Source organism: Pistacia vera, unplaced genomic scaffold, assembly GCF_008641045.1.
Source record: "Pistacia vera cultivar Batoury unplaced genomic scaffold, PisVer_v2 Contig933, whole genome shotgun sequence".
Classification (NCBI taxonomy): Eukaryota; Viridiplantae; Streptophyta; class Magnoliopsida; order Sapindales; family Anacardiaceae; genus Pistacia; species Pistacia vera.
Window position 1 is genome coordinate 22,286 of NW_022196816.1, and position 72,089 is coordinate 94,374.

Here is a 72,089-nt window from a genome sequence, read left to right on the forward strand (position 1 = left end):
AAAGTAATCCATAAATTTTGATGCATATATAACAGCATTTGTTTTAAAATCCGACTCGTTCAGTGACCCGGTAAGGCTATCAAGTCTCGAGTTGACGAGTCCGATTGTATTGACATCAGTAAAACAATAAAAACCCTAAACATATAAAAAGTCATCCAAAAAACTCAATAACAAACCCAAAATCATGCTATCTTCAATTGATTACAAATCCAACAACAAAATTCCTTTTTCATTTATTGCAACTATCAGCATTGTTTTAAACCCAGACCAGAGGGCAATTCGTTATGCTCCCCGGGTCACGAGTCAACAGGTCCAATTGTTGGATCGATGATGTCATCACACTAGCATGATGATGTCAGCACATAAAAAACCTTTTTTTTTTTTTAAGATTTCCATTTTTTTAATAACATAATAACAACTTAATTACTGCCCAACATGATTCAAAGTTCAAATTCAATAATAATCCCAACATAATTTAAGTATTTAACAACAATCCAAAGTCCAAATCCAAATTCCAAACATGATGTTGTGTTCATCACTTCATCCATTACATATTAAATTACAAAATACATAATAATTAATAACAAAACATTTGGTGTAAGTATTTTTTCTTTTATCTGTCTCCATGCTGATTGAGCTTCACACACTAGCATCAAAATTCATCATCATCATCATCATCATCATCATCACCATCACCATTACCATCATCATCATCATCATCATCATCATCATAACCGTCACCATCATGAAATCAAACCATTGGATTAAAAACTCTTTAATCCAAAAACAATCATTTTTCTCTCCTTTCTCTCTTTCTGCCTCTTTTTCTTTTAACTCTCAAAGAAAGTGACAAGCAAAAATGCCACAAAACATCAGTAAGGTGAATCAATACTTATAGCCTCCAGAATAAATCCAATTAATAACCACTATGATGACGGAGGGAGGAACCATGAAACCAAGATGGTACATGACAGTGACAATACTAAACAACAGAAGTTATCAATTTACAATAACTGCCAATAGTCATAGATGATAGGTAGCTTATAGTTTTTTAGATACAATTTTCTTATCAAAAGTAGATACTATTTCAAATCTCCTTGAAAAAACAAATAGCACACATTGGCAATAACTAGTATGACTACCATAATAAATATAATCAACAACTTTGAAGAGTTCAATCAAGTAAATTAGCCAAACAAAAATCAAACAAAGCCATCTAACCTGCTGACGAGCTGCGGCAAGTTTCAAAAGCTCATCTGCCTCGGAGAAATTCAAGTACAACTAGCTAAGAGGATGATTCTTGGTTTCACCTTTCCCCTACTCATTCATAATATAAAGTGGTGCTCCAGAAATTTAAATACCAAAGATAACCTCATAGATATCATAATGGGCAAAAATCTGAGGGGAAAAAAAAAGGTAAGGAACTTTATGATAGTAGGCATGCGAAAACCAGCTAGCAGTTGAGACACGATTACAGCAGGATGATCAAACACACGAGCAAAGAAACCCTCAGAAGGTTCAGGGAAAACAATCTCATTATAAGTTTCCACAATAACAGGTTTTTTGGTTGTCTAGGGACCAGATTCAAATTCAGGATACAACTTCAGATGGTGAAACCTGTGAAAATTGAACCCACCAGTGATTAGGCTATCTTGTCGAGTAAACCAAGCAATAACAAACAAACAACTACTCACAGATCTAGCTGCTTATCACAAACATCACTATGGAAGAAAAAGGTGATGCCAATTTCAAATTCACCCTAACTGCATTCTATTAATTCAAATGGAGGTGATTCAACCACTCTTTTAGGGTTATTGAAACTTGGATGCAACTGGAAAACTACTCGATTAATCACAACTCCAGGAATGGAGTTGTCATCATCGTCGTCGATTTCCAGCAAGGAATAGAGCTGTCATCATCGATTTCCAGCAAGGGAGGAAGGCATTGTTGCGATTTCAGAGAGTTGAGTTGCGATCAATTTCATTGAGATTGAGTTTTGATTTGTGTGGGATTTCAGATTTTCATGATTTCATTAAATTTTTTTCTAAACATTTTGCACGTTGAGAAAGGAGAAACCGAGAAATTGCGAAATGAGAGAAAGTGAGAAATGAGGGATTTTTGCCCTTTTTCAGCGTTGGACCAGTTTTTCTAGTGGCCCGGTTACACCGGCGGTTTACACTGTTCACGCGATCCATTGATGGGTTAAAGGGAGTTATTGCGCAATACTGGGTTTAGGGTTGACTCGAACCAGACACGTGACCGGGTTCCAGTCCAACCGATTGGACTAGCCAGTCTGGTCTGGTTTTTAAAACAATGCTTTAGACAAGCCGAGTCGAGCCAGCTCGCGAGCTACTCGACTCATCTGATAGCCCTAATATTGGGTTTATAAGATAGCATTATATACAAGTTTACCACTTATAAACATGTGAAATTACATTGTTTCCAATTATACTACGTCACTTGTTTTTGGAAAACAGTTTACTAAATAAAGCATAAAAATAATATGATACACCAATTTTACTCAAACTACTTACTAGCAAAATACTTTTGGCTTGATAATAGTTAAACCGATTTCTAAATTGTAGCATAAGAATTGTCTTTCTTCTAAATTTCATCAATTTAAAGCTCTTTTCTCCCATGATCAAAGGGTTGCAGAACTTGTAGTTACAATACAGCTATGTGAAAGTGTATATTATAAATTTTACATTCTCAATTTACAAGTTTCATGTCATAAATTTACAAGTTTCACATTAATGTATTGTTAGAGTGGTGTACTGAAGCAAAACCCAAAATCAGAGTGACAAGTTTTCTGACTTCATGATCAGTAGAGAGTAGAGTTTAGAGCTGACTTGATGAGGGATTTGATCAAAGTGGCAGGCCACTTGAAAGCTATCAAACTATGCAAGATTGTAAGCTTCAAATACAAACTGGACTAGCTACTTGCAGTTTGATAACTTCTAAGCTATTGAGCTGATATATTGAAGATATGACAATTTTGTTAGAGTAGGTGCCGTAGAGCCAATCAATTATTGTAGAATTGACTCTTTGTAATAATGTTCATTGATCAATAAAAGGTATTTTATTCTATATCATGTAAATCATCATTGTATGTATTGATATATGTCTTTAGAATGGTAGAACCGTGAGGGTATCAAGTGTTTCAAATCTTGATAGTGAGAACCTTATGAGCACATATGGTGGTCATTCTAGAAATGTCTGTAGCCCAAGTAGTATTATGAAGTAAGGGTACAGATAATACAGTGAGGCTATCATAGTGTTGAACGACCCTATCGAAAGACAGTGACTGATCTCACTTGTTAAGGTTGTTTGGTGACAACCTGGTGCTACACATGGGTGCTTGCTGTAGGCAAGTTCATTAGACTGACCCACCAGAGGATTTCATATGGATGGTAACCCTAGTGTCTATGGAACAAATCCTCTAACGAATGGTGGTGCATGTGATCTTTAGACTTGAGATCACCAGAGCACCTTGTGCACTGATTGGCACAGTTTGCCACTAGCCCAATGCAGTTCTATTCAGAGCTGTCAATACAGTAGTGATTGGCTGTGTCAAAGAGTGTATCAAGACTATGGTAGATTGACAGAGGATTCATCACTTCCAGGTATGGGGGGTGTTATCTCACGGCGCAATTCAGTAAATGGCAATGACTCTAAAACTGTGGTCACAGTGGAATTGAGTTGTTGCTCTATCCAGTTTATAATTCTGGTCTTGGACCAGTAATTGAATACATACATATTGAGAGTAACTGAGGTTGACACTATTTCTATGCCTTGGTCTCGTTGAGATAACAGATGATGAAATGATTAGATTGTACGGTAACCATATCGTTGATGTTAGTAAACGGTCCCGTATACGCAGCGGAAACATTTTGGAGTGTTTGTTGGTTGTTTGCAAATTTTTTCGACCACTTTCCCTACCGACGGCCACCAAATTCCTTGCCCTCAAATCGCGCCCACCAATTGTCCCAACTAGTAACCAACCAACCCAACACCAACACCTTGCTTTACACCCACCTCCGTCGCACTTCCTTGGTCCTTAGTCAACCCATGATATGTGCGTTCCCGCCTCATCGACAAACTGCCACCCCTCATCGACAACACTAGGTTTGCTTAACCTAGTGTTGTGTTTCGTTTGCCAGTGGTGTTGTTTGGAGTTGGAGGCAAGCGGAAGGGCTAGGTTGTGAAAAGATTTAAGATGTGGACAAAATTTTGAAATTTTACTTTTTTGGAGGAGTGAAAGCAAATAGGGTTTACTATTTTTTTGGACAAAAAGACATAAATACTCTTTGACCGTTACATTAACTGATTTTCTGTTAATTTAGGGGTGAAAATCTAGAATTTATGAAACCAAGAGTGGGAACTTGTAGTTTCGCAAAACCTTGGTGGGAACATGTCATTTACTCTATTATTAATTACATAAAAAAATAAATAAATAAAAAAGCGTTTAGTAGAAATATGCTCTATGAAAATCTAGAGCTTGCCTTTGCTTCTGGAGGGAGAAGACGTTTGAGTTACAATGTTTTCTATGCCATCCAAGTGAAATCTAGGCCAATAGTTTTTTTTTTTTTTTCTTTGGCTCAATGCTAAAAAGATTCAGTTCATATATCAGTCGTCTAAAAACAAAACAAATTTCCGAAGAGCAGAAAATTGTTAGACGCATTTCATCACTAAGTCACTAACACAATAGATCACTCATCATAATCAATACTAGCATGAACATATGCTGCAACAAGGATAGACATATCAGTGGAGTTGAAAAATGAATCACTAAATTTGTCGTACATAGAAAAGCCCTCAGATCTCATAGCTTAGAACAGATCATATATGGTTTAATGCTAATGGCATTCATCAACTCCCTTACATACCACCCGATAAGCAGAAACTTGGAAAGCTGAAAGAGCGGCTCAGATTAAAGAAAGAATGAAAGAAAGCTGATAAGTGAGTGAGTGAGAGAGAGAGAGAGAGAGAGGTGTCATGTAGTGAACTGATGAAACCATGCAACCAACTCAATACAATTCAGTTGTCCATCATTGGGCAGTAATAAAATCCATCATTCATGCAGATGAACCATAATCCAGTAATCAAATATTGGAACAGGGGATAAAGATCACATTGAATTTTCATGCTCAAACTCATAGGTTTGTACAAATAGTAATGACAATAAAGATTCGCATGAGCATAGGCCTCAGATCTCATAACTCAAAACCATACAATTCATGGTGAAGGTAAAGATTTTCAATGAAAGCCATCCCACATCTTAAATGATGATCAAAAGAACACCACTGCCACCATCGCCACAACAACCATCAACAATGATAACAACAGCAATAATAATAACATTAATCCCGAGAAGAAGAAGGTGATGATAGTGATGGTGATGAAGAAGAGGAGGAGGAGGAGGAGGAGGAAGAAGAAGAGAAAAAGGAGTAGTTAACACTGATGAATGGTGGTACAGACCAGTAGCAAATGTGGGGGCTAACTATGAAAACTAAAACAAACACTCATGCAATGAGTTTCCATCATTGACCAATGCATACAGTTATACTGCTAAAACTTTTTCAGTATACAAGAATAGGAAAATCTCAGTTTTTACCAACATTAAGTAAAACATCCAAAAGAAATAAAATTAATGCAAAATTTTTAAAACTCCAGCACACCTTGTAATGATAGGAGAAGTTAACAACTGATGATGGAGGCCATAACTAAAATCAAAGCATCCATCTTAATTCATGAGTTCCCATCATTGGGCATATGTAGAAGATTTTAAAGAACTTCACCATGTAAAAGCAAGAACAATCCCCGAAATGCAGGCTCTACAGTCAAAACTCACACAATCCCTAAGTAAACCATTACTACTCGAAAAATATAAGTAGGGAAAAACAGACGCGTGAAGTAAAAAACACTGGAACACAAATAAGAAAAGCAAACATAGTTAACACTAAAAAGAATTTCAAGTTAAACAAAAGAGAATTGATTCAATGGCATCTAAAAATGACATAAAACTTCTAAATACTAATAGCCCTCAGATCTCATAGCTATCATTCGGTCATTGATGGTACAGCAAAATGGATTTCATTAAGAGCCCTTACACGTCATTATCCATTGCAACAGAAGATAGATAGACGGATACAGAGATGAAATACACGAGAAGAGAGACGAGAGAGAGAGAGAGAGAGAGAGAGAGAGAGAGAGAGAGAAGAGAACCAGAAATAATAAATGGATGGTGATGCTGATGGTGATGATGAAGAAGACAGTGATGATGAAGAAGAAGAGTTCAAAGAGATGATAAAGAAGGCTCAAAACCATATCCATGCTCCCACTCCACATTATTGAGTTTTCCATCATGGGCAAGAGTACATACCAACAAATTGTAAAATTCAACAGTTTCAGCTATTTTAACAAAATGGCTTGTAAAGTGTAAACTAGAACATATTAAAAATTCACAACAGAGAAACAATAATGGGGAAAATAAAAAGGACAATTTCCTCAAAGAAAGTGACAGCCTTTCATATACCCACAAGACCCTTGACCTTTCTAATTCCCACACGTTAAAACTGAAAACAATACAACGATTCAGCACAAAATACGATTTTTTCAAAGTAAACAACACCCATTTAAAAAAAAAAAAAAAAAAAAAATTATCAGAAATAATGCAAAATTTTGTAAAAGAAACTACCTGAAGCAGGTCCAATCATACTGAGACTGAGAATCCCATCAATAAAAAGAAGTTAGAAAGTACTCAGAAGCCAGTACATGTATCATCAACCTTCACTTAAAAAGTAAAAATGAATGAATCTATAGTTGGGCTCGTTTGCTCGTCTGCTGTTTAGAAATGGTTTTGACAAAGTGTTTTTAAGTCTGGTATGTTTAAGAGCTTTTGCAGAAATTGTTTTTTTTTTTTTAATAAAAAAAATGATACATTTTCGAGAAAACACTTTCTTAGTTAACAATAATTTTAAAAAAAAATTATTTAAGATAGTTGTTAATTAATTATTTGATTAAGTCAGACAAAATTAAGTCCGTTAGATTACCTAAATAATTAAATCAATAGATATAATTTGTGAATATCCTGCATAATTTTTTTAGTTAATTAAAACGTTGCATTTTCACATTTAATACATGACTAAAGCATATATATATACACAAAAATTCTCTAATAACAACTTAAATGTTTTTTGCATTTGTATTAATTAATTATATATGCAAAAATGTTTAGTTGTCATAATAAAATTTTACTACTATATAAATACTAATATAAAATGAAAACAATAGTTACCATAATGAGAAATTGTTTGGTTAAAACTTAAAATCACAATAGAGGAATTGTTGGTCAATGAAATGATAAATTAAAACCATACACCAGCAAATATGTGGTTAGGGTTGTAAATGAGTCGAGCCGAGTCAAGTTTTCGACTTATCGAACTCGACATGTTTGCTCCAGGATCGAGCTCGAGCCTGTCAAGTCAAAAAAAAGGCACTCGAGCTCGATCGAGTTCAAGTCGAGTTCGACTCGACTCGACTTCATCATCTACGTCTTTATCTCCATCATCTTCATCATCCACATCTTTATCTCTATCATCTTCATCCTTTTCTTTGTCTTACTCCATCATCTTCATCTTCTTCTTAGGCTTCATCTCATCTTGCAAAGCATCACTAGTTATCCATCATCTACATCTTTGTCTTTGTCTTCATCTCATTTCATCTTGCCACTAGTCTTCATCTCATCTTCATTTATCTTGCAGAGCATCACTAGTTATACAGCTTCCATTCATCTTCATCTTCTTCTTCAACACAATCATTATGTTGATTTGATTTTGATTATGAATATTTGCAAGAACAAATTTCGGAGCTAAGGTTTGTCAATTTGAGAAATCTGATTTGGGGGTTTAATTTTGTGTTTTAGAACTAATACATCGAGGGATTAACTGTCGTTTTTACAAATTTTTAAAACTAAAGAATAAAGATAACAATTCGATCCCCACAGTTTAACAAAAGAACCCTGCCTAGCCGCGCACATCAGGCTCGCGAGCATACGAGCCGAGCCTCTCCATGTTCGCACTCGACTCGTTTATATAGCAAGCTCAAGCCGAGTTGACTCGGCTAACCATGAGCCAAGTCATAAAGAGCTTTAGAAAAGCCAAACCGAGCCGACTCATGGCCGCTCGGCTCGTCTGCAACCTATCTGTGGCCATACCACACCCATCTCCATTACATAAATCAAAATATTTAAAGATATATATTTAATGCAAAAACAATATTACAATGTTACACAAACTTAGTCCCCACTATTAAGATACTATCAATTACAGAAAAAAAATCCTCTGATGAAAATCTAGAGCTCCCCTTTTGTGGAAAGACATTTAAGCTACAATCTTTCTAGCAAATGCCATTCAAGTGAAATAATGTAAAATCCTGAGGCCAATAGCTTTTTGTTTTGGCTCAATGCTAAAGATTCAGATCATAATCAGTAATCTAAGACAATAACAGCAGAAAACTATTAAGACGCATTTCATCACTAACACAACAGATCACTCATTAATTCAATATCAGCATGATATGTTTTGCAACAAGGATAGACATATCAGTGGAGTCGAAAAATGATCGCCTAATTTTGTCACAAATAGAAAAGCCCTCAGATCTCATAGCTTTGAACAGATCATGTATGGTATAATGCTAATGGCGTTCATCAACTCCTTACATACCACCCAATAAACAGAAACATGGAAAAGCTGAAAAAGAGACTCAAAGAAAAGAAAGAATGAAAGAAAAATGATGAGAGAGAGAGAGAGAGAGAGGGAGAGGGGTGGCATGTAGTGACTAGTGATGAAACCATGCACACACTCAATAAATTCGATTGTCCATCATGGGCATTCATAAAATCCCTTATTATGCAGATAAACCATAATCAATATTGCAACAAGGGCTTCCATGTTCAACTTCATACAGTTTGTACAAATAGTAATAGCAATAAAATTCACATGAGCATGGCCTCAGATCTCATAACTCAAAACATACAATCATGGTGAAGATAAAGTTTCAATGAAAGCCATCCCACATCTTCAATGGTGATCAAAAGAACACCACTGCCACCACGCCACAGCCACCATCAACAGTGATAACAACAATAATAATAATAACAATAATAATCCTAAGAAGAAGATGAAGATCATGATGGTATGGTGATAACAATGATAAGGAAGAAGAAGAAGAAGAAGAAGAGAAAGAAAGAGAGAACAAGGTGGTTACACCTTATAAATGGTGGTATAGAGAAGTAGCAAAAGTTGGGCTAACAATGAAAACTAAACAAGCACTCATGAATGAGTTTCATCATTGACCAATGCAAACGATTATACTGTCAACATTTTTTCAGCATATAAGAGAGAAATCTCAATTTTTAAAATAGCAAGCAAACATACAAAATAAAAGTAATGTAAATTATTAAAACTCCACCAGACCTTGCAATAGTTTATTAACCAGCGATGGAAAGTATTGTCAAACTATATGAGAAAGTACTATATCAATTCAATGTCATCCAATCCAATCTAGCACACATGAGACTGAAAGCAACATTAATGCAAAACTCATAAGCATAACAATTTATATACTTTCACCACTATAATGAGCCCAAAACTCGTGAACGTAAACATGACTATTATTATAAAATTACAAACAAAGATCAAAATGACCCCAATAAAATAGAGAAATATAAAGAATTAAAAAAGAAAAATGACAGACAATGACGCCCTCAGATCTTACAAATCATAATTTACAGATGTGAGTTTTAAGATTTAGTTAAAAGCCATCCACATCACCAATTACAGAGAGAAATGGAAAGAATAACAACAACAACAACAGTAACAGAATAAGATGCAACAGCACATGTGCAGCCACTTGTAATGCTGGGAGAGTTAACAAGTGATGATGAGGCCTCAATTAAAATCAAAGCATCCATCCTAATCAATAAGCTCCCCATCATTGGGCAGATGTAAAAGAATTTAAAGAATTTCCACCATGTAAAAGCAAGAAAAATCCCCCAATATGCAGGCTTTACAGTGAAAACTCCACACATTCCAAGGAACCATTAATCCTCAAAAATATAAGTAAGAAAACAGACACGCATGAAGTAAAATAGCTAGAACTCAAATAAGAAAGCAAACATAGCTATGTCTAGGAAGAGTTTCATGTTAAACAAAGAGAATTTCGAATTTAGCATTTGAAACATACCACCAAACATGAGATAGCATGACCCACAATGACATTGAGACAGGGGAAATCATATGAAGACAGCAGGCATCCTTTAACACTTCAATTTTGTCCTTTAGTCCTTAAAATATAAAAAGTAGATTAACAGTTACAGAGTAAAACATCTAGATTCAGTGCATACAAAAATGACATAAAACTTCTAAATACTAATAGCCCTCAGATCTCATAGCTATATTCGGTCATTCATGGTATAGCAAATGGTTTTTCATAAGAGCCCTTACATATCATTATCCATTGTAACAAAAGATAGATAGACAGATAGAGAGATAGAAATATAAGAGAAGAGAGAGAGATTGAGATAGATAATTAGAGATTATAGATTGATGGTGAGGTGATGGTGAGGCTGAGGATGATGATGACAGTTACAAAGAAGATGATAAAAGTAAAGGCTCAAAACGATCCACCATGCTACCAGTCCACATAGAGTTTTCCATCATTGGCAAGAGTATATACAAACAAATTGTTGAAATGCATACAAAGTTTCAACAACAAAACAGCAAAATGGCTTGTAAACATAGAACCTATTACAATTCACAACAGAGAAACAATAATGGGAAATAAAAAGGCTAATTTCAATAAAGAAAGTTACAGCTTTTCATATACCCACAAGCCCCCTGACATTTCTTATTCCCACAAGTTCTAAACTAAAAATAATACGACCATTCGAATTTTTCAACTGTAAAATGTAGAATCTAACTTGTTAATTAAACAAAATACCATTAAGCAAAAAATAAAAAAAAGAAAAAAACATAAGCAAAATGCATTCTGATGAAGAAAACTACCTCAAACAGGTCCAAAACATACTCCAAAAGCCCTCAAATACAACTGTCTAAGGCACCAGAATCCATCAATAAAAGAAGTTAAAAAATGCCCAGAACCCAGTACATGCATTATCAACATTCACTGAAAAAATAAAAAAAATAATGTATTTCATAAAACACATGATTGTTTTTTAAAATTAATGTGAAGTGAAAGCCCTCAGATCTCATAGCTTAGAAGCAATCATCAGAGTTTAGAACTAAAGGCACGTTCTTCAAAAGCCTTTAAACCACCACACAAAACAAAATGTGTGTATATGCGTATGTAGTCATGAATGCATAAGAGGAGAGGAGGTGGTGTGGAGATGGTGGAAGAGGAGGTGGTGGTGGTGGTGAGTAAAGGTATGATTGACAAAAATCCTCCAGCAAACGCAATAGATTTCATGTTGTCCATCATTGGGCTAATAAAAATCGAAAAATTATCAGACAGAAATTCAAAACCTAGAACCAAATCACAAAACAAACCTAAAAATAAAATAAAAAAATTGTCTCCGAGATGAGAGTGAACTGTGCAGTTTTTTTTAGAAGATATAATGCGAGAAAAACTGGGTTAAAGAGTAGTGGGGTTAGTATTGGGTGAGCTTCTGCGTTGACAGGCCAATGTTTGCAATTTTTTTAGCCCACAAAAGAAATTAAAGGAGAGAATTTTTTCGAATTTTTAATGAGTTTCAGGGAGGTTATTGACAAAGATCCTTTATAGTTGTTTGTTATATCAGATTTATAGATTGAAAAAAAGAGAATGAAAACAAGGAACTTACGGAAAAACTTTTTCAGGCACTTGTTTTCTCATAACCAATTGCATAACATTGTGGGCAAGATTTTCAACTTGTGATTTAAATTTAAAAAAAAAACAAAATTTAGGCAAAGAAGTTGACACATGAAGTTGTTGGAGAATTTATAAAATATTAAAGGGAAAACGACATATTCCTACCCGAGGTTAGTGAAATCTTTAGTGTTTACTCATGGTTGCATTTATTCCAGATTCCCTTAAGAATGTCGTTTCTTTTATTTTAACAAAATTATCAAATTTTCACTGTAGTGCAGTGCACGTTAAGAGTCGGACGCTTTCTTTGCAGAAGAGAGGCTCGTGTTAGCAAATAGCTCACGTTATAGCATCCAAGCCAACTGTTTTTTTTGCTTTTTCCCAGCCGATTCAAAGTGCCAAAATCATTACCGAGACCCCGTTAGACTTCCCACAACCTCCTCTACAAAACTTATACCTTAACTTGCCGACCTCACTCACCATTTTCAACCACCTCCAACCAGGGACGTAGTCAAGATTCTGAGTCAATGGGTTAAAAACATCAAAATTTATAAATTTATAATAAAATACATACTAAAGTAATAAACATAAAAAATGTATTTTTAAAAGTTATAAATACCAAATTATCAATTTTACAATCGTTCTCGACGATTTTTCATATTCTGAAAATGTTGCATAATTGTTTCATTAACAATTCCATCAAATATCTCTCTCTCAGTATATGTAATAAGACAATCATTTAACAATTGATCTCCTATTCGATTATGTAGTCGATTTTCTATTATCTTCATCGCAAAAAATGCTCTTTCAATACTTGTAGTTGCAACAGGTAATATCAATGCTAATTTCACAAGTATATAAATCAAGTGATATACCACATTCTTATTTGTTTGAACCAACTTTTCAGTAAGAGCACAAATTCCATCTAATGTCAAAAAATCATTATTATAGTGCATATCAAGAATATAACTATCCAACCATTACAACAAAATTGTTCTATGGTAACATGCAAAAAGTGCTATCATAAATAAATAGTAGCATTTTTAAGCATGTTGTTACAGCTCGTGTTACTAAAAAAATGAGGTTTTGGTAACATTTTTGTATATTATTAATAATTATTTAAACTTTATTATCGAGTATATTATAACATTTATTTGTAGTTACAGATGATTTTAGCTAACACTTCATAAATGTTATAAATTAGTTTTTTTTGTAAAGTTTTAAAAGTTGAGTCAAGTTAAATAAGGTTAAAATTATAAAATTCATAAAATATTAATACTTTTCTAAAATTTTTAAAAAATTGAGTAGATTCAATTGAACCCACGACTCATTATACGGCTACATGCTTGCCTTCAGCTGTTACTGACCGTGTTAGATTATGCGTAAGAATGTAGAATAAATAAGGTCAAACTTATCAAATTGAGATTTCACGTGGGAATATGGGAGTGTTTGTCTGAGGTTATGAAAATTAGCTTATAAGCAACAACATTTGAAATTTTAAGCAATTACGTGTTTGGTTAAAGTACTTATAAGTGACTGATAAGTAATTGACGTGTTTGATAAAATGTGACTTATAAGTATATTTTATTATAAAATGACTAAAAAAAGTACTACATTAAATAAGGGTATACTATGAAATTTTAAAATTAAACAAGGATAATGTGGTAATATACTTGGTCAAACTAGCTTATAAGCAGAGTGCTTATAAGCAAAAAAGAAAAAGTTTTTTTTGCTTATAAGCTTAACTTATAAGTTTAAAAAAGTTATAAATAAACAAATCAACTTAATTTTAGAGCTTATAAATTAGTTTGACCAACTTATAAGCTTAGACAAACACCGTCGTTTTCTCTCATCATTATAACAATTCTTACTGACCCCATTGAACTTCAATAAGAAGGCTTAAATATCCTCATTTAATTTGATGTGGGCGTGGCTTTATCAGAACTGACAAATTTAAATAGGGGGTTGGCTTCTGCACAAGTAGAAGATAACGTTGCATTGAATTTGGATATTGGAAACAGAGCCTTGTGGTGTGGTGAATAAGGCCAAAACAATATCTTATTGAGCAAGCAAGCAACCAACTATAATCCTCGACAACATTGGGTATTCAAGTACAAGACTTATGATGTCACGATATAATTACCTGTGACTTAATATGTAGGATATAATACGTAAAATCTGCAAGTAACGTTTAGCACAGATCATGTATGGTAAATGCTAATGGCGTTCATCAATCCCTTACATACCACCCAATAAACAGAAACTGGAAAGCTGAAAGAGACTCAAAGAAAAGAAAGAATGAAAGAAAAATGATGAGAGAGAGAGAGAGAGAGAGGGAGAGGGGTGGCATGTAGTGACTAGTGATGAAACCATGCAACCACTCAATAAATTCGATTGTCCATCATTGGGCATTCATAAATCCATTATTCATGCAGAAAACCATAATCAAATATTGCAACAAGGGCTTCCATGTTCAACTTCATACAGTTTGTACAAATAGTAAATGCAATAAAATTCACATGAGCATAGGCCTCAGATCTCATAACTCAAAACCATACAATTCATGGTGAAGATAAAGTTTCAATGAAAGCCATCCCACATCTTCAATGGTGATCAAAAGAACACCACTGCCACCACCACCGCACAAGCCACCATCAACAGTGATAACAACAATATAATAATAACAATAATAATCCTAGAAGAGATGAGATCATGGTTATGTGATATGATAAGAAGAAGAAGAAGAAGAAGAAGAGAAAGAAGAGAACAAGGTGTTAACACTATAAATGGTGGTATAGATTAGCAAAAGTTGGGCTAACAATGAAAACTAAACAAGCACTCATGAAATGAGTTTTCATCATTGACCAATGCAAACGATTATACTGTCAACGTTTTTTTCAGCATATAAGAGAGAAATCTCAATTTTTAAATAGCAAGCAAACATACAAAATAAAAGTAATGTAAATTTTAAAACTCCACAGACCTTGCAATAGTTTTTAACCAGCGATGGAAAGTATTGTCAAACATATATGAGAGTACTATATCAATTCAATGTCATCCAATCCAATCTAGCACACATAGACTGAAAGCAACATTAATGCAAAACTCATAAGCTAAACAATTTATATACTTTCACCACTAATGGAGCCCAAAACTCGTGAACAAAACATGACATTATTTATAAATTACAAACAAAGATCAAAATACCCAATAAAATAGAGAAATATAGAAATTAAAAAGAAAATGACAGACAATGACGCCCTCAGATCTTACAAATCATAATTTACAGATAGTGAAGTTTAAGATTTTAGTTAAAAGCCAATCCACATCACCTTACGAGAGAAATGGAAAGAATAAACAACAACAAGTAACAGAATAAGATGCAACGCAACATGTGCAGCCACTTGTAATGCTGGAGAAGTTAACAAGTGATGATGGAGGCCTCAATTAAAATCAAAGCATCCATCCTAATCAATAAGCTCCCATCATTGGGCAGATGTAAAAGAATTTAAAGAATTTCACCATGTAAAAGCAAAGAACAATCCCCCAATATGCAGGCTTTACAGTGAAAACTCACACAATTCCCAAGGACCATTAATCCTCAAAAAATATAATAAGGAAAACAGACACGCATGAAGTAAATAGCTAGAACTCAAATAAGAAAAGCAAACATAGCTAATGCTAGGAAGAGTTTCATGTTAAACAAAGAGAATTCGAATTTAGCATTTGAAACATACCACCAAACATGGAGATAAGCATGACCACAATGACATTGAGACAGGGGAAATCTATGAAGACAGCAGGCCACCTTTAACACTTCAATTTTGTCCTTTAGTCCTTAAAATATAAAAAGTAGATTAACAGTTACAGAGTAAAACATCTAAGATTCAGTGCATACAAAAATGACATAAAACTTCTAAATACTAATAGCCCTCAGATCTCATAGCTATATTCGGTCATTCATGGTATGCAAATGGTTTTCATTAAGAGCCCTTACATATCATTATCCATTGTAACGAAGATAGATAGACAGATAGAGAGATAGAAATATAAGAAAGAGAGAGAGATTGAGATAGATTAATTAGAGATTATAGATTGATGGTATGGTGATGGTGAGGCTGAGGATGTGATGACAGTTACAAAGAAGATGATAAAAGTAAAGGCTCAAACGATCCACCATGCTACCATTCCACATATGAGTTTTCCATCATTGGGCAGAGTATATACAACAAATTGTTAATGCATACAAAGTTTCAACAACAAACGCAAAATGGCTTGTAACATAGAACCTTTACAAATTCACAACGAGAAACAATATGGGGAAAAATAAAGGCTAATTTCAATAAAGAAAGTTACAGCTTTTCATATACCCACAAGCCCCCTGACATTTCTTATTCCCACAAGTTTCTAACTAAAATAAACGACCATTCGAATTTTCAACTGTAAAAGGTATGAATCTAACTTGTTAATTAAACAAAAATACCATTAAGCAAAAAATAAAATAAAATAGAAAAACATAAGCAAATGCAATTCTGATGAAGAAACTACCTCAAACAGTCCAACCATACTCCAAAGCCATCAAATACAACTGTCTAAGCAACAGATATCCATCAATAAAGAAGTTAAAAAATGCCCAGAACCCATTACATGCATTATCAACATTCACTGAAAAAATAAAAATAAAATAATGTATTTCATAAAACACATTATTGTTTTTTAAAATTAATGTGAAGTGAAAGCCTCAATCTCATAGCTTAGAAGCATCATCAGGAGTTTAGAACTAAAGGCACGTTCTTCAAAAGCCTTTACACACCACCACACAAAACAAAATGTGTGTATATGCGTATGTATGTATGAATGCATAAAGAGGAGGAGGAGGTGGTGGGAGATGGTGGAAGAGGAGGTGTGGTGTGGTGAGTAAAGGCTAATGATTGAACAAATCCTCCAGCAAACCCGTCAATAGATTTCATTGTTGTCCATCATTGGGCTAATAAAAATCGAAAAATTATCAGACAGAAATTCAAAACCTAGAACCAAATCACAAAACAAACCTAAAAATAAAATAAAAAAATTGTCTCCGTAGGAGATGTGTGCAGTTTTTTTAAGAAGATATAATGTCGAGAAAACTGGGTTAAAGAGTAGTGGGGTTAGTATTGGGTTGAGCTCTTGCTTTTGAAGGCCCAGTTGGAATTTATTTTGAGCCACAAAAAGAAATTAAAGGAGAGAAATTTTATTTCGAATTTTTATGAGAGTTCAGGGAGGTTATTGACAAAGATCCTTTATAGTTGTTTGTTAATATCAGATTTATATGATTGAAAAAAAGAATGAAAACAAGTAACTTACGGAAAACTTTTTCAGGCATCTTGTTTTCTCATAACTAATTGCTAACATTGTGCAAATTTTCACTTGTGATTTAAATTTTAAAATAAAAAAACAAAATTTAGGCAAGAAGTTGACACATGAATTTGTTGATGATTTATTAAAATATTAAAGGAAAACGACATATTCCTACCCGAGGTTTATGAATCTTTAGTTGATACTCATGGTTGCATTATTCCGATTCTCACCTTAAAGTAATGTCGTTTCTTTTATTTTAACAAATTATCAAATTTTCACTGTAGTGCAGTGCACGTTAAAACGCTAAGTCGACGCTTTCTTTGCAGAAAGAGGCTCGTGTTAGCAAATAGCTCACGGTTAGTAGCATCCAGAGCCAACGGTTTTTTGCTTTTTTCCACTCGCACCGATTTCAAAGTCCAAAAATCATTACCGAGACCCCGTTAGACTTCCCACAACCTCCTCTACAAAACTTATACCTTAACTTGACTTGCCGACCTCACTCACTCCTTTTCATCCAAACCAGAAATAATAAATGGATGGTGATGCTGATGGTGATGATGAAGAAGACAGTGATGATGAAGAAGACAGTTACAAAGAGATGATAAAGAAGGCTCAAAACCATCATCCATGCTCCCACTCCACATTATTGAGTTTTCCATCATTGGGCAAGAGTACATACCAACAAATTGTTAAAATTCATACAAAGTTTCAGCTACTTTTAACAAAATGGCTTGTAAAGTGTAAACATAGAACATATTACAAATTCACAACAGAGAAACAATAATGGGGAAAATAAAAAGGACAATTTCCTCAAAGAAAGTGACAGCCTTTCATATACCCACAAGACCCTTGACCTTTCTAATTCCCACAAGTTATAAACTGAAAACAATACAACGATTCAGCACAAAATACCGATTTTTTCAAAGTAAACACACACCATTTAAAATTAAAAAAAAAAAAAAAATTATCAGAATCATAATGCAAATTTTGTAAAAGAAACTACCTGAAGCAGGTCCAAATCATACTGAGACTGCAGAATCCCATCAATAAAAGAAGTTAGAAAGTACTCAGAAGCCAGTACATGTATCATCAACATTCACTTAAAAAGTAAAAATGAATGAATCTATAGTTGGGCTCTGTTTGCCTCGTTGTCTGTTTAGAAATGGTTTTGAACAATGTGTTTTTAAGTCTGTATGTTTAGAAGAGCTTTTGCAGAAATTGTTTTTTTTTTTTTTAATAAAAAAAATGATACATTTTCGAGAAAACACTTTCTTAGTTAACAATAATTTTAAAAAAAAATTATTTAAGATAGTTGTTAATATAATTATTTGAATTAAGTCAGACAAAATTAAGTCCGTTAGATTACCTTAAATAATTAAATCAATAGACATAAATTTGTGAATATCCTGCATAAATTTTTTAGTTAATTAAAACGTTGTCATTTTCACATTTAATACATGACTAAAGCATATATATATACACAAAAATTCTCTAATAACAACTTTAACTGTTTTTTGCATTTGTTAATTAATTAATTATTATATGCAAAAATGTTTTAGTTGTCATAATAAAATTTTACTACTATGTAATATACTATACTTACCATAATATACTTACCATAATGAGGAATTGTTTGGTTAAAACTTAAAATCACAATAGAGGAATTGTTGGTCAATGAAATGATAAATTAAAACCATACACCAGCAAATATGTGGTTAGGGTTGTAAATGAGTCGAGCCGAGTCAAGTTTTCGACTTATCGAACTCGACATGTTTGCTCCAGGATCGAGCTCGAGCCTGTCAAGTCAAAAAAAAGGCACTCGAGCTCGATCGAGTTCAAGTCGAGTTCGACTCGACTCGACTTCATCATCTACGTCTTTATCTCCATCATCTTCATCATCCACATCTTTATCTCTATCATCTTCATCCTTTTCTTTGTCTTTATCTCCATCATCTTCATCTTCTTCTTAGTCTTCATCTCATCTTGCAAAGCATCACTAGTTATCCATCATCTACATCTTTGTCTTTGTCTTCATCTCATCTTCATCTTGCCACTAGTCTTCATCTCATCTTCATCTTCATCTTGCAGAGCATCACTAGTTATGCAGCTTCCATCTTCATCTTCATCTTCTTCTTCAACACAATCATTATGTTGATTTTGATTTTGATTATGAATATTTGCAAGAACAAATTTCGGAGCTAAGGTTTGTCAATTTGAGAAATCTGATTTGGGGGTTTAATTTTGTGTTTTAGAACTAATTACATCGAGGGATTAACTGTCGTTTTTACAAATTTTTAAAACTAAAGAATAAAGATAACACTTCGATCCCCACAGTTTATAACAAATGGAACCCTGCTTAGCCGAGCCACATCAGGCTCGCGAGCATACGAGCCGAGCCTCTCCATGTTCGCACTCGACTCGTTTTATATAGCAAGCTCAAGCCGAGTTGACTCGGCTAACCATGAGCCAAGTCATAAACGAGCTTTAGACAAGCCAAACCGAGCCGACTCATGAGCCGCTCGGCTCGTCTGACAACCCTATCTGTGGCCATACCACACCCATCTCCATTACATAAATCAAAATATTTAAAGATATATATTTAATGCAAAACACAATATTACAATGTTACACAAACTTAGTCCCACATATATAAGATACTATCAATTACAGAAAAAAATATCCTCTGATGAAAATCTAGAGCTCCCCTTTTGTGGAAAGACATTTAAGCTACAATCTTTTCTAGCAAATGCCATTCAAGTGAAATAATGTAAAATCCTGAGGCCAATAGCTTTTTGTTTTGGCTCAATGCTAACAAGATTCAGATCATAATCAGTAATCTAAGAACAATAACAGCAGAAAACTATTAAGACGCATTTCATCACTAACACAACAGATCACTCATTATAATCAATATCAGCATGAATATGTTTTGCAACAAGGATAGACATATCAGTGGAGTCGAAAAATGAATCGCCTAATTTTGTCACAAATAGAAAAGCCCTCAGATCTCATAGCTTAGAACAGATCATGTATGGTATAATGCTAATGGCGTTCATCAACTCCCTTACATACCACCCAATAAACAGAAACATGGAAAAGCTGAAAAAGAGACTCAAAGAAAAGAAAGAATGAAAGAAAAATGATGAGAGAGAGAGAGAGAGAGAGGGAGAGGGGTGGCATGTAGTGACTAGTGATGAAACCATGCAACCACTCAATAAAATTCGATTGTCCATCATTGGGCATTCATAAAATCCATTATTCATGCAGATAAACCATAATCAAATATTGCAACAAGGGCTTCCATGTTCAACTTCATACAGTTTGTACAAATAGTAATAGCAATAAAATTCACATGAGCATAGGCCTCAGATCTCATAACTCAAAACCATACAATTCATGGTGAAGATAAAGTTTCAATGAAAGCCATCCCACATCTTCAATGGTGATCAAAAGAACACCACTGCCACCACCGCCACAACCACCATCAACAGTGATAACAACAATAATAATAATAACAATAATAATCCTAAGAAGAAGATGAAGATCATGATGGTTATGGTGATAACTGATAAGGAAGAAGAAGAAGAAGAAGAAGAGAAAGAAGAGAAAAAGTTGTTAACACTTATAAATGGTGGTATAGAGAAGTAGCAAAAGTGAGGGCTAACAATGAAAACTAAACAAGCACTCATGAAATGAGTTTTCATCATTGACCAATGCAAACGATTATACTGTCAACAGTTTTTTTCAGCATATAAGAGAGAAATCTCAATTTTAAAAAATAGCAAGCAAAACATACAAAATAAAAGTAATGTAAAATTATTAAAACTCCACCAGACCTTGCAATAGTTTATTAACCAGCGATGGAAAGTAATGTAAAACATATATGAGAAAGTACTATATCAAATTCAATGTCATCCAATCCAATCTAGCACACATGAAACTGAAAGCAACATTAATGCAAAACTCATAAGCATAAACAATTTATATACTTTCACCACTAATGGAGCCCAAAACTCGTGAACATAAACATGACTATTATTTATAAAATTACAAACAAAGATCAAAATGACCCCAAATAAAATAGAGAAATAAAAAGAAATTAAAAAGGAAAAATGACAGACAATGATGCCCTCGGATCTTACAAATCATAATTTACAGATAGTGAAGTTTAAGATTTTAGTTAAAAGCCAATCCACATCACCAATTACAGAGAGAAATGGAAAGAATAACAACAACAACAACAGTAACAGAATAAGATGCAACAGCAACATGTGCAGCCACTTGTAATGCTGGGAGAAGTTAACAAATGATGATGGAGGCCACAATTAAAATCAAAGCATCCATCCTAATCAATAAGCTCCCATCATTGGGCAGATGTAAAAGAATTTAAAGAATTTCCACCATGTAAAAGCAAAGAACAATCCCCCAATATGCAGGCTTTACAGTCAAAACTCACACAATTCCCAAGGAACCATTAATCCTCAAAAAATATAAGTAAGGAAAAACAGACACGCATGAAGTAAAATAGCTAGAACTCAAATAAGAAAAGCAAACATAGCTAATGCTAGGAAGAGTTTCATGTTAAACAAAAGAGAATTTGGAAATTTAGCATTTGAAACATACCACCAAACATGGAGATAAGCATGACCACAAATGACATTGAGACAGGGGAAATCATATGAAGACAGCAGGCCATCCTTTAACACTTCAATTTTGTCCTTTAGTCCTTAAAAATATAAAAAGTAGATTAACAGTTACAGAGTAAAACATCTAAGATTCAGTGCATACAAAAATGACATAAAACTTCTAAATACTAATAGCCCTCAGATCTCATAGCTATATTCGGTCATTCATGGTATAGCAAAATGGTTTTCATTAAGAGCCCTTACATATCATTATCTATNCCCTTTTTTATTTCCGTCATCGGACTAACGGCGTACTTTCACGTCGCAATCGCATACCACCTGTAGCCATGGCATGAACTTGATGGTAATTTATAACAAGTCCATAAGGTTTCATTGTTTATTATCCGTTTGATAACATTGAAAACTGTAATTGTAATTTTAAAACCTATAAAATTCAAATATTTCAATGTCATATAATAAAAGAAAAGTTCTATTTTTCAACATTATACTTCTTACTGATGCTCAAGAAATTCTTGATCTAAATGTGTTTTATAGTGATTTTTAGTTATAGTTCAATGTTCGGTAAGTATTAAAATATTTATTTCCTATTAAAGTGAGAGTGATATTACTCTTGCAAAACTGAACAATTTCTTATTTCAAATAACATGACAACTTGATTTGATATATTAGCGACTAGAAAAAGCTAGATTTGTGGTTGAAAATTGAAACTAAAATATTCTTATAACTATTATTTAGGTATGTGTATCCATCACAATTTAGGGATATTATCAACCCAATTCAATAAATTAGTAATCTACTAAAATTTTCTAGTATCAAATTTTCTACGCAATAAAATTTCTTACCGTATTTTAATATCAACAAATGTATCTTCTCTAAAACTAGCAGACTATTGTATTTAGTTTTTTAACCTTACAAATGGGGTGTAAACCTATTTTTATTAATGAGTAAACAACTTTATCCCACCCAAGGTTTACCTTAATGACACTTTCCCACCCAAAAGTTTCAAAATACCATTTTTCTACCCAAAGTTTATATTCTATTAATACCCAAAATGCACTTCATTTTCTCAGTCGGCGTTCGACAAGTTACCAAGAGTCAGGGTAAGAGGGGTTTTGTAAAGTGGAGACCGATGGATCGAATGGTGGTGATCAATTGAATATTTGCCACTAAAAATCAATAAGAAAGAAAACCCTAGCTTTTATAGTGGTCGGCAATGGGTAAGAAATCATATGTCGGAGTGAGATGAGTTTTGTAGAGAGGAGAACGGAGGTTCAAATGATAGTGACAGAGAGAATTTTCACCATTGAAATCGGCTTTGGGTAATAATGAAATATTAATTTTGGGTGATAAAATGGTATTTTGAAACTTTTTAGGTGGGGAAGTGTCATTAAGGCAAACCTTGGGTGGGAAAAGTTGTTTACTCTTTTTTTAATCTATAGACTATAGGGGATGTAAGTGTATTTAACACCCTCTGTTTAATTGTGAAGTTCGAAGGTGCATGAAGGGCCGTGAAGCATTCATCATTCATATGAGCAAAATAATGATATGGGGCACGCCGTCATCATGGAGCTTAGTGGAGCATAAATTACAATTTTGCCATGATAGAATTACCAATCTATCCAAGTATTCATTTTATTTTTAATTTTGATTGCATCATACATTACATATATTTTTTTAATTAAAAATTGTGTCACATATCTGCCCCCTCTCATTTATTTTTTCTTAACGATGATAAAGTCTATGAACAAATTTGAACAATTAAAACTAATAAAATGATATCGAATTATATAAATATACATTAAACAAAAGTAGAGTTTTAGGGAACACGATTTTGGATATGTTATAATAATTATTTAAACTTTATTATCGAGTATATTATAACATTTATTTGTAGTACAGATGATTTTAGCTAACACTTCTAAATGTTATAAATTAGTTTTTTTTGTAAAGTTTTAAAAGTTGAGTTCAAGTAAATAAGGTTAAAATATAAATTCATAAATATTAATACTTTTCTAAAATTTTTAAAAAATTGATGTAGATTCAATGAACCCACGACTCATTATACGGCTACATGCTTGCCTTCAGCTGTTACTGACCGTGTAGATTATCGTAAGAATGTAGAATAAAATAAGGTCAAACTTATCAAATGAGATTTCACGTGGGAATATGGGAGTGTTTGTCTGAGGTTATGAAAATAGTTGATAAGCAACAACATTTGAAATTTTAGCAATACGGTGTGTGGTTAAAGACTTATAAGTGACTGATAAGTATGAGGGTTGATAAAATGTGACTTATAAGTATATATTATTAAAAGACTAAAAAAAGTACTCATTAATAAGGGTATACTATGAAATTTTAAAATTAAACAAGGAAATGTGTAATGTGTATATACTTGGTCAAACTAGCTATCAGCAGGTGCTTATAAGCAAAAAAGAAAAAGTTTTTTTGCTTATAAGCTTAACTTATAAGTTTAAAAAAGTTATAAAAACAAATCAACTTAATTTAGAGCTTATAAATTAGTTTGACCAACTATAAGCTTAGACAAACACCGTCGTTTTCTCTCACATTATAACATTTACTGACCCCATTGAACTTCAATAAGAAGGCTCATTATTTGATGTGGGCGTGGCTTTATCAACTGACAAATTTAATAGGGGGTTGGCTTCTGCACAAGTAGAAGATAAACGTTGCATGAATTTGTATTGGAAACAGAGCCTTGTGGTGTGTGGAATAAGGCCAAAAACAATATCTTATTGAGCAAGAAGCAACCAACTATAATCCTCGACAAATTGGGATTCAAGTACAAGACTTATGATGTCAACGATATAATACTGTGACTTAATATGTAGGATATAATACGTAAATCTGCAAGTAAGTTTGGAAACAAAACAGACAGTTTAATAAGGAACCTAAATGATTTATGGAGCAAAACCCATAAACAATTGAATTGAATTTTAATAACACCGAAAGAAAGAAGAAAAAGGATAAATCCTTTGTTGATCATGCGTGTGCTACAAGCTGTTCGACAGTTTACACAAATGAAGTTAGCACAGTGCGCAATAAAACAAGCCAGGCGACACGACAAGGCAAAATTATATAATTTTGTGGTAACAAGTTGATCAAATGGAATCCACAGTGGAATTGTATATATATATATATATATATATATTTCTAAAAAAGTTGAATTAGTGACCACTATGTGAGTCACAATTCGTCTACAACTCAATTTAAATTGTTATAATCAAATCATTTCTGCAGATTTGGTGTGCTTTGAGATTTAGTGTTCCCACCAAAAAAATATCCCAAATCCTCACTATAACTCTGAGAAATACTTCTATCTATTCTGCTAATATAAGTACAACGAACCAATGAGAAATTAATTCTCACTCACTGTGATATGCAATGTGATTTTTTTTTTTTTTATTCAACCAAACAGTAAGAGATGTGTCACCCTGTGTTGACTAACATATTCATTGATGATTGTATGTATAAAAAACTCTTCTTTTAAAATCTACAAAAAATAAACATGGCATCAAAGAATAAATGCATCATAAAAAAATAATTCTTCTATTTGGAAAATACCAAATCTGACTTAAAATAATGTAAAAGTAATTGAAAATATAACCGAATAGAAACAAAAAAGTCTTTAGGAAAGTGACAACATCATTTGGAGTGTTTAGTAAAGTTTAAAAACTTTCCGAGAACTTTACTCTTTCTTCCAAATACTATAGGCGAGGAACATTTTTTTTTTTTTTATTTTTAATACAATGTTTTTTTTTTTTTATCACTGTTGTGGTCGGAGTGGTACCACTATCTCAATCAATTTCTTAAGTTTTTGAAACTGTAAACTGAGTAAGAGTCTTAATGACAACCTTATTAATGTTAGAAAACTCAAATCAAGAGTTAAAGATCTTTTTTTTTTTTTGGCTTTTATTATTAAAACCGGTGACGCATAATAAAATACAATGTTTAAGAACATGAATAATCACCAAGCATTCTTCAACCCAAGATCAATGAACCAATCTTTTCCAATATTTAGTAACACTTTGAGAAGGAAAATCTCAATTATGCAACAATAGAGAAAAGTTTTTGCAATAATTAAAAAATATTACAATCAAATATTCTAATAACTAGAGAGAGAAAAAGAAAAAATGGTGGCTCTTTGAACACTATAAACTAGTATAAAGGATACTAATGAGAAATAACATCTGCGGCCAAATATTCTGAAAAAGACCATCCTAGAAATGAAGCCAAAAAATAATCCACAAAAGTCAAAATAAACTCTAGTCAGATATAAATAATTTGCAACTACCGTGGATCTTCTGCAATACAAACTTCTCACATCAGAATGATTCCATCAAAAACTTTTCTTACTGTCTTGTAATTTTGTATCAATTCTACATTAACAACACGATAGTAATGAAAAGAATTTCAGTATTTTCTCATGGTAACCCTATGCTATTTTAAAATATCAATTCCTACGTATCAGGTACTTATCTCCAATGTTAAACTGTACTCCAGTAATAATTATTATCCTTTATCACCAAAAACATCATTACATTACATGTTATTCTTATATAAAGGTTGGCAAGCGAGGGACCGGTAGCGCTGGTGTTCTTGTGTTGTCAGTATTGTTCCTTTTTCAGGGAAAACAGACAGAGAAAGAGAGAGGTATCTCATCTCGAATATCCATTCTAGCTCTCACTTTTGATGCGTTTACTTTTCCAGGGCCGTTCTAATTTCCCTGGAAAGGGTTGGAGATTGTAAATGCCTCTGGAAAATTAGCTAGCTCCTGAAGTGCTGTAGCCTACGCCCTCAGGAATTCAGTGGGATTTTGGCAAGTGCTCACTTCTAGGGACTGTCAAGACTGTGATTAACTGTATATAATATTTCATCATCTGGTTTCGGTAGGGGCTCCAGTGTTGAGTTCGGGCTGTTGAAGTTAGTGCGGAGAAATCTGAATTGAAAAAAAAAAAAAAAGTTTGAATCTGGGTGTTTTAAGCGGCTGGCTTACAGCTGCAGGCTCAAACTCAAATCTGGTAAGTGTAGAATTCAATTACAAAGCTTGAAATTCTCGGCTTCTGGTTCCATCTTTGAATATAAAATTGTGTGACAAGTGGATGATGATGAATGCAAAAATTCAGAAGCTCCTCCTTGCAGAAAATCCGCTTCTTGTTTGATCAAAAGTAGAAGATATGAGTATATTAAAATTAAAAAAAGCTGAAAGATTAAATATTTTGATAATGCCAGAGATAATTCTGTGACTTTTACAAGACACACCTAACTCATTCATGTTTATTTAATGGTTCACTTTGGGTTCGGGGCCGTTTTTAGTCTATTGCAAACTCTGCCACTTGTCACCATAGCCATGAGCATTTGGAAACAGGCCTCTTATCTTTTCAGAAAAACTCAGAGTGAAGATAGTGAACATACTTTATCCGAAACGGAAGTTACAATTTATTGAAAATTAATGATTCTGTTTTTCTGTGATTGTTTTGGACTTTTAGTGCATCTGACTTGAGCTGGGCACTCCATCAGTTGCACCAAAATGACAAGCGTCTTTTTAACACCGTATTTATCAGGGACTTTTTTTGTTTTTAACGGACGTGTCCAACAATTCAACCAATTTCAGGGATACGTTTAAATACTCTATAAATCAAAAGATGGAGAAATTATATGTAATAAATGATTTCAAAGTTTAAACCTAAAACGAGCAAACCTCTTGAATGTATGTACAAAGCCACCCCTCGGAGTTTAGTTATCACAAACTATTGTTTCACTAAAATTAACCAAATTGATTATAATTTTTAGGGATTCAGCCTTAACCTTGTTCTTTCTTTTAAAGGTATTGAAATAGGAAACCAAACCCCTTGATTTATCTCACTGATGTTTGAATTTAAAGCAAGATTTTGTAATTAATCCATTGACTAAAGAGCAGAAAATGATCATTGCATGCCACAGCTGTACCAGATACCACAACTTCATAGCAACAATGCTCAGGTTGTCACTAAAGATAGAACAGTGGCAGATACCCCACCAAACTCTATAAGACTAAAGATAAAATAAATAATCTGTTTCAGGGTGTTAATTACCTTAATAACACGCAACAGTTGGAATTACAATTTGGCAAGCAGAAATGGCCCTTAAGAATAGTTTTAGTGGTAAGAATTATTTGGCGCAATTGACCTTTATTTGATACCAACATAACAACTATATCTTCTGTTGCGAATGAAAAAGATATCAAGGATTGTCATACGTAGAGATAGGATACGAGCCTTGTCACAAATAAGGAACTCTTTATACAATGAAGGGAAAACAAAGAGCTCTCTGAGTCTGACGAGTTGACAGAAAACTGCCGAAGAGAAAGCTTGAGAGGCTGAGATTTTGTGACACTTACTACTTGGCACTTTTACATCCATCTCTGTCAAAGTTTTCTCCTTGAAATTCGTGGGGCAAAAGTTATACCACTCTGAATAATTTGCCTTAGCAGCCCAGTGAAAAGGGCGATTAGATGTAATATTTACCAGAGAAAACTTGCATAACATAGACAAACAGAATGTTTAGTACAGTAAATATTGCACTAGCAATACAAGCTTATCGGTGGCTGCCAAAGGGATTTGATTCCGCAAAAGAATACACAAGAAAAGATTGAAATGGGGGTACATAGAGTATCAGACAAAGAACACAAGTGGGAATATTGTGGGTTGCTAGGCAGGCCAAGCTGGACCAGGTTGAACACAAAACATAAGCTAAATTCCAGAGGGCAACCACCTCGGAGATAAAGATAGACTTTTGAAGATTTTGTTTGCTAATGTCGGGGTGCATTATTTGCCAAAGTCGCTATCCAATGATCAAACACAGACAATTTAAGGTAAATGATTGGAGTCTTAAGGCGCAAACTAGCAGCCGTAGACTGAATGAAGTTTACAATGTTCTTTCCAGCTCATATCAAAGGAGTGAGTTTAGAGAACAGAAAACATTTGATAATGAAACATCCAGAGCATCATAGAAAATGGATTTAAAGGGGAGAAAAGAAAAGAAAAAAATTCTGTCAAATGAGCACAGATGTCCTCGTACTTTGCTAGTGTCAACTATTGTTGTACACTGCATAAAACAAACACATTCTATAGATTCTAAGAGAGAAACAAGGCCAACGAAAATTTTCTACTTCTTACCATAGTCTCTAATTTCTTTATGTAACATGCCAATTTGGTCGAAACTGCTCAAGCAGATTGCGAAAGCCTGAAATGCAGATAAAGGACCGGTAGTCCATTGTGAACATATCCTTGCCACCTTACCAAATTGCAGAATGATCTTGTCGTATCTGACTGGGGTGGCTGTGATGGTGTCGGTGCACCAGCAGCAGGCGCGTGGCAGCCATCAATTGAAATTCTTGACAGAAGCACAGTCACTTTCCTCGAAAGTTGAGGCACCAACATGGACTGCTCGTGCCATCTTGGAGCCTTGTTCGAAAGAACTAAAGGTCGCTCCTTTCCCTCCTCGTCTCATCACGAATGCAACAATGTCAGAAAATCGGGAGCTACTAAACTCCAGTTGAACTATCTATTGATTTTGCGAGTTCCGGAAGGAATCTTCAAGGATGGGATTAAGCTCTGCCTGGCCTGGGACACACTACCCACGGCTCAAGGGTGATGCTGGATTGAGTGCATGGTGCAGTGCATCCTCCGAGGGCCCTGGTTCCTAAACGTTCGCTCATATTGGACCTAGCAGATGTGTAGCTACCAGTGGGAACCTTTGGGTGAAACCTTTTTGAGATCGAACCTGCGGCTTCTGCCAGGTGGAGAAGCTGGGCTTGTTGTAAGGAGGTGTGTGTCATAAATGATGAATTTTGTGCCAAGAAAATTTGACCTGAAGCAAAGAAACACATGCATATATGTTGACGTACAGTTGTATAAAGTTCTGTAAATCCAACAATCAATACTTGCACCCCATAATAAACGTGATTAATATATCAAGTTGAATTCTCCATTCGCAGAATTTATCATATGCTTTTAAAGTCGCCATAAACATATTCAAGACACATAAGCTTCCTTTTTGGTCAGATTTATGAAGAATTTTACTACATTTTGATTTTCCAGAGTCTACCATACAGTTTAGGATAGATTGTTAACCGAAAGATAAAGCTAAATCATGTAAAATAGCCATAGCATACCTCAATTTTCCAATGTAAGTAACTGCTTGATCTTGATATATTATCGGCATCCATGGAGATTACATACTCTGTGCAAGTGGTTCTCCGAGTCCGTTTTGCAGAAAGAAGAAACTTTGCCATTTTCAACAAGCAAAGCTGCAAAAACACACGATTGAATTAGAGTGCTTCGAATAACAGTGAACCAAATAAGAAAAAGCACATTTATGCAAAACACAATACATAGGGAGAACTAAACAGCATAAACCATGTTAGTCACTAGATATCGCACGAGTAGATAAGTTATCTGTCTCGTATAAACCTAACTGAATTTAAGAGTTGATTAAAATGAGAAAAATAAGTGCCAATGGTACCATTGTAGTTGCATGAAACAGTAGCGAGAGACGATATTTTTTGGACTAAGATTGCTTGGCACGGAGCAGTTCTAGAAGTATAAGCAGAGCATCTCAAAATTAACTCAAACCCATACACAGCTATGTAGTTGGAATCACTTAACCTTGGAATGGGTGAAAGCCAAAGAGACGGTCAACAAATAATAAGGCTATTTGATTCCACAAGTATCAGATAATAGATTTCTAAAAGATCCCAAACAAGCACCGACAACTGTTTCCTATGACATTACATTTAAATTTCCGCTTGTTTTCAAAATGAAGTCTTCACTAACCAGACAAATTTATTCAAGCTAGAGAAGTTTCTAAAACATAATATAGGCTCGGAACAATTTCTGGAAGCTGACTTCAGAAGAGAGAGCCCATTTGCGCATGTCAACACAGCAACACTCAAAATTGGAAAATGCTTCACCGGTTCATATTAGTATCTTTATATATAGTAACAAATACGTAACTATGAACAGTTATAAACAGTGGTACAGCTTGTGGCTTTGTCCTAGTATACCACAAAGCAAATCCTAGTGTTGGTAAATCTAAGGGATACATTGTAAGTTAATACAGAATTGGAGAATGGCATAAAAAGAATTAAGCCATACTGTTAGATTATAAAACCTTGCAAGTGAACAACAACATATTAGCAAAAAAACAAATTTGACAGAGTAAGAGTTAAGAATCCATTAGTTTTTTGTTCAGAAAATAATCTCTACCACTAATAAATAGAAACCACTTTTCAACTAGAATATTTTTGTCCATTTATTCACTAAATGCTAAAATGACATTTGAAAGAAACGTAAGAAATTAAGATAGGTCATATAGGTACATTTAAAGGCCAATGGTAGTCAAATTCATCGTACCATAGCCACCTATATTCTATCCCCCCACACACTCTACAACCTCTTTTATCCATCTTCACTTTTCCTCTCTCTTTTTTATTACGTAGTCTTTTTTTTTTGGCACCAGTGCCTCTTTCCTGGGCAAGTGTTGAACATGGCACTAAGGCAAAGCCAGATTTACCTCAATTGATATCACCAGCACATAACAGGAGGTCATATTAAAACAAAATTTTTGGGGCAAACAAATATAGAATAGAAACTTACCAGGGCTAAGGCAAAGGAAAAGATGGTAAGTCAAATTAGATTTATCCTCCTAATGAAGCACTGAATAGCCCCATCCCTGGGCCCTGGCTGTAATGAGAACAAATCAAAAACCTGGTCAGTCCCACGTCCGTCTCAGTGAAAACATCTCATTAATGAGAAATAAATACGTATGCATCAAAATGTTTATACTAAGACTGACAATTAACAGATACAGAAGCAAAGAAACGCATATAAAAAGGTTATTAGTTTTCCCTATAAACCTAATATTGTAAGCACAGCTGAACTCATAAGTCTCACAGCCTTCAGGGAAAACCGGAAAGGTAATCTTCCACAATTCAGGGCTCTGACAATTTCTTTGCACCATTTCCCTCCATGACCACACAGGCAGCACATGCAAAACATGTTTGCGAGCAGGCCACGTACTCTCACTTGCCTCCAATATCTTGATACATACGCAAAAGCTCAGGTGGGAGGCCTGCCCAACGGTGTTTTTGGATGATATGGGCTGGTCATGCAACTCGTGCACTGAGCCATGTGATTTTCCCCTGTGAGATGGCCGGGCAGCCTCACTCAAAACTTCGCTGATAAACTCCCCAAACCCATATCTACATCGCGGACTATACTCCGAAAGACATTTACTCCAGTACACTTATATCACCAATGGCTTAATATCAAGTTTCAAATGATTGCATGAAGTTATTACATGAAGTTATATACAAATTCAATAACTGTAACGCTCTCGTATAAGTTTAAACTGCAAATTAGAAAAATAATAATAAAATAATTGATTTCATATTCAAGATTAAAATGCTTAATAACCAAGATAAATAGAAAGATGACAGACGTACAAGAAAAGAACAAAGCAGAAAAAGAAGATTCCAGAAAGAAAAGCTTCAAAGGGACCAAAAGCACTAAATAGCATCTTTATGAGAAACATCTTTTTGGGGGGTTGTAAACCTGATACTCAAAACGCAAAACACCATTTATTCCAACCTAAATTTCTAATTCTTCCTAGCTTAATCAAAAGAAGAATATTAAATGAAAAAGAAGCAGACATGATTATAAAAAAAATAAAAAAAAAAAAAAAAAAAAGGAACTACCAATTCTTTCCCATAACAAAAACAGTCTTGAACTCTAACAAGTGTAAAATGGAAGCAGGAAAATTAACAAAACAAGCAAGTAGAAATAAAATATTCCTTTCTTTTTCACACGGTCTTAATTTATGTCTTTGCCTTGAAAGTTAACCTTGATATTCGTGCCTTTTAGGTACCAAGAAAATTAAAACATCAAAACTTAAGGCTAAAAATTTGGCGTAAAAAATAAATAAATTAAAAAAACCTTCAAATCAACAAGCAATGCAGTTAGATATTAGAACCAACTCTTCATCAGTAACCAAACACCGATCAAAGATCCATTGTTCACTTTCACTCACAAAAAGACAAAGCTTCACATTTATTCTGCAGAAACCAAAAAACTAACACCGAAAAAAAAGAATCAATAGGCAGAACTATCCACGGGATCTTCACAAAATTTACATCATAAATGACCTTTTAAAAAAATAATTTTTTTTTAAAAAACAATCAAACATAGCAAGCAGAAAGTACGTTTTGAAACTCCAGTTCAAGAATTGAGACACAACCAAGGGAAAAGAAGACCTAAAAAACACCCCTCACGAGCAACCAAAAAGCACACCCATTTCCAAAATTTTCACCGAGAAACACAATCAGAAAACAAAACCCAAGAAAAATAAAAAAAAAATTAAAAAGAGAACAGATCTAAAAGAACAGAACATAACAAAGATCACAGTGAAACTCACCAACACTTGATCTTCGAATTGTCATGTTATCGTCTGTGTCATGCATCTTCACTTTTCACCAACCACCAACACAGTTTCTAACTTTCGCTCTCTCTCAGGACCATAAATTCCATTAGTTAGGTTCTGTTTTGTTAGTTTGGTCCTGTGGTGAAAGGAAGCTCCGGACCTAAAACTTTTATCAATCCACCTATGGAATGCCACCTAAAGAAAAAAGTACTTATACCAATGCATTCGGACACATATATTATTATTACATTAACAGATTTAAACAAAAATACAAATAATGCTGTATTTTTATTTTTTTAATGGGACTTTGGAAAATACTATTGTACCCTTACGTGGACTTCCCAGCAAAATGGCTTGTAAACATAGAACCTATTACAAATTCACAACAGAGAAACAATAATGGGGAAAATAAAAAGGCTAATTTCAATAAAGAAAGTTACAGCTTTTCATATACCCACAAGCCCCCTGACATTTCTTATTCCCACAAGTTCTAAACTAAAAATAATACGACCATTCGAATTTTTCAACTGTAAAATGTATGAATCTAACTTGTTAATTAAACAAAATACCATTAAGCAAAAAATAAAATAAAATAGAAAAACATAAGCAAAATGCAATTCTGATGAAGAAACTACCTCAAACAGGTCCAAAACATACTCCAAAAGCCATCAAATACAACTGTCTAAGGCAACAGATATCCATCAATAAAAGAAGTTAAAAAATGCCCAGAACCCAGTACATGCATTATCAACATTCACTGAAAAAATAAAAATAAAAATAATGTATTTCATAAAACACATGTATTGTTTTTTAAAATTAATGTGAAAGTGAAAGCCCTCAGATCTCATAGCTTAGAAGCAATCATCAGGAGTTTAGAACTAAAGGCACGTTCTTCAAAAGCCTTTACACACCACCACACAAAACAAAATGTGTGTATATGCGTATGTATGTATGAATGCATAAAGAGGAGGAGGAGGTGGTGGTGGAGATGGTGGAAGAGGAGGTGGTGGTGGTGGTGAGTAAAGGCTAATGATTGAACAAAATCCTCCAGCAAACCCGTCAATACATTTCATTGTTGTCCATCATTGGGCTAATAAAAATCGAAAAATTATCAGACAGAAATTCAAAACCCTAGAACCAAATCACAAAACAAAACCTAAAAATAAAATAAAAATTAATTGTCTCCGAGCTGAGAGTGAACTGTTCAGTTTTTTTAAGCAGATGTAAATGCGAGAAAAAGTTGGGTTAAAAGAGTAGTGGGGTTAGTATTGGGTTGAGCTTCTTGCGTTTGAAGGCCCAATGTTGGAATTTATTTTGAGCCCACAAAAGAAATTAAAAGGAGAGAAATTTGGCTCTATTGTTTATTTTATTCGAATTTTTAATGAGATTTCAGGGAGGTTATTGACAAAGATCCTTTATAGTTGTTTGTTAATATCAGATTTATATGATTGAAAAAAAGAGAATGAAAACAAGTAACTTACGGAAAAACTTTTTCAGGCATCTTGTTTTCTCATAAACTAATTGCATAACATTGTGGGCAAGATTTTCAACTTGTGATTTTAAATTNATTTTATTCGAATTTTTAATGAGATTTCAGGGAGGTTATTGACAAAGATCCTTTATAGTTGTTTGTTAATATCAGATTTATATGATTGAAAAAAAGAGCATGAAAACAAGTAATTTATGGAAAAACTTTTTCAGGCATCTTGTTTTCTCATAAACTAATTGCATAACACTGTCGGCAAGATTTTCAACTTGTGATTTTAATTTTTTTAACATAACAACAAAATTTAGGCAAAGAAGTTGACACATGAAGTTGTTGGATGAATTTATAAAATATTAAAGGGAAAACGACATATTCCTACCCGAGGTTTAGCGAAATCTCTAGTTGAAACTCATGGTTACATTTATTCCAGATTCTCACCTTCAAAGTAACGTCGTTTCTTTTATTTTAACAGATTAACAAATTTTCACTATAGTGTAGTGCACGTTAGCACATTAAAATGCGTCGACGCTTTCTTTGGAAGAAGAGAGGCTCATGTTAGCAAAATAGCTTACGTTAGTAGCATCCAAGCCAGTAGTTTTTTGCTTTTTCCAGCCGATTTCAAAGTCCAAAAATCATTACCGAGACCATCATTAGACTCCCCACAACCTCCTCTACAAAACTTATACCTTAACTTGCCGACCTCACTCACCATTTTCAACCACCTCCAACCAGGGACGTAGTCAAGATTCTGAGTCAAAGGGTTAAAAACATCAAAATTTATAAATTTATAATAAAATACATACTAAAGTAATAAACATAAAAAATATACTTTTAAAAGTTGTAAATACATAATTATCAATTTTATAATTGTTCTTGACGATTTTTCATATTCTGAAAACGTTGCATAATTGTTTCATCAACAATTTCATCAAATATCTCTCTCTTAATATATGTAATTAGACAATCATTTAACAATTGATCTCCTATTCGATTATGTAGTCAATTTTCTATAATCTTCATCGCAAAAAATGCTCTTTCAATACTTGTAGTTGCAACAGGTAATATCAATGTTAATTTCACTAGATATACCACATTCTTCTTTGTTTGAACCAACTTTTCGGTAAGAGTACCAATTTCATCTAATGTCAAAAAATCATTATTAGAGTGCATATCAAGAATATAACTATCCAACTATTACAACAAAATTGTTCCATGGTAACATGTGAAAAGTGCTACCATAAATAAATGATAGCATTTTTAAGCATGTTGTTACAGCTCGTGTTACTTAAAAAATGAGGTTTTGGTAACATTTTTTGTATGTTATTAATAATTATTTAAATTTTATTGTTGAGTATATTATAACACTTATTTATAGTTACAGATGATTTTAGCTAATACTTCATAAATGTTATAAATTAGTTTTTTTTGTAAAGTTTTAAAAGTTGAGTCAACATAATATTAAATAAGGTTAAAATTATAAAATTCATAAAACATTAATACTGTTTTAAAATTTTTAAAAAATTGAATAGATTCAATTGAACCCATAACTCAGTATATGACTACATGCTTGCCTTCAACACCGTATTAGATTAAGAGTAAGAATCTAGAATAAATAAGTTCAAACTTATCAACTTGGGATTTCACTGAACCTGGGTGGAAATATGTCGTTTTCTCTCATCATTATAACAATTCTTACTGACCCCATTGAACTTCAATAAGAAGGCTTAAATATCCTCATTTAATTTGATGTGGGCGTGGCCTTATGAGAACTGACAAATTTAAATAGGGGGTTGGCTTCTGCACAAGTAGAAGATAACGTTGCATTGAATTTGGATATTGGAAACAGAGCCTTGTGGTGTGGTGAATAAGGCCAAAACAATATCTTATTGAGCAAGCAAGCAACCAACTATAATCCTCGACAACATTGGATATTCAAGTACAAGACTTATGATGTCACGATATAATTATTTATGACTTAATATGTACGATATAATACGTAAAATCTGCAAGTAATGTTTGGAAAACCAAACCGACAGTTTAATAAGGAAACCTGATACAGAACCGTCCGATTTATAGAGCAAACCCATTAAACGAATTGAATTGAATTTTAATACACCGAAAGAAGAGAGATAAATAAATGCTTTTTTGATCCTGATCATGCGTGTGCGATACCTGTTTCGACAGTTTACGCAAATGAATTGTTAGCCAAGTGCGCATAAACAAGCCAGAGGCGACACGGCAAAAATTATATAATTTTGTGGTAACAAGTGATCAAATTGGAATCCACAGTGGATATTTGTTATTGATATTAATCTATATACATTTCAATTTATTCTTCACTTATATGTTCCCTTTCTCAACAAGGTTTGAATTAGTGACCCACTATGATGATCCACAATTCTCTCATGCTCATTTACCACTCGCGAATTGTTTAAGATCACTCATGTTCTGCACCGATTTTGTGTCTCTTCGACCCGTTTATATGTCGCTGCCACCATCAATACTTCTGCCTCAAACCGCCTCACTATTAACCTGAAAATACTTCTATCTATTCTCCTCTAATACAAGTACAACCCAACAATGAGATTTAATCGCAACGTGAATACCATAAACAGATTTTTTTTTTTTTTTTTTTTTTTTCTATTCAACTGAACAACATGGTTGTTTGTAACATGATGTAATAAAAAACTTTCTTTTAAAATCTAAAAAATACATCGCTTCATTAGATATCTAATGCATCATTTTGTTCAAAACAGCGTGTTAAATAATCATCAAAAATAATTCTCTATTTGAAAATACCAATCTGACTTAAAATAATTGTAAAGTATTTGAAAATATGCCCACATAGAAAGAAAAAAGTCTTTAGGAAATGTTTAACTAATTTTGTAAAGAAAAATTGACAACATCATTTTGGAGTGTTTTGTAGAAGTGTAAAACACTTCTTTGATAACCGATACTCTTTTTTTTCAATACCAAAATCGCGACACTTTTTATTATTTTATTTTTATATATAATTTTTTTTTTATATCACAAGGTGTTTGATCACTTGTACCCACCTCAACTAATCTCTTAAGTTTTTAAACTTTCGCTGATAAGAGTCTCAATGCACAACCATATATACCTGAGAGACTCGAACTCAAGAGTTTATAGAATCTTTTTTTTTTTTTTGTTCTTTTTACCATTAAACCGTGGTAATCTAATCCATTTTTAAGAAAGCCTATCACAAGCATTCTTCAACCTCAAGATCAATGAAACCAATCTTTTCCAATATTTAGTAACACTTATGAGAAGGAAATTCTCAATTATACAACAATAGAGAATAACTTTTTGCAATAATTAATAAAATTATACAATCAAATATTCTAATAACTAGAGAGAGAAAAAGAAAAGAATGGTGGCTGTTTGAACACTATAAAGGATACTAATGAGAAATAATAATCTGCGGCCAAATATTCTGAAAAAGACCATGATAAGAATGAAGCCAAAAAAAATAATCCAAAAAATAGTCAAATATAAAACTCTAGTCAGTAATAAATAATTTGCAAATATCCGTGGATCTTCTGCAATACAAACTTCTCAACATCAGAATGATTCCATCAAAAACTTTTCATTCTGTCTTATACCTATTTGTATTAATTCTACATTAACAATACAATAGTAATGAAATAGAATTTCAGTATTTTCCTCATGGTAACCCTATGCTATTTTAAAATGTCAAATTCCTTACAGTATCAGGTTCACATTATCTCCAATGTTAAACTGTACTAAAAGTAATTAAAATTATTATCCTTTATACACCAAAACATCATTACATTACATGTTATTCTTATATAAAGGTTGACAAGCGAGGGACCGGTAGCTAGCTGGTGTTCTTGTGTTGTCAGTATTTTTTCCTTTTTCCAGGGAAAAAAGACACAGAAAGAGAGAGGTATCTTCATCTCCAAATTATCCATCTCCAGCTCTCACTTTCTGATGCGTTTACTTTTCCAGGGCCGTTCTAATTTCCCTGGAAAGGGTTGGAGATTGTAAATGCCTCCCTGGAAAATTAGCTAGCTCCTGAAGTGCTGTAGCCTACGGCCCTACAGGAACTTCAGTTGGGATTTTGGCAAGTGCTCACTTCTAGGAATCTGTCAAGACTGTGATTAACTGTATATAATATTTCATCATCTGGTTCGGTAGGGGCTCCAGTGTTGAGTTCGGGCTTGTGAAGTAAGTGCGGAGAATTTCTGAATTGAAGAAAAAAAAGAAAAAAAAAAGTTTGATCATCTGGGTTGTTTTAAGCTGGCTGGCTCTACAGCTGCAGCCTGAAACTCAAATCTGGTAAGTGTAGAATTCAATTCAAAAGCTTGAAATTTCTGGCTTCTGGTTCCATCTTTGAATATAAAATATGTTGTAACATGTGGATGATGATGAATGCAAAAATTCAGAAGCTCCTCCTTGCAGAAAATCCGCTTCTTGTTTTGATCAAAAGTAGAAGATATTAGATATATATAATTAAAAAGCTGAAAGATGAATATTATTTTGATAATGCAGAGATAATTCTGTGACTTTTACAAGACAAACCTAACTCATTCATGTTTATTTAATGGTCATTTGGTTCGGGCCCTTTTTAGTCTATATGCAAACTCTGCCACTTGTCTATCACATTGAGCATTTTGGAAACAGGCCTCTTATCTTTTCAGAAACTCTCAGATGAGATAGTGACATTACTTTATCGAAACGGTAAGTTCACAATTTTATTTGAAAATTAATTGATTATGTTTTTCGTGATTGTTTTGGACTTTTATGTGCATCTGACTTGAGCTGGGCACTCCCATCAGTTGCCACCAAAATGACAAGACGTCTTTTTAACACCGTATTTATCAGAGACTTTTTTTTGTTTTTAACGGAGTGTCCAACAATTCAACCAATTTCAGGGATACGTTAAATACTCTATAAACTCAAAAGAATGGATAAATTATAATGTAATAAATGATTTCAAAGTTTAAACCTAAAAACGAGCAAACCTCTTGACTGTATAAGCCAACCCCTCGGAGTTTATTTATCACAAACTATTGTTTTCACTTAAAATTACCAAATTGATATAATTTTTAGGATTCAACGCTTTACATTTTGTTCTTTCTTTTAAAGGTTAATTTGATAAAGGAAACCAGAACCCCTTGATTTTATCTCACTGATGTTTGAATTTAAAGCAAAGATTTTGTAATTAATCATTGACTAAAGAGCAGAAAATGATCATTATGCAGCCATTAAGTCATTAACCACAATGCCACTTCACTAAGATTGCAGAACTGCAGATACCACACCACTATAAAATAAAATATAAATAAATAAATCTGTTTCAGGGTGTTAATTACTTAATAACATGCAAAGTTGGAGAATTATATTTGGCAAGCCAGAAATGGCCTCTAAGAATAGTTTTAGTGGTAATAATTATTTGGCTCAATTGACCTTTATTTTGATACCAAACATTAACAACATATTTTCTGTTGCGAATGAAAAAGATATCAAGGATTGTCCATACGTAGAGTAGGATACGAGCCTTTGTCCACATAAAAAGGGAATCTCTTATTACAATAGAAGTGGAAAACAAAGAGNTAATGAGAAATAATAATCTGCGGCCAAATATTCTGAAAAAGACCATGATAAGAATGAAGCCAAAAAAAATAATCCAAAAAATAGTCAAATATAAAACTCTAGTCAGTAATAAATAATTTGCAAATATCCGTGGATCTTCTGCAATACAAACTTCTCAACATCAGAATGATTCCATCAAAAACTTTTCATTCTGTCTTATACCTATTTGTATTAATTCTACATTAACAATACAATAGTAATGAAATAGAATTTCAGTATTTTCCTCATGGTAACCCTATGCTATTTTAAAATATCAAATTCCTTACAGTATCAGGTTCACATTATCTCCAATGTTAAACTGTACTAAAAGTAATTAAAATTATTATCCTTTATACACCAAAACATCATTACATTACATGTTATTCTTATATAAAGGTTGACAAGCGAGGGACCGGTAGCTAGCTGGTGTTCTTGTGTTGTCAGTATTTTTTCCTTTTTCCAGGGAAAAAAGACACAGAAAGAGAGAGGTATCTTCATCTCCAAATTATCCATCTCCAGCTCTCACTTTCTGATGCGTTTACTTTTCCAGGGCCGTTCTAATTTCCCTGGAAAGGGTTGGAGATTGTAAATGCCTCCCTGGAAAATTAGCTAGCTCCTGAAGTGCTGTAGCCTACGGCCCTACAGGAACTTCAGTTGGGATTTTGGCAAGTGCTCACTTCTAGGAATCTGTCAAGACTGTGATTAACTGTATATAATATTTCATCATCTGGTTCGGTAGGGGCTCCAGTGTTGAGTTCGGGCTTGTGAAGTAAGTGCGGAGAATTTCTGAATTGAAGAAAAAAAAGAAAAAAAAAAGTTTGATCATCTGGGTTGTTTTAAGCTGGCTGGCTCTACAGCTGCAGCCTGAAACTCAAATCTGGTAAGTGTAGAATTCAATTCAAAAGCTTGAAATTTCTGGCTTCTGGTTCCATCTTTGAATATAAAATATGTTGTAACATGTGGATGATGATGAATGCAAAAATTCAGAAGCTCCTCCTTGCAGAAAATCCGCTTCTTGTTTTGATCAAAAGTAGAAGATATTAGATATATATAATTAAAAAGCTGAAAGATGAATATTATTTTGATAATGCAGAGATAATTCTGTGACTTTTACAAGACAAACCTAACTCATTCATGTTTATTTAATGGTCATTTGGTTCGGGCCCTTTTTAGTCTATATGCAAACTCTGCCACTTGTCTATCACATTGAGCATTTTGGAAACAGGCCTCTTATCTTTTCAGAAACTCTCAGATGAGATAGTGACATTACTTTATCGAAACGGTAAGTTCACAATTTTATTTGAAAATTAATTGATTATGTTTTTCGTGATTGTTTTGGACTTTTATGTGCATCTGACTTGAGCTGGGCACTCCCATCAGTTGCCACCAAAATGACAAGACGTCTTTTTAACACCGTATTTATCAGAGACTTTTTTTTGTTTTTAACGGAGTGTCCAACAATTCAACCAATTTCAGGGATACGTTAAATACTCTATAAACTCAAAAGAATGGATAAATTATAATGTAATAAATGATTTCAAAGTTTAAACCTAAAAACGAGCAAACCTCTTGACTGTATAAGCCAACCCCTCGGAGTTTATTTATCACAAACTATTGTTTTCACTTAAAATTACCAAATTGATATAATTTTTAGGATTCAACGCTTTACATTTTGTTCTTTCTTTTAAAGGTTAATTTGATAAAGGAAACCAGAACCCCTTGATTTTATCTCACTGATGTTTGAATTTAAAGCAAAGATTTTGTAATTAATCATTGACTAAAGAGCAGAAAATGATCATTATGCAGCCATTAAGTCATTAACCACAATGCCACTTCACTAAGATTGCAGAACTGCAGATACCACACCACAACTCTATAAAATAAAATATAAATAAATAAATCTGTTTCAGGGTGTTAATTACTTAATAACATGCAAAGTTGGAGAATTAAATTTGGCAAGCCAGAAATGGCCTCTAAGAATAGTTTTAGTGGTAATAATTATTTGGCTCAATTGACCTTTATTTTGATACCAAACATTAACAACATATTTTCTGTTGCGAATGAAAAAGATATCAAGGATTGTCCATACGTAGAGTAGGATACGAGCCTTTGTCCACATAAAAAGGGAATCTCTTATTACAATAGAAGTGGAAAACAAAGAGCTCCTCTAGAGTCTAGAATCGAGTTGACAGAAAAATGCCGAAGAGAAAGCCTTTGGAGGCTGAGATTTTGTGACAATTACTTGCACTTTTACATCCATCTCTGTCACAGTTTTCTTCTCCTTGAAATTTCGTGGGGGCAAAAAGTTATTACCACTCTTGCATAATTTGCCATTAGCAGCCCATGTGAAAGGGCGATTAGATGTAATATTTACCAGAGAAACTTGCATAAATAGACAAACAGAAGTGTTTAGTACAAGTAATATTGCACTAGCAATACAAGCTTATCGGGTGGCTGCCAAAGGGATTTGATTCCAGCAATAAGAATACAAAGAAAAGATTGAAATGGGTACATAAGAGTCATCAGACAAAAGGACACAAGTGGGAATATTGTGTTGTTTCTCAGGCAAGCCAAGCTGGACCAAGTTGAACACAAACATAAGCTAAATTCCAGAGGCAACCCACCTCGGAGAGACTTTTAAAAGATTTTGTTCACTATTGTCGAGTTGGTGCATTATTTGCCAAAGTCGCTATCCAATGATCAAACACAGACAATTTAAAGGTAACTGATTGGGGTCTTAAGGCTAAACTAGCAGCCAGTAGACTGAATTGAAGTTTACACTGTTCTTTACAGCTCAAATTAAAGGAGTGAGTTTAGAGAACAGAAAACATTTGATAATGGAAACATCCAGAGCATCATAGAAAATGGATTTAAAGGGGAAAAAGAAAAAGAAAAAAATTCTTGTCAAATGAGCACAGATGTCCTGTACTTGCTAGTGCAACTATTAGTTGTACACTGCATAAAACAAACACATTCTATAGATTCTAGAGAGAGAAACAAGCAAGGCCAACGAAACTTTTCTACTTCTTACCATAATCTCTATTTTCTTCTATTCACATGCCAATTTGGTGTCGAAACTGCTCAAGCAGATTGCGAAAGCCTGAAATGCAGATAAAGGATACCGGTAGTCCATTGTGAACATATCCTTGCCAACCTTACCAAATTGCAGAATGATCTTGTCGTGATCCGACTGGGGTGGCTGTGATGGTGTCGGTGCACCAGCAGCAGGCTGCGTTGCAGCAATCAATTGGAAATTCTTGACAGAAGCAACAGTCACTCTTCCTCGAAAGTTGAGGCACCAACACTGGAGCTGCTCGTGCCATCTTGGAGCCTTGTTCCGAAGAACTAAAGGTCGCTCCTTTCCCTCCTCGTCATCATCACGAATGCCAACAATGTCAGAAAATCGGGAGCTACTAAACTCAGTTGAACTATCTATTGATTTTGAGAAGTTCCGGAAGGAATCTTCAAGGGAGCGTGGATTAAGCTCTGCCTGGCCTGGGACACTACCACCAGGCTCAAGGGATGAGGCTGGAATTGAGTGCATGGTGCAGTGCATCCTCCGAGGGCCCCTGGTTCCTAAAACGTTCAGCTCATATGTGACCTGAGCAATGTTGTAGCTACCAGTGGGAACCTTTGGTGAAACCTTTTTGGAATAGAACCTGCGGCTTCGGCCAGGTGGAGAAAGCTGGGCATTGTTGTAAGGAGGTTGTGTGTCATAAATGATGAATTTTGTGCCAAGAAAATTTGACCTGAAGCAAAGAAACACATGCATATTATGTTGACGTACAGTATGAATATAAAGTTCTGTAAATCCAACAATCAATACTTGAAACCCCATTATATATAACGTGATTAATATATCAAGTTGAATTCTCCATTCGCACATTTATCATATGCTTTTAAAGTCGCCATAAACATATTTAAGACACATAAAGCTTCCTTTTCTGTCAGATTTATGAAGAATTTTTCTACATTTTGATTTTCCAGACCTCTACCATACAGTTTAGGATAGATTAGTTAACTGAAAGATAAAGCTTAAAGCATTGAAAATAGCCATATCCTACCTCAATTTTCCAATGTAAGTACTGCTTGATCTTGATATATTATCGGCATCCATGGAGATTACATACTCTGTGCAAGTGGTTCTCCGAGTCCGTTTTGCAGAAAGAAGAAACTTGCCATTTTCAACAAGCAAAGCTGCAAAAACACACGATTGAATTAGAGTGCTTCGAAATAACAGTGAACCAAATAAGAAAAAGCACATTTATGCAAAACACTAACTACATAGGGTAGAACTAAAACAGCATAAACCATGTTAGTCACAAGGATAACTCACGAGTAGATAAGTTATCTGTCCTGCATAAACCTAACTGAATTTAAGAGTTAGATTAAAATGAGAAAAATAAGTGCCAATGGTACCATTGTAAAGTTGCATGAAACAGTACGCAGAGATGATAATTTTTTGGACTAAGATTGCTTGGCACGGAGCAGTTCTAGAAGTCTATAAGCAGAGCATCTCAAAATTAACTCAAACCCATACCCAGCCTATGTAGTTGGAATCACTTAACCTTTGGAATGTGTGAAAGCCAAAGAGACGGTCAACAAATAATAAGGCTATTTGATTCCACTAATATCCAGATAAATTAGATTTCTAAAAGATCCCAAACAAGCACCGACAACTGTTTCCTATGACATCACATTTAAATTTCCGCTTGTTTTCCAAAATGAAGTCTTCACTAACAGAACAAATTTATTCAAGGCTAGAGAAGTTTCTAAAACATAATATAGGCTCGGAACATATTTCTGGAAGCTGACTTCAGAAAGAGAGACCATTTGCGCATGTCAACACAGCAACTCAACAAAATTGGAAAATGCTTCCACCGGTCATATTAGTATCTTTATTATAGTAACAAATCAGTAACTACTGAACAGTTATAAACATGTGTCACAGCTTGTGCTTGTCCTAGTATACCACAAAGCAAATCCTAGTGTTGGGATAAATCTAAGGGATACTAATTGTAAGTATAATACAGAATTGGAGAATGGCATAAAAAGAATTAGTAGCCATACTGTTAGATATAAAACCTTACAAGTGAACCAACACATATTTAGCAAAAACAACATTTGACAGAGTAAGAGTTAAGAATCCATTAGTTTTTTGTTCAAGAAAATAATCTCTACCACTAATAAATAGAAACACTTTTCAACTAGATATTTTTGTCCGTTTATTCCCTAAATATGCTAAAATGAAATTTGAAAGAAACGTAAGAAATTAAGATAAGGTCATTATAGGTACATTTAAAGGCCAATGAGTGGTCAAACTTCATCATACCATAGCCACCTATATTCTATCCACCACAACACTCTACAACTCTTTTTATCTCACTCTTCTTCCTCTCTTTTCCTCTTACAGTAGTCTTTTTCTTTTTGGCACAGTGCCTCTTTCCTGGGCAAGTTTGAACATGGCACCAAGGCAAAGCCAGCATTTACCTCAATTGATATTCACCAGCCACATAACAGGCAGGTCATATTAAAACAAAATTTTTGGGGCAAACAAAATATAGAATAGAAACTTACCAGGGCTAAGGCAAAGGAAAAGATGGTAAGTCAAATTAGATTTATCCCTCTTAATGAAGCACTGAATAGCCCCATCCCTGGGCCCTGGCTGTATATGAGAAACAAATCAAAACCTGGTCAGTCCACGTCCGTCTCAGTGAAAACATCTCATTAATGAGAAATAAATACGTATGCATCAAAATGTTTATACTAAGACTGACAATTCAACAGATACAGAAGAAAAGAAACTGCATATAAAAAGGTTATCAGTTTTTTCCATATAAACCTATATTGTAAGCACAGCTGAAATCATAAAAGTCTCACCTGCTTCAGGGAAACCGGAAAGGTAATCTTCCCACAGAATTCAGGGCTTCTGACAATTTCTTTGCACATTTCCCTCCATGACCTACACACGGCAGCACATGCAACAACATGTTTGCGAGCAGGCCACGTACTCTCACTTGCCTCCAATCTCTTGATCACATCACGCAAAAGCTCAGGTGGGAGGCCTGCCCAACGGCTGTTTTGGATGACTATGGGCTGGTCATGCAACTCGTGCACTGAGCCATGTGATTTTCCCCTATGATGATGGCCGGGCAGCCTCACCTCAAAACTTCGCCTTGATAAACTCCCAAACCCATCTCTCACATCGCGGACTATACTCCGGAAAGACATTTACTCCAGTACACTTATATCACCAATGGCTTAATATAACTTTCCAAATGATTGCATGAAGTTATTCCACTGAAGTTATATCACCAATTCAATAACTGTAACGCTCTCGTATAAGTTAAAACTGCAAATTAGAAAAATAATAATAAAATAATTGATTTCATATTCAAGATTAAAATGCTTAATAACCAAGAAATAAATAGAAAGATGACAGACGTACAAGGAAAAGAACAAAGCCAGAAAAAGAAGATTCCCAGAAAAGAAAAGCCTCACATGGACCAAAAGCACCTAAAATAGCATACTTTTATGAGAAACCATCTTTTGGCGGGTTTTAAACCTGATCTCAAAACGCAAAATCACCATTTATTCAAACCTAAATTTCTAATTCTTCATAAGCTTAATCAAAAGAAGAATATTAAATGAAAAAGCAGCAGAATTGATAAAAAAAATTAAAAAAAAAAAAAAAAAAGGAACTACCAATCTTTTCCCAATAACAAATAACAGTCTTGAACTCTAACAAGTGTAAAATGGAAGCAAGAAAATTAAACAAAACAAAGCAAGTAGATAATAAAATATTCATTTCTTTTTCACACAGGCTTAATTTATGTCTTTGCCTTGAAATTTTAACCTTGATATTCGTGCCTTTTAGGTAATCAAGAAAATTAAAAACTTAAAACTTAAGGCTAAAAATTCCGGCTTAAAAATATAAATTAATTAAAAAAAACCTTCAAATCACAAGCAATGCATAGATATTAGAACCAACCTCTCATCAGATAACCAAACACCGATCAAAGATCCATTGTTTCACTTTCACCTCAACACAAAGATCAAAGCTTTCACATTTATTCTGCAGAAAACCAAAAAAACTAAAAACCGAAAAAAAAAATCAATAGGCAGAAACTCATCCCACTGTGATCTTCACAAAATTTACATCATAAATGACCTTTTAAAAAAAAATTAATTTTTTTTTAAAAAACAATCAAACATAGCAAGCAGAAATGTAACGTTTTGAAACTCCAGTTCAAGAATTTGAGACAAACCAAGAAAAGAAGACCTAAAAAACACCCCATCAGAGAACCAAAAAGCACACCCATCTTCCCAAAATTTTCCCGAGAAACAATCAGAAAACAAAACCCCAAGAAAAAAAAAATTAAAAAGAGAACAGATCTAAAAGAACAGAACATAACAAGATCACAAGTGAAACTCACCACCTTTATCTTCATCTTCATGTTGTTGTCTGTGTCAGATCCTTCACTTTTTCACCACACAAACACAGTTTCTAACTTTTCTCTCTCTTCAGGCCACTAAATCCAGTTATGTTCTGTGTTAGTTTGGTCTTGGTGAAGGAAGCTCCGGACCTAAAACTTTTATTCAATCCACCTCTGGAACTGCCCCTAAAGAAAAAAGTTACTTATAATCTTCCGGACAATATTATTTATTATTTAATTAACTATTTTGAAAAAAATACTAACTAATGCTGTAGTTTTTATTTTTTTAATGTGACTTTGGAAATACTATTGTACCCTTCACGTTGACTTCCCCCTTTTTTATTTCCGTCATCGGACTAACGGCGTGCTTTCACGTCGCAATCGCATACCACCCGTGGCTATGGCATGAACTTGATGGAAATTTACAAACAAGTCCATAAGGTTTCATTGTTTATTATCCGTTTGATAACATTGAAAATTGTAATTGTAATTTTAAAACCTATAAAATTCAAATATTTCAATGTCATATAATAAAAGAAAAGTTCTATTTTTCAACATTATACTTCTTACTGATGCTCAAGAAATTCTTGATCTAAATGTGTTTTATAGTGATTTTTAGTTATAGTTTCAATGTTCGGTAAGTATTAAATATTTTTTCCATTAAAGTGAGAGTGATATTACTCTTGCAAAACTAAACAATTTCTTATTTCAAATAACAATTTGATATATCGCACTAGAAAAAGCTAGATTTGTGGTTGAAAATTGAAACTAAAATATTCTTATAACTATATTTAGGTATGTGTATTGTTAGGGCCAAAATCGCTTGGCTTGACGACGCCCAATAACGAAATAAACATGTCACGGCTCAAGCCTCAACCCAATCCCGATGGGCCCACGCTTAAAATCACCTTGCGACCATACCCGCTATGAGTTGGGCTATCCTATAAGTTAAGCTAAACTGGGTTTCAGCCCATTACCTGCAACAGAGTATAATAAGAAATCAGAATCTCATTCTATTTCCTCTTCACTAAGATTTCAAATCTCACTCAAACTATTAAACTGATCTGATAAGGTCAAGAAATCATATCTCTTTCATGATAGGATTATCTCCCAATAGGACTTAGTGTCCTACTAAGATTCCAACTCTTATTTAAACTATTAAACTTAATCTATAAGGTTAAGAAATCATATCTCTTTTATGAGGGATTACTCCCAAAAGAGGACTCAATGTCCTACTAGGATTTCAACCCCTTAGGTTCACTATAAAACAGAGGCTTGCCCTCTCATTAAGGAGGCAATCTCTCACAGTCAATCTACACCACTCAAAACCATCTATTTGCTCCTAAGTTCTTGCTCCCAAGAACCCGACGCCTCCGCCATAGTCCTAGCCTCCGACAAGACTCTTGGTAATTCTTCTTCTCCTTAATTCTATTAAATCCTTTCAGCCTTGCTGACTTGAGCGTCGGAGTGCCTACGGCAAACAACACCTCGGTGTTTTCCGAAGCTTCACGCTTGCCCTTTCATGTGTGCATCTAACGGATTGTCAGTGACCTCAACCTCCATGATCACACCCTATTTTCATGACGGTAGATTTTTTGCATCTACAGTTTGGCGCCCCACGTGGGGCCTCTGACAATCGTCATTCCAATGATGACTTACACATGAGGAGGCACGGAACTCTCTCTGACTGACATCGTTAATCTGAAAAGTTCCATCACGATAAGAAAATTTTTTCTTTGCTTTCGTCATTGATTTATCTGTTCACATGTCATATTATATATTATTCGATATATCATAATTTGTTTTATGCATGTTATGTTTATCAGCATGTATATATGATACATTGAAGCATCAAAACACATCTCTCGTGTTTATAATTTGTTTTGCGCGTTAGTTGGAATATCGCTCCCTCTTTTTGTATTGTTTAATTTCTTTTTAAAAGATATTTCATATTCTAAAAACCCTATGTCTCTTGGACATGTTTTAGAGTTCTTAAAAAACCCATTTCCATGTCTCAACGCTTCTCATCATTCATCCAGCGCTTCCAGCGTAAAATCACATGTGCTCCTCCACATATCCCAATTTCAGATATCATTCCACCTGTTTGATCCTTTTCTAACATATCATCTCGTGCGTAAGAGACAAACGCGTCTTTGGGTTGTGGCCCTTTCTTTCTTTACATTACCTTTCCACATATGCGCCATATACATACAACAGTCAAACTGTAATAATACTTAATCATCAGCATGGATTCCGTCATTCGGTCATGCCACCAGAGTTTTGTCCATCCATATTGGTTTCTGTGTGTAACGATAGAAGCGACCTCACGCGATTACCTCCCTCTTTTATTATACCAACATCCCCTCTTATAGCCCCACATCTCCATCACACAACCCACTTACCAACCTATAGCCCTACTTCGCCAAGTCACGGTCCTCTCTACCAATATAGTCCATCACTGGCTTTCCACCACGCAGCCCAAGATTGTCACCTGCCAGCCCTTACAGTCCTACATCTCCAAATTACACCAACACCTTCATCATATTCACCTACGTCTCCATCTATTCTCCTTCAAGCCTTCATTTAGTCCTGGCAGTCCATATAATTCTAGGGTAAGCCCCGACTATAACTCGAGCTCTCCACCGAGTGTCGGATACTAGCCTAGCGCGCTAGTCTACTATCCATCATCTACTATTCAATAACACCATGAAAAATAGGGAAGAATCCGCCTCCCAATCTCCTTCTTCTTCCTGAAAAATGTCAAAGTTCCACAGAAACTTACCAAGAAACATTCTAACTTCTCCAAAAATCACCAATTCGTTTAGAGAACCTCAAGAGCTATTGGAAAATGAAACTTTGTAGAAAAAAAACGAAGAAAACCCATGAAACACCTTCAGCCTCCTTCAAAAATAAAGGCACCAAGCATTTGTAAAACTACTTCACAACAGAAATTCGTCTTTTTTCCAGAAGTTCACCCGACAATAACAAATCCAACCCAAAATTATTTGTTACAGACCCAAAACCTATATTTAAGAATTCCAATTTTCGCTCCTAGAAAATTATCAAAAACGCCACAAAACCGCCCCTAAACTTTAACTTTTTTATCCAAAAACACCTCAACTCCTCAAAATATTTGGATACGAAAAGTAGAAAACAATAAAAATTTGAAGAGGAGAAGACTTTATCGTGATTGCTGAGGGAAAAGTTGAAAACTCCTATGGCCAGAAAAACTTCGTGAAGAAACGGAATGGGGAAGACGACGGTCAAGAAATCAAATACACATTTTTCTTAAATGACTTGACGCCAAAAATTATATGTATAATAAAATATTTCAAACTTCAAAGCTGTAAGACTTTTTCATGCGTTTAATGCACCTTGATTCAAAAGGGCCACGTGGCAAATATTTGGAAAAGTGAGCTTTCAATTCCCACCTCCTACATAATGGACTCATATTTCATAAGTTGTTCTCACATGCAGGGGAGAAGGGCCAAATAGATCAAGCACTTGCTCGTGTCATTCATTTTCATTTGATTTAAACATATTCATTCAGCCTCATGCATTTTACTCTCCATTCACTCTTTGTTTCTCCATTTGGCTTATTCGACTTGTTGACACGCATGATCACATAACACCATATGATCATTGGTTATTTCTCCATTTGGTCTTTTCTTTCTATTCGATTTGTTCTAGAAGAATACACATCAGGATTATAGGAGCTGAAGACAGAATCATTCTAGTGGCATTACACTCTACCTTTGTTTGGAACATCTTTATCCTAGGCTGAGGCTACTTCTTTATTCTGGCTGCATGAGCTTTTCCGTGGACTAATGGTATTTCATATCACCTCCTTAAAAGTCAAATCAAATACTCCACTTGATCAGCAAGCATGGGTGGCACACTTGAAGGGGAAAGGGTTGGGGTTATTTCTTCATTCTTGCTGTGTGAGCTTTGCCAAGTGGGTCTGTCCAAGCTCACCCTCATACAACTCTTGCTCGAGTACGACTGATTCGATGCATCTAAAGAGCCCTCCTTATAGACATGGTACTTTCGTTATCACCTCCTCAAAAGTCAAATCAAATTGCTTGTTCATCCCACGGCTCAATCGATCACCTCGTCCATGTTGTCAAATGCTATACTCGGTTCAGCAAGCATGGGTGGCAACACTTGAAGGGGAAAGTATGTGTCATTATCTCCTTTTAACTACCCTCTATTTGGTTAATATTTCTTTATTCGGCCCATTACTTAATACATGCAGCCTAGTTTTCCATTTAGCTCACTCTTCTTCATCAACCATAACACGTGCACATCATGCATATTGACTCTCAATTGGCTCTTTGCTGAAAACATGCTGCCATGCAAGTCACTGCTCCAGCTTCAATCAAAAGGTTTCAACTACAAGTCGGTCACGCGGACTTGACTGCAAGCTCCATACAGCTCTACTTGGCATACACCTTCAAATCGGCTGGCCCATAAATGTACGACACCTTCAAATACGACCTGCCGATAAACGTACGGACACCTTCAAATCGGCCTGCCATAAATGTCACACCTTCAAATCGGCCGCCCATAAACGTACGGACACCTTCAAATCGACCGGCCCGATAAACTACGACCCTCAATCGGCCTGCCCGATAAACGCACGGACACCTTCAAATCGGCCTGCACGATAAACGTACGGACACCTTCAAATCGGCCTGCCCGATAAACGTACAGACACCTTCAAATCGGCCTGCCCGATAAACGTACGGACACCTCAAATCGGCCACGCCGAAAAACGTATAGACACTTCAATCGGCATGCCCGATAATGTATGACACCTTCAAATCGGCCATGCCGATAACGTACGGACACCTTCAAATTAGCCTACCGATAAACGTACGTACACCTTCGAATCGGCCTTGCCCGATCCATAGATTTACACCTTCGGATCGACCTGCTCGTCCACGGATTACACCTCGATCGACCCTACTCGATCACAAATTACACCTTCTACAGGATTTACACCTTCGGATGAGCTTGCCGATCCACAGATTTACACCTTCGGATCAACCTGCTCGATCCACGGATTTACACCTTCGGATCGACCCTGCTCGATCCACGATTTCACTTCTCGGATTTACACCTTCGGATTGCGCTGCTCACTTTACTTTCCGATCCACAGATTTACACCTTTATCGACCCTGCTCGATCCACAGATTTGCACTTCGATTGCCTTGCCGGTCCATAAAGCTACACATTCAGTCACCAGACTGGTTGAAGGGTTCTTGCACCTCAAATCGACAAGTCTCAGCCCAATCCACACAACGATCCTCCTACCTAACGAGTTGCTATCACTAATCCGCTCAGTCTCACTCATTCGATTTAATTTACTCTCTAAGCTAAATACTCTTTAACTTAGAGAGTGGGGCTACTGTAGGGCCAAAAATCGTCTTGGGCTTGACGAGGCCCATAACGAAATAAACATGTCACGGCCCAAGGCCTCAACCCAATCCCGATTGGGCCCACGCTTAAAATCACCTTGGCGACCTATCGCCTCATGAGTTGGGCTATCCTATAAGTTAAGCTAAACTGGGTTTCAGCCCATTAGCCTACAACAGAGTATAAATAGGAAATCAATCTCATTCTATTTCCTCTTCTACTAAGATTTCAAATCTCACTCAAACTATTAAACTTGATCTGATAAGGTCAGAAATCATATCTCTTCATGATAGGGATTATCTCCCAAAATAGGACTTAGTGTCCTACTAAGATTCCAACTCTTATTTAAACTATTAAACTTAATATGATAAGGTTAAAATCATATCTCTTTATGATAGGGATTATCTCCCAAAAGAGGACTCAATGTCCTACTAGGATTCCACCCCTTAGGTTCTATAAAAACAGAGGCTTGCCCTCTCATTAAGGAGGCATCTCTCACAATCAATCTACACCACTCAAAACCATCTATTTGCTCCTAAGTTTCTGCTCCCAAGAACCCGACGCCTCCGTCGTAGTCCTAGCCTCCGACAGACTCCTGGTAATTCTTCTTCTCTTAATTCTTATTAAATCTCTTCTCCTTGCTTGAGTTGAGCGTCGGAGTGCCTACGGCAAACACCACCTCGGTGTTTTCCGGAAGCTTCATGCTTGCCCTTTCATGTGTGCAGGTCTAACGGATTGTCAGTGACCTCAAGCTCACATGATCACACCCTATTTTCATGACGGTAGATTTTTTGCATCTACATGTATCCATCACAATTTAGGGATAATTTTGAACCCAATTCAATAAATTACTAATCTACTAAAATTTTATACGCAATAAAATTTCTTACCGTATTTTAATATCAACAAATGTATCTTCTCTAAAACTATTAGACTATTGTATTTAATTTTTTAACCTTACAAATGGTGTAAACGTGTTTTTATTAATGAGTAGACAACTTTATCCCACCCAAGGTTTACCTTAATGACACTTTTCCATCCAAAATGTTTCAAAATGCCATTTTTTTACTCAAATTTTATATTCTATTAATACCTGAAATGCACTTCACTTTCTCAGTCGGCATTTGACAAGTTACCAAGAGCCAGGGTAAGAGGGGTTTTGTAGAGTGGAGATCGGTGGATCGAATGGTGATGATCAATTGAATATTTGCCACTAAAAATCAATTAAGAAAGAAAACCCTAGCTTTATAGTGGTCGGTAATGGGTGAGAAATCATGTATCGGAGTGACATGAGTTTTGTAGAGAGGAGAACGGAGGTTCAAATAGTAGTGACAGAGAAAATTTTCACCTTTGAAATCGGCTGGAATCGGCTTTAGGTAACAATGAAATATTAACTTTGGATGATAAAATGGCATTTTGAAACTTTTTAGGTGGGAAAGTGTCATTAAGGCAAACCTTGGGTGGGAAAAGGTCGTTTACTCTTTTTTTAATCTATAGACCATAGGGGATGTAAGTGTATTTAACACCGTCTGTTTAATTGAGAAGTTGAAAGATGCATGAAGGGCCGTGAAGCATTCATCATTCATGTGAGCAAAATAATGACATGGGGCACGCCGTCATCATGGAGCTTAGTGGAGAATAAATTACAATTTTGCCATGTTAGAATTACCAATCTATCCAAGTATTCATTTTATTTTTAATTTTGATTGCATCATACATACATTACAATATATTTTTTTAATTAAAAATTTTATCACATATCTGCCCCCTCTCAATTATTTTTTCTTAACGATGATAAAGTCTATGAACAAATTTGAACAATTAAAACTAGTAAAATGATATCGAATTATATAAATATACATTAAACAAAAGTGGTATCTGATTTTCATAATATTTTGAGATTTTTTTAATTTATTATAATATAATGGGATTGGTTTTTTTTTTTTTTTTTCCGGTTCTGAAGATTTTGTTTTGTATAAAGAGGTTTTCGAAATTTTCAATGGAATAATTAATTATTTTTTTATTTTAAGTAAAAGTTAAGTGACAATGAAGAATTTGATGCTTTTCCCCCTCCAAATCAAGAGTTTAATAATGAATTTGGAGGACGTGTTTGGCACGGTGCGTTAGTAGAAGCACTTTTGTTTGTTTACACTTCACAGTAGTTGAGTCAGGCACTACAACGAGTCGATGGTATATAAAAAAGGAAGGGCAGCAATTGGCATGCTAGGTTAGGCAATTAAAAGTGCTTCACCCGTCTACTAAGCAAGGATTAATTGTGTATTGAGTAATATTTACGGACAAATACTTTTTACTAATTTTCTCTCATCAAAGTAATGTGTCGGCTCGTAATTGGTTAATTCACAATATATTACATCTGCTCAATAATAGATTTTGTCTACCTAATAATGGGTGTCGTTTGTCCAAATGCGAGCTGCCACATCGCGTTTGTAAAAGAAATTAGTGAGAAGTATTTGTGAGTCTATCTTTATTCATTGTAATTTAGACATTGTTTGGTAAAATAATTGCCATAATTTCTTCATAAAAACATCAAGTGGACAACATGATAAATTAGTGACAGGATTTTAAAGTCTAGAATCCTTAATTCTCTTTTTATAAACTTGAATTCAAAACTATAGTCTTGTCGAACCCTATAATCTCAGCGAAATGAGAAATAGTTAAAGGCTACAAAAACTTTAGGTAAAAAGAGTTTGTAATACTATTTGATCGGAAACATTAATGGGTTGATAAGAAAAAATTGAATAATACTAATCAAAATCAATCTAATAAAAGATTTGTTATGCCTGAAAAAGTAGAACTAAGGTAGAGTCTTGTTAGCATGGGATGGTTAGAACTTGGGAAAGTTTCGTGACTGTTCACACACAACCACGTCACATAATGACGTCAGTGGCATGCTCTTATCAGTGCAGTGGGTGAGTGTTAGGCTAGCGAATGGTTGGATATCATCCACGTGTCCAATCCTTGCATAAGTCGAGGAAATCACTCGGGCAGGTGAGTAATGTGACACAAAGAGGGATTTGCACGATATCCATCCACTTGCAGAATTAGTAATCATTACCTTGGTTTATCCTATTATAAATAGAAGATTTTTCTCTCATTTCCGGGATTAGCTAATTTTACTATAGAATATCTTACTCTCTCTCTCTCTCTCTCTCTCTCTCTCTTTTCCTTGTATTCTCTAAGCCGTAACTTAGCTCGCTTAATGCGATCTGACCTTATTCGTTAATACAATATTAGTAGACGTAGGATTTGCTTTTGAGCATCCGAACCACTTTAAACATTGTTTCTCACCCTTTATTTTAACTAAATATTTTCATATCACATGTGACTTCTAAGTCCGCTTAACATTTTTCACGTGCGAATAATTGGTGTCAAAATTAAGCATCAACAAGATTATTAATTCAGTATGACCAAGTTGTGAATTATTTATTTTTTTAAAATAATTGTTAATTTTAGTGGTCTTGTGGGCACTGGTGGCATCTTTTAGAGTTCAAACTCGTGAGTAGCTATTAAAAGTAAATTTAAAATAATTAAATAAATAAAAAAATTGAAGTTTTTGTATGAACGCAAATTGTGAAGCCACTTGCATATATTAATAATTCACGTGATCACGTTTGTAGACCATGACAGGCATACAGTATATCTTTTTGATTCATTAATTAATTAAATATATATTATATAGTCATATTCATGGTAACAATTCTCCCACTTTAAACCAAACGAAGATGCTTAATTATTAAATTAATATTGACTCTACAACCAAAAATGCTTCCTTATCAAAGCCGAACTTTCTTAATTACTCTTAACTATTATTAATAACCGCCGGCCAGATCAAGAAAACTAATGGCATGTTTTTTGCCTACATTAACAAATTAAAATATACTTTATTACCTCCTCATGCTTCATCCTCTTCATGTCTTCATCAAACCTCTTGGTTCATTTGTAATTAATATTTTTTTTTAATTTTAAATATAAAAATTAATATTTTGATTATATATATAATTTTCCCTTTTAAATTGGGATCAAATTTCAATAATATTATCAATCTTTTTTTTTTTTTTTTTTTTTTGTGAAAAGTTAGGTATCACGTGAATCATTGGGAAAATCATATTTCTCTATTTTAATGGATATTTATTACATGCAGATTTTTTTGTGATCAGGATGTTTGGGTCAGTTTTTGCATATCTCAACTAATTTTCGAAGTTCATTGAACACCTTACAAGTCTTATGGGTTAAGTAAGTCACAAATATAGTAAGTAACCACTTTGTAAGACTTGAATACAAGGCCTCTAGAAAACTTAAAGTTTTGTCACCTGATTACAAACCAAGTGAGAATAGCTAAATTAACATTAAAAAATTATAATACATCTTTTAAATATTTCTAAAGATGGATAACAATATATCGAGTCAAATTTATGTTAAGATGCTTTCAAAACCGTTAATTTGGTATATCTTTATTTCTCAATATATCCGCATCTTGTAATATTATTATTACTCACCGAGTAGCTCTCTTATAACTGAAAAATAAAGATGTAAAACCAAACGCTCACAATAAGTTTTGGGTAGTTTAGATACATTAACTAAGTGATAATGATGTGATTAAAAAGATCATTAGTGTCTTAAACATAATATTAACTCTCTTTACCTAATTTGAACCTTTTTTGCTTTATTTTCTTTTCCCTTTAACCAAAAGTCATTGGTTGAAGTTGTTTTTGGCTTCAGCAAAGAGACATCTGTTGACCCATCAAAGCAATATTGTTTTTTTTCCAACAACAGTTGACTACGTGCCCATTATTGATTGGTTGATGGATATACGATATATAAAAGGCCAAGTCCATTGTAAAGAAGAATTATTTGACTTTTATTTTAAGAAAAACTAATTTGATAATGATGTAAGCGATTAGTTATGTTTTACCAAAAATGTCAAATATATATGTACAAAAGCACCACGTTAACCAACAATTTGACTTTAAAACCTAACAATTTACAAACTTTTACGACTTTATTTACTTCAATTCAATATTAAAAAAAAAAAAAAAATATTTAAAAAAATATATATTTATATTACTTTTCTTACTTTGTAAACTAAAATCCAAATTTGGTGTTCGATAAAAGAGAAAACAATGAAACTAAGCTGAGCCCGGTATTCTTAAGAAACATGAAACAATGATTTTTTGTTATGAAAACTCCAAATCTTGTGGGAACTACCAGGAGCTTGATGCTTCACTAGCTACTCATTATGTATTTCATATTATCAATTCAATAATCCTTGAAATTGTTAGATTAAATAAAAAAAAGGGTCATCTCGTGCACGAATATGTGCATCCTTTGATAACTGTAGTATTACTTATGTATATATTATAATTAAATGGAGCATGAGGCACACTTACAAGTTGGAACAAAATAGAAGAAACTTGGCCATATCATATGATTAAATAAAATAAATAAAACGTCATACAATATCTATTAAGATACTAATGACGTTTCTGATTTTCATGTTAAACGTGTAGTGTTGTTGGTATACAATTTCATAAAATTAAAATTAAATTAAACCTATTTGGGAATATTAAAGGATATAATCACTAACAAATTTGATTAATTATATTTCTAAATAATAGCAACCATTGAAATTACTTTGAATAAACTAGGGGCAATACTACGAGTCTACGCTTAGATTCAATTTCACAATTTTTTCTCACAATCGATGCTACAGTTTGCAATTGATCTATTCAAATAGATCTCATTACCCAATGGATTGGTTAATTACAAGCTGTAACGTCAGAATTGTGATTTTTTTTATAAAATTAGGTTGTGAATCGATCTTTATTGATAAAGTAGTGGAATGCAAATAATTACTATGTGAAGAGAGAAATTTGAAGTTTGAGAGAGGATATTAATCAGATTAATAATGTAATTAAGTCAATTGTATGTGACTTTTTTGATAGCTTGCTTGGAAGGAGAATTGATAATTACCTTATTATTAACATTAATTTCAACAATGGTAGAAGAGTGTTGTTGGAATGATTGTGAGTTATAATGGGCAGTTGATGTCTTTTATCAATTGGGTAAATTTCAGTATATAATTATAATTCTCTATCATTAAATTACAAAGTATTCCAATCATAAATATAAGCTTTGAATTAGCCATAGGCCATAGCACACTAATTTTTCCAAGCTGTAAAGCACTAGTTCATGGGATTTGTTTGTTTAATATCATGTATAAATAAAATAATTGCATTGGTAGGTTTTGCGACAGGAAAGATGCACACTACTAGATATGAAAGATCCTAATCCTATCCCACATTTAGAAATTAATGAAAATTATTATTATAAGCCCATGAATCTTTGAGTTTAATACTTAAGATCTCACTTTGTTCTTATTTTATGTACATCCATATGATTTATGTAATTTACCATTCCCTCTTTTTATTTTATATTATGAGATTAATTGATAATAACAATAACTCATATTTATCAATCATATGTGTTTCACTTTATTACAAAGCATTTTCTTTTAATTAAAATACAAAAGTCAAATGTATAAGTTTTAATGGTTTGTTTAGGTTTTCTTCAATTTTGAAAAATGAATGATAGGCCAATCACAAAGTGGCACTTATGCTGAGTTTAGGTAAGAGTGTCCGATATCAAAGTGACATCCCACTGATTTAGGTGTAAATTATTATGAATTTGGTTTTAGAAACATTGCCAATAATAAAATAGCACCAAAAAATTGTAGATAATTTCCTATAAATAAAACGTTATAAATTGAAATAAATACGTCAATCAATAAATAATTAAATACAAGTAATTTAAGATATAACATTAAGATTATCTTTGTTTGGGTCTCTAATTTATAATTGGGCTTCCTCTTGGACTGGATGGATATGTTGATATATGGGCCTGCTCTCTAAAGTATACTCCGAAATCTACATTTCTATAGTTTCAACCTGCACGTGTTTTATTTTATTTATGTTTATGTTAATTTGTGTTCTTTCAAAATTCTCTTTTTTTATTTAATTAAAAGAGAATGATAATTATATTATCTAGTGTGTATTATTACCATTTTGATAAATTTGAACCTCTCAATTATTCATTATTAAACTGTTAATTACTTTGTAATATTTATACCTCTACTTCTCTCTCATTTATCATAAATCTCTAATTAATTCATTAATAAAAATTTAACGTAATTTTATTTAATACTCTCTCAATTATTTCTCATTTTACCCTTGTAATATCTCTCAATTGAATCATCCTAAAGCATAACAATGGAACTAGTTTATCTTTTCCAATTTCTTCTTCTCATATTTTCCATCTCTCTTTCTCTTTACTTTCTCTTCAACGTCTTGAAATCCAAACACTCCCACCCAAAACCTTCAGCTGCCTCCAAGAAGCACTGGCTGGCCCTTCATCGATGAAACTCTCTAATATGTTTCATTGCCCAAAAATAGGTTAGAAGGCCTATGAGTATGAGCGTTCTCTAAGATAGAATAACCGTTCCAGATTGCATGGAATTTTCCAGAAAATGGAATGGGCACATGAATGGGGCCGTTTTGTGTTGGGACAGCTTGCTCTAAAGTCTCCGATTTTTTAGAACGTGTAACGGGTTGATGAAACAGGGCCGTTCTTGCCATGAATGATTTGAGGATAGACGAACAACCGTTCATTATCTTGGAACGGGCGTTCCTCTTCAATCCTCAAATGTGCCATTTTGGATAGAATGATGAACGATTTGGTGGAACTGTGTTGTTCATGCCTGGAACGACTTGGAGGGTAGACGAACGACCATTCATGCTTCTGGAACGGGTGTTCTGAGCCAATTTCATAAATGGCACGAGACATTGGGGGCAATTTTTTTTTTTGGAGGGCGTTCTGATCATTAAATAAAGTTAAGGCTGACAAGGACTTTGCATGTGTGATATGAATTAGAGGTATAGGGAGCCTTACCCATTTATTTCCTCCAAAGTCAACTCAACTCTCTCTTACCCTTTCTTTAAACAGAACCTTTCTTTCACTCGTGCTTAAGTCTTTAGCTGAGAGAAAAGAGTGAGAGAGGAAAAGAGAGAAAGAAGAAGAAGAAAGAAAGGAGAAAGTGGTGGGAAAAGGGGTTCATTCATTTATTCTCTTATCTATTTTGAGGATTCTAAGTATATTTCCTAAATTTTGGCTAAACAGGAGAAGGAATGGAAAAACCCTTAGAGGAGTTTCATGCCACCTTGGGTTGAGCTTCAAATTTGTGGGTGAGAAAAATCTAAATGTTTTTATAGTAAAGGTTTTATTTTCTAATGGCATTCAATTTTTGGTTAATATTCAAATGTTTTACAATATACGTTTAGATCAAATATGTTTATTGATTAATTATTCTTTAGAAACTTTGATAGATCTATAATGTATAAGATTTATTATTAACATTTGCTTGAATTTGTTGATTTACATTGGTAAATGAGTTTGATATTTTTGGTCAAGTAGTTGTAGTTGATAGAGAAATGTAAATAATTTAAAAAATAAAGTAGTCAAATGTTACGGTTCAATGGAGAATCTTATAAAGTTAGGATGTTCTTGGAAGTTTAAGAACATACGGGGTTTAAGGAGACGTTGTAGAATAATTTTTTGATTTTCTTGAATATAAAAGTCAAAGCTTTAAAATTCCCTTGTCTTGGCAAAATGATATTGACCTTGCTTTAATTAGGCAACACGAGGAACGTTTGCCAGAGAAACGAAAAATGTGTTGGAGAGTTTTAGTTTGAGAAATATTTGTGAAACTTGCATTTTCACCCCTATACATTGTATAAGATATTTGTGATTATAACATGTTTTCATAATGAAAAAGGGTATACGTTTTTATCTTGAGCTAGAATGGTAATTCCTTTTCTGGAATGGGTGTTCCTCTTCATATCGTCAAAATGTGTCAAAATTCTGGAGTCATGAGCAGCGTGATGGAACGACCTCCAAGAACGACGACATGATGAAGCGACCTCGTTCATGTGGGAGTGATCTTCAAGAACGATGATCTTCAAGAATGGTCGTGCGAATATGTGTCAGCCTCTTCGAATAAGTCCTTAGATATTTAAGACTTCGAAGATTCGAGCTTAAGCCAAGTTTTTGGAAATCAAAGAGTTAGATCTGAATGACCATGACGAATGCCTGTTCCCAAAAAATATCAAGCCATTCCAAGAAAGAATGAAAGCACGAGATACAAGGGCAACATCAGGAGATGTGAAAGACCTCGCTTGAAGAAGCTTATAGTGTGTGAAAATCAAGTCAGGAAATCGTTGAATTGATTCCACAGCTGAGCAAACGCTCGAAACACACCATTCCATGAAGTCGTTTGTTGCCTTGGAATTTATGGACTTCAAGGGATCCAAGAAGGAAAAATCATTCTCAATAAGGGTACGTCCGTTCTCGATAAGGGAACGACTGTTACAAGAAGGGGAATGACCATTCGTTACTTCATTTAATGCACCACTTGCAGCTTTATGCAAAACTATATAACCCTTCCCTATCCGGAATAGTCGTTCTTGACACCAACAGTCACTATGAAATTGAGAGTGATGAGCTAAGAGAGTGTTTAAGTTACTTAAGTGCTCTACTAGCTTTAGAATCATCACATGCTAAGAGGTTTAAAGACATTAGAGTTGTGGAAGTTCATTCCAATCCACCAACCAAGGAGCCGCCTACACTTGAACTCAAGTCATTACCATCTCACTTGAGGTATGCATTCTTAGAAGACTCTAAATAATTTCTAGTTATTATTAATGCTTCTTTGAGTGATTTAAAGGGAGAAAAGTTGCTTTGAGTGCTAAGACAGTACAAGAAAGCTATTGGATGGTAAGTTGTGGACATAAAGTGTATAAGTCCTTCAAGATGTACTCACAAGGTTCTCATGGAGGATAGTTACAAACCAATCGTTCAACCACAACGAAGACTGAATCCATCTATGCAAGAGGTTGTTAAAAAGGAGGGTTTGAAGCTTTTGGATGCTGGAATCATATATCCAATCTTGAACAATGAATAGGTAAGTCTGGTCGAAGTGGTACCAAAGAAAGGAGGATTGATCGTGGTTCAAAACGACAATAACAAGCTTATTCCAATAAGAACGGTCACGAGATGACGAATGTGTATCGACTATAGTAAACTTAACGCCGCAACTAGCAAGGATCACTCTCCATTACCATTCATTAACCAAATGCTAGAGAGGTTAGCTAGCCATGAATTATATTGCCTCATTGGTGGCTATTCAGGTATAATCAAATTGCCATAGAACTTGAGGATCAAGAAAAGACCACATTCACATGTCTATATGAAACTTTCGCTTACTGAAGAATTCCTTTTTGCTTGTACAATAGCCCAACTATTTTCTGACATTGCATGGTATCAATTTTCTCGGATATGGTTGAGAAATCCATTGAAGTATTCAAGGATGATTTTTCTGTGTTTGGTGATTCTTTTGATAATTGTTTAGCTAACCTATCTTTGGTTTTGCAGCGGTGTGTAGGCGCTAACTTTGTTTTGCGTTGAGAAAAGTGCCAATTAATAGTACAAGATGATATTGTGTTAGGTCATCGCATATCTGCTAATGGAATAGGGGTCGATCATGCAAAGATTGAAGTTATTTTGAAGCTATCACATCCCATCTTGTTTTCTAACCGCTTCATTTTGGTTGTTGCAGATTATGTCTCAAAATGGGTGGAAGCTTCAACGTTGCCTACCAATGATGCTCGAGTGGTAGTCAAGTTTGTGAAAAAGAATATTTTTGCAAGATTTGGCACACCGAGAGCAATTACTAAATCTAGAGTGTAGGATTACCGAATCTAGCAGCACCACTGTCTTAAAAGATCATCAAGGTTTAAAATCAGGGGGGACCGTGGAGTTCCATTTGCTCCTATATTTTATAAAATTAATTTAAAATTGTTTATTTAATTTTAAACTTCAAATAAATTACTATACAAATAATAAGAAAATTGACCTACTAGAATGAAAAAAACAAAAAACAAATAATCTACCTCTGGTACTTAAAAATTTAGATCTCATCGTTTCATTTGGTGTAAAGGTCAAATCGTTAATCTTAGTTGATGTGGGTAGTTAGGTGTTGTTTGATATTCTTGGAGATATTCTTTTTGAGTTCAACTCACCTCTTGATATTCTTGGAGATATTCTTTTTGAGTTCAACGCACCTCTTGATATTCTTGGAGATAATCTTTTTGAGTTCGACTCAATTTGTTTACGATGAATGTTTGATGGTAAAGTAGTTTTCTTCTTACAACTAAGTGCCATCATTGTTCGTATAATGAAGAAAGTTTGACAACAATGCTAAAATAGGAAAAAAAAATTAAAGAAGATGAAGGGTTAGTAAAATGAAGCAAGATGGAGGTAATTAGGTTATTCATTCCGTAGATATATACTTGACTTCAAGTAGGAAAGATATTTAAAATAGGAAATATACTTAAAAATAAAATTCGATTTTTAACTGTATATATATAATTGACTTGAAGTAGGAAAAATGTCTAAACAATAAAACTACACTTATAACTTTTTCATACAACTTTTTTATAAAACCCTGATGTGGCAGCTTGCGATTGGTCAGCTCGCATTTGGATAGACGGGACCCATTACTAGCTGACCAATTGCAAGTTGTCACACTGGGTTGTATGAAAAGGTTGTATAAAAAAGTTGTAAGTGTAGTACTGCTCATATTCAAAATAGGAAAGATACTTAAAAATAGTTTAGAGTTTTAATTTTTACACCTTTAGGAGGGAATTAAAAAATAAAATTGCCGCCTCTTAAATTGCCTTCAAAAATTTTCCCACTCTAACAATTTCATCTCTTACAAAAACACTAAGAACAATTATTGAGAATAAGTCAATTACATAAGATAAAGATTAATAAACCAAACATTATGATACCTTTGTCTATTTATCTATCTATGTGGGAATCATATATCCAATCTCGAACAATGAATGGGTAAGTCTGGTTGAAGTGTTACCAAAGAAAGGAGGACTAATCGTGGTTAAAAATGACAACAACGAGCTTATTCCAATAAGAACGGTCACGAGATGATGAATGTGTATCGACTATCATAAACTTAATGCTGCAACTTGCAAGGATCACTTTCCATTGCCATTCATTGACCAAATGCTAGAAAGGTTAGCCAACCATTAATTCTATTGCCTCCTTGATAGATATTCAGGGTACAATCAAATTGCCATAGCACTTGAGGATCAAGAAAAGACCACATTCACATATCCATATGAAACTTTCGCTTATCCAAGAATGCATTTTGGGTTATGTAATGCCTCAACTACTTTCCAACATTGCATGGTATCAATTTTCTCTTATATGGTTGAGAAATCCATTGAAAGTATTCATGGATGATTTTTTTGTATTCGGTGATTCTTTTGATAATTGTTTAGCTAACCTATCTTTAGTTTTGCAGCGGTATGTAGACACTAACTTGGTTTTGCATTGGGAAAAGTGTCATTTTATGGTATAAGATGGTATTGTGTTAGGTCATGGCATATCCGCGAATGGAATAGGGGTCAATCGTGCAAAGATTGAAGTTATTGAGAAGCTACCACCTCCCACTTTCATAAAGGCCATTAGAAGTTTCCTCGGACATGTCAGTTTTTATAAGAGACTCATAAAGGACTTTTCTAAAATCTCTCAACTTCTTTGTGATTTATTAGCTAAAGATGTGCTTTTTAATTTTATTAAACAGTGTTTAGATGCATCTGAATACTTGAAGTCTAAATTAATTTTTGCTCCTATAATTATTGCGCCCGATTGCGAACTACCTTTTGAACTTATGTGTGATGTTAATGATTTTGCCATAGGGGTTGTTTTAGGGCAACGTAAATGTAAAGTTTTACATGTGATATACCATGCTAGCAGGACATTGACATGAGCTTAATTAAATCATGCCACAACTAAAAAAGAGTTTTTAGAAATCGTTTTTGCTATTGATAAATATTGTTCTTATTTGCTAGGTACCAAGGTTATTGTGTACACCGATCATTCAACATTGAAGTACCTGCTTGCAAAGAAGGATTCCAAACCAATGTTGCTTCGATGGTTATTACTCTTATAAGAATTTGACTTGGAAATATGAGACAAGAAAGGAATTGAAAATCAAGTGATAGACCATTTATCCCTACTTGAGTTTAAAGAAGAAGATAAAAAAGAGATTAGCTAATAAATGAACATTTCCCGGATGAGCGATTATTTTTCATTCTAAAAGGTCCGTGGTTCACCGATATTGCTAATTACTTAGCAAAGAGAGTTTTGCCTCCTAGAATGTCATATAAAAAACGAAAGAACTTCCTCTTCGACTTGAAGTACTATTTTTGGGAGGATACATTATTGTATAAATATTGTGCTGACCAAATGATAAGAAAATATGTGTTATAGGAAGAGGTGGAGAACATTCTTCATCATTGTCACTCCCTAGAAATAGGTAGCCATTTCGATGCAACAAAGATGACCTTAGAAGTGCTACAATTAGGATTTTTCTAACCCACCCTCTTTAAAGATGCGTTTCAATATGCCATGAGTTGTGATAAATGTCAAAGGGTTGGGAATATATTTAGGAGAAATGAAATTCCTTTACAAAATTTATTAGAAGTAGAATTACTTAATGTACGGGGCATAAATTTTATGGGACATTTCCCGTCATTGTTCTCTAACTGCTTCATTTTGGTTGCTGTAGATTATGTCTCAAAATAGGTAGAAACTGTAACATTGCCTACCAATGATGCTCAAGTGATAGTCAAGTTTGTAAAGAAGAATATTTTTGCATGATTTGGCACACCGAGAGCAATTATACGTGATAGAGGTTCCCATTTTTGTAACCGTCGATTTGAGACCTTGTTAAGCAAATATGGGGTTACACATCGTATAGCCACACCATATCATCTGTAGACAAGTGGTCAAGTGAAGATGTCCTCCCATATTGCTAGGTGGCTAACATCATTTCTGCAACATGTAAGAAGTGGAGGAACAATATAGAGTTAGAACTGACCTTGGACTGTTTGACTACAGAGAATCATTCAGTTATTGATTTGTGCCTCTGTAGTAAATCATTCAGTTATTGATTTGTATGTCTAAGACGAAGCAAAAGCTAAAAATCAATAACTAAATGATTCACTGTAGAGACATCTGGGTCTTTTATTTTGAATCTGCTAACTATGTTTGTGTTTCTTTGTAGGGATTCAAGGAAACAAGAAGTCTACTTGATAGGAGCTTCACGTTAAGGACAAACAATGAAACTTTAGTATGGGTTGAAGTAGTGGGAGAAGTACATCTTTATTTTGATGAATTTAAATTTTCTGTTTTAAAAGATTGTTTTTATATTCCTAATTTTAAGAGGAATGTTATTCCGTTGCTTGTTTGTTAAAAGATTCTTATTTAGTTTCTTTTAATAATAAAGTAGTTATTCGTAAAAACAAATTTTATATATGTAGTCGATGGATGGAACATAATCTTTATTTTATCAAACTAAAGATGTACTCACTGCTTAACATTGAAGTTAATAATAATACTAAGAGACTAAAAAGATTCTCAATCTAATAAGACATATCTTTGGCATTTGTGCTTGGGTCATATTGGTCTAAATATGATTCAAATGTTGGTAAAGTAAGGTCCTCTAAGTTACTTGGAGGTAGAACCATTACCTCAATGTAAATCTTGTTTGGAGGGCAAAATAACTAAAATACCTTTTGGGTCTAAGGGTAATAAAGTTGAAAGTCTATTAGAATTAGTGTACAGTGATATTTGTGGTGCCATGAACGTCAAGGCACAAGGTGAATATGAATATTATGTCACCTTCATAGATGACCACTCAAGATATGGGTAAAGGTACTTATTGTACCACAAGAGTGAAACCTTTGATAAATTTAAAGAATTTCGTGCAGAAGTGGACAAGCAATTAGGTTAACCCATAAAATCACTTCGATCTAATCAAAGTGGTGGGTATTTGTCGAATGAGTTCCTAGAACACTTATTAGAAAATGGGATTGCATCGTAGTTGATTGCACCTGGAACTCCATAGCAAAATGGTGTAGCTGAGAGAAGAAAGAACACCTTATTAGACATGGTTCGGTCTATAATGAGTTATTCTACCTTGCCTGTATCTTTCTGGGGATATGCTTTACAAACTTCATGTTATCTTTTGAACAACGTTCCTTCGAAATTGGTTCCTAAGACTTGTCACGAGTTATAATGGTTTTGAGAAAAAACTTTTGTGGATTATTGGTTTTTAGTTATAACTCATCCAATTAGGGTCATCTAGGGGTTTAAAGGCTTGTTGCATCGCTAAATGCAATCGGGACAATCTACTAAAATGATTTAGCTTAGTTTAGGCATAGATTTTATTTTGGATTTTTAAGGTAGAAGACATCATTAGATCGTTTAGTTTGCTAAAGACTAGCAAGAAACTGATTGGGGGTTGTAATAAGTGCTTGAAAATGTACATATACTTAGTGGTTTATTGATATTATTTGTGGAATTTTGGTTTAATTGGTTTGATTTGACTTAATTATTTCATAAATATATTTTATGGGATCACGTGTATGTTTTGTGTGTTTTTCGGTCATAAGTGTTTAAAAATGATATTCGGATGAAAAATAAAGTTGGCAATGGAGTTGCGATCCTGAAACGTACTTGAGCCTAAAATGAGTTTCGGTATTTGGTGATAACTTGAGCTATAGACCTTGGATTTGGATGATTATTAAATTATTGGAAAGCTGACTCAGAGGGCTGCATTTCACATCATGACATCGACAGATTCAAAAGAAATCGTGCTCAATTTTTCACATCTTTGTGCACCACAACATTCTAATTCTTCTGTTACGGCATTAAAGTCTTGTGTCAAGCCAGAAATAAATGCAATTTTGAGCGTGCTAAGGCATGCACCTTGGAGTTCTAATTGTAGTCGAATAATGTTAAGTCTTTAGTTGATTTTGCTTATCCTAGTTTGAATAGGATTGTCTCAATTGTAATCCTAAAACCTTAACACTATAAATAGAGGTCTTTAACTATTTTAAGGGAGGGAGGAGAAAAAATGAGAGAAGACTAATCGCAATTTGGAACATCAAGGTAACTATTCTTGGAGTTTTGGTTCATCAAACTAGAGAAGTTTTCTTTATTTCTTTACCTGAACTCATGTCTGTTATTCTTACAATGGTTGTTGTTTTTAACATAACTATGCACTAAATAAATTTTCTAAGGCTAAGATGTAGCACAATTTATGAATATATGTTGATGGATTGTTGTTAATTTTTGTTAAGCATATACTTTCTAAGTTTTATTATTGTGCTTAATACTTTTAGTTTTTTTGGATCTGAGAGTTGATTGTTCTAATGGACTAGGTTGAGATCTAGAGATAAAATCTAGTTAGTCTAAGTAATGAAACCATAGATTGAGCGGAAGATAGAGAGCGGAAGATAGAGATATGTAAACGCGATTTGTGTGAATGTAGTAAATTCCAAAAGGCTTAATGATGCCTTAAGACTAAGTTCAATTTAAAGATATCTTGGGTTGATAATAAAGGGTTAATTCGATAATTGTTCGAGAGACGGTTATTATAATTTCAAAGAATTTGGTATTTAGAAAAAGCTTAATGATGATAGCATTAATTGTCAATACATAAGAGTAAGAGCAATGCTAGACCAACAACATCTTCTCACAACTTTCCCTCACAATTCGTCACATGTCAGCTTTCTATTTGTCAACTACAATGATTTCACTTGATAAAATTGTAGTTGACAAATAGCAAGCTGACACATGGCAGATTGTGAGGGAAAGTTGTGAGAAGGTGTTGTTGGTCTAGCATTTTTGTAAGAGTAAATTGATGTGAAATCTATGCCATAGGTTTAGTCATATTGTTTTCTAATCAATGCGTTATTTGTAATAGTATTTATTCAGTTTTTAGTCTATTTTGAATTGTTAGTTTTAGTTTATTCATCTTATAAAGTTTAAGTTAATCAAATAGTAATAGTTGTAGTTTATTTTGGTAAGTGATAAAGGTAATTCTCTAGGGTTCGAAATCCGTTTACTCAAATTATATTGCTTGCATGATTTCGCATGCTTGTGAAAGACCTATCAGCGGTGATGAATAATTGGGAGATAAGGCAAGTTGATGTCAACAATGTCTTTCTCAATGGAAATCTCTCTAAAATGGTTTATATGGAATAACCACAAGGATTTGTAAGTGCTGATCATCCTGATTATGTATGCAAACTGAAAAAGGTCCTTTATGAACTCAAATAAGCCCTTAGGGCCATGTTTCAAAAGCTCAAGAAGGCTTTAGTTCAATGGGGTTTTTAAAATGCTAAATCAAACACCTCATTATTTGTTATTCACAAGCAATATCACCCTACAATTCTCTTGGTGTATGTCAATGGCATACTAATTATCGGAGGTGATTCTAAAAAATCATCTCAAAGGTGGTAGATCTTCTCAATAGTCAATTTTTGCGCTTAAGGATCTTGGATCATTTTCGTATTCCTTGGAATATAAACTAATAAGAACCAAAACGCCTTACATCTTTCACAATCAAAATACATTTTGGACATACTTAGACGTACTCAAATGGAAGACTGCAAGTCTTGCAATACTCCCATGGTTACTGGACACAAACTTGTCAAGGGTGACGGAACGACTTTCAGTAATGCAACTTTGTACGGAAGCATAGTTGGTGCTTTGCAATATGCAACATTGACAAGACCAGAAATTGCTTTTGCAGTCAATAAGTTAAGTCAGTTCATGCAAAAACTGACTAATGTTCACTAGCAAGGAGTCAAGAGGGTACTTATATATCTAAAGGGGATTCTTGATCATGGCTTGGAATTTAAAGCTAAAGGGGAAGTAAAGATGGAAGCCTTTATGGTTGTAGATTGAGCTTGTGACTATGGTGATAGAAGATCCTCATGAGAGTACTATGTTAAGCTTGAGAACAATGTAATTGCTTGGAGCTCTAAGAAACAAAATGGTGTCTCTAGATCTAGCACTAAAAATGAATACATGTCCTTGGCTCAAGTAGGATTAGAAATGGCATGAATTTCTTTATTGTTGAAAGAATTAAACTAGAACCAAAAGGCATTCCACTCATTTGGTGTTAGAGGTGGGAATTTTGGCCTAGGCCCAAAAAACTGGACCTAGGGCCGGTCCTATAAGGCCCAGGCTCAAGGAGGAGGGGCCGATCCTAAGGCTAGTCCAGGCCCAAACTATCTTCCCCAATTGCATTTAAACCCCTGAAAAATATCCATAACCCTCTATTTTATATGAAATTGACAATAAATATAGGGGGTTAAAATAAAATTTTATGAAAAAAAATTAAAAGATTGGACTCTTGCCTCAGTAACTCATAACTCTCATTCTCTCTACTCCAATTCTCAAACTCTTTTCAATTTATATTATATTTATTCATCTATTATTCATATTATTATTTATATTATTCAATTTCATTCATTTTTCAGTTTTATCAATTATTCATATTATTATTTGATTTCTTCCATTTGATTTATTTGTTATTTTATCATAAATTCATAATGGATTCCCCAAATTATGCATTCAGAGGATCATCATCCCCAAATGAGTATTATGTTCCAGTTCCTCCATCCACTGAAGAAAATGAAGGGTTCAATCAATTTTCACCCTTTCCAGACGCAACAATTACACAACCAAAAATGGTTGAGACTGGTCCAACCAAACACAAGTGAGCTGCGACAGCACGACAAGACCGTCAAAGAGGGCTGTGTTCGGAGCATGGAAATTCTTCACCAAATCAAAATCGGA

At 34.1% G+C, this 72,089-nt stretch overlaps 1 protein-coding gene and 2 pseudogenes across 1 annotated transcript; all 3 read right to left on the reverse strand.

Moving 5' to 3' along the window:
* Positions 1-916: 916 nt before the first annotated feature.
* Positions 917-18,298, reverse strand: LOC116120438 (annotated as a pseudogene).
* Positions 18,299-29,012: 10,714 nt separating this feature from the next.
* Positions 29,013-42,817, reverse strand: LOC116120439 (annotated as a pseudogene).
* A 325-nt stretch (positions 42,818-43,142) lies between these two features.
* LOC116120437 (tubby-like F-box protein 8) lies at positions 43,143-46,776 on the reverse strand. The gene is made up of 4 exons (XM_031406387.1): positions 46,309-46,776; positions 46,006-46,093; positions 44,493-44,625; positions 43,143-44,177 (listed from the first exon to the last, which is right to left on the reverse strand). The coding sequence occupies exons 1-4, from the start codon at positions 46,657-46,659 to the stop codon at positions 43,478-43,480; spliced, it is 1,272 nt and encodes a 423-aa protein (XP_031262247.1). The 5' UTR covers positions 46,660-46,776; the 3' UTR covers positions 43,143-43,477.
* Between the last annotated feature and the right edge of the window lie 25,313 nt (positions 46,777-72,089).

Coding starts and splice junctions, on each gene's coding strand:
- LOC116120437 (XM_031406387.1), bottom strand. CDS start 46,659: ATGTCTTTCCGGAGTATAGTCCGCGATGTGAGAGATGGGTTTGGGAGT. Junction 44,626..46,005: donor TTTCCTTTGCCTTAGCCCTG/GTAAGTTTCTAT, acceptor GTGTTTTTGCAG/CTTTGCTTGTTGAAAATGGC. Junction 44,178..44,492: donor ACTTACATTGGAAAATTGAG/GTAGGATATGGC, acceptor TCTTTGCTTCAG/GTCAAATTTTCTTGGCACAA.